This window comes from Chinchilla lanigera, unplaced genomic scaffold (assembly GCF_000276665.1).
Source record: "Chinchilla lanigera isolate Chin_1 unplaced genomic scaffold, ChiLan1.0 scaffold00110, whole genome shotgun sequence".
Lineage (NCBI taxonomy): Eukaryota > Metazoa > Chordata > Mammalia > Rodentia > Chinchillidae > Chinchilla > Chinchilla lanigera.
Window position 1 is genome coordinate 1,110,201 of NW_004955511.1, and position 58,650 is coordinate 1,168,850.

The following is a 58,650-nucleotide window of genomic DNA, read 5'->3' on the forward strand; positions in this document are numbered from 1 at the left end:
TGAAGAACCCTTCTGTGAATTTGTTCAGGAACTTTTGTCTTTGGAATCAAGCCAAGAAAACTTCCCTGGAAATTATACATTGAGGATGAGCAAATGTTGCATTATTCTGAATGCTCATTATATGAGGCACCCTCAAATTATTAGCCAGGGAGGGAAAGCACACACTGTCCTGTTTATATAGACAGTTCCACTCTTAGAGTCTTTTCAAATGAAACTTCCTTGTAAAGTTTCCGTTTGATCAACAGCTGATACATAATTTACCTCAGAATAAAAAATGAATGCACAAAAGCATAAAAATTCAATACACAAAGTAACACAAATATAACACAGAAATTTTCATCTGTGTATTTGTGTTTAGTATTTTATGTCTGAGAATAATTTGAGCTTGACAAAATTCTAGAGAGATAACACTAGAAAAAGTTGAGTTATTTTCAACAACTTTGTCTCACAGTAAGTATCATTCTTCAGACTGGAGGGGAATTAGATCGTATAAAATAAAATAGAAATTTTGTCAGAAAAGTTGGCATATGTGTGTCATTCAGTCCTGACTGTGAGTAATCTTAAGATTTTGAAACTAGAATATAGGTTTGGTATAATCAGTAATCAGCAAATGTATATAATTTGAAAATATAGCTTTAAAATAAATTTGATTGTGAATGGTCAAAGTGGGAGAAGATACTGTAAACAGAATGGAAGGTCCATGCTGCCTCTTGTCTCAAAAAAAAGTGGAAAAAAAGTACATTTTTGGGGAAGAATATGGTTTATTAACAGCTACTTCGAAGGAGATGAGGGTGGGCCTCTTACTGTCTCAGATCAGCATCTTTCTGTGCTCAGCTATCCAGATCCCCCCACGCTCCCTTCCTCCTTTGTCCAAATTAAACCAGACCATGACCTGGTGGGGCAGCTCTACGGATCCCTTTCAGAGGGACCTGGCATTTTCCTGGGATAGCATCACTTCTCTGTGCAGTCCTCTGAGTAGAGGAGAGGAAAGGATGGATGGTGCCGCTTCCAGAAAGAGGATGCGGGGGAAACAGCCTGTTTTTAAAACAATGCTATTGTGTAAAGTTCATTTCAAATTAGATTTCAGGTTCAGTATTTTGAAGATGAATAATACGGGTAAAATCTTAATATGCTACATTTAAGCCCCAGTATTAAATTTAATTGGTAATTGCTGTCCAACAGCTTTGAAAAGTAAGGGACAGTTAATAATTCATGAAAACTGATTTTAAACTACTTTATTACATATCCTTTATTAGTTTTGCTAAAAAGTTATAATCTGGAACAAAGATTTTTAAGGCATGTTAAGAAGGCATATTAAGAAGAGCATTTTTTTTTTCCAGTACCGGGAATCAAACTCACGACCTCGGGCTTGCCAAGCAGGTGCTGTGCCACTGAGCTAAATCTGCAGCCCCAAGAAGAGCATTTTTAAGGCACGTTCTGTCAAAATATTTCAATAGAGCCACATGTTAACACAGAATGCTCTCATTTCAGATGTTACCTTCTGTGCCCTTGCTCTGATGAATTATTCAGATATGTATTGTCTAAGTAAGTTATCTTCATATAGCTTGAACATGTTGAGTAGTGAAAGCATTCACAGTTTTACCAGGTTCATGTTTCTTACCTAGGTTGTAATCTTTTAAAATGTTAGCAGTAAAGGAGAAGTTATATCCACATGTATACATCACAATTATATTTTTTCAGTTGTGCTCAGTAAAGACCTTTTAATCTCTAGAAACACAAAATTACATTATTAAAATTTTTGTCGTTCACACACTAAAATATTTTTGAAGTCACTCAGGCTCAATATCAGATATAATGACTCAATAGATAAGTGCAGCAGACACCATGGGAAGAAGGAACTCCACCGGTATGCCTGACTTCATCCTCCTGGGGCTGGCGGACTCTGCAGAGGCGCAGCTGCTCCTCTTCCTGCTCTTCCTCCTCATCTACCTGGTCACGGTGCTGGGGAACGCAGGCATGATGCTGCTCATTCGCCTGGATCCCCAGCTGCACACCCCCATGTACTTTTTCCTCACCCACCTGTCCTTTCTCGACCTCAGCTACTCCAGCGTCATCACCCCTAGAACTTTACAGAACTTACTGACTTCCTCCAAGAGCATCTCGTTCCTGGGCTGCTTCAGCCAGATGTACTTGTTTATACTCTTTGCTGCTACTGAATGCTTCCTTCTCTCCTCCATGGCCTATGACCGCTATGTAGCCATCTGCAGCCCTCTGCACTATCCAGTCATTATGTCCCCAAGACTGTGCTGTGCCCTGCTGTCTGGCTCCTATGTGATTGGCTCTGTGGATTCTACTGTTAATATGGTTTTCATGAGCAGACTGCATTTCTGCAATTCTAACATCATCCACCACTTTTTCTGTGACATATCCCCAATTTTAGCCCTGTCCTGCAGTGACACGTATGACATAGAAATTATTATATTTGTTTTTGCTGGTTTCACCCTGATAGTGTCGCTCATCACCATATGTGGATCCTATGTTTCCATTCTGTCCACTATCCTGAAAATTAATTCCACTGCAGGAAAGCGAAGAGCCTTCTCTACCTGTGCCTCTCACCTCCTGGGAGTCACCATCTTTTATACTTCTCTGATCTTTACTTATTTAAAGCCACAGCAGTCCTACTCCTTGGGAAAGGATCAGGTGGCCTCTGTGTTTTACACGATCGTGATCCCTATGCTGAACCCTCTCATCTACAGCCTCAGAAACAAAGAGGTGAAAAATGCTGTAGTCAGAGTTATGCAGAAGAGAGGGGTTCCGTACGATTAATATAGCGACGTTACTAGGCGTTTACACTTGTCCACTTGCCTTTTGTTTTTCTTTCTTTGGTCCCAGTCTGAAAGAATTGAATCTTGTTGTTTATTTCCCTCTCTAGCTGCCTTTTGCTAGTGCAACATGATCTCAGACAGTTTGAGGCACAAGTTCTAATGAGTTCATACTGGAATTTTAAGTCATCAATTATGCATTAAATCTAAGATGTAAAAAACTCAGGGAAAAATTTGGGGGGAAAAGTGAGAAAGTTTTTATAATTTTAAAACTATATCAAAATAATATTTCTACATACTCAAATTTTATAGAATTTAATAATGAAAAAGTACTTCATTTGTCATATGTCATCTTGTGTATAGTGATTATCAGCAGCAAGGTTTGGCTCAATGTCTTTCAAATCAAGATTATAGAAATTAAACTCTAGATCTGGATCTCCTCTCATATTCCACCCACACTAGTTTCCTGAAATAATACGTTTCAGTATACCCATGTGCACATCATAAACAACACTTCCAGATCCTCTGGTCAGAGAATGGATACAAAACTTTTAGGACAATACAATAAATGCTGCCCATGATCACCGGAAGACTAGGATTCCTATAATATTTTGATTTAATATATACTGCATATTTCTGAATACTACTCCTTTATGTTTTACAAATCTGTCTTATTCAATTTAGTTTACAAAGAAACAAATGGCTAAAAAATGCTAACCATGGTTCCTGATTTTGGATTCTGTGTAAGGGTATACACTGTAGTAGACTTAAATTATAGGAAAGTGATATATCTTAATGTTAAAGAGAGTTTGGCAAGTAATTCTGAAAGCAAGGAGAGACATTTTGTCTTTTTGACAGTTTTATGCATGCTTTACTAGATCTGTGATTATGAATATATATTTATGCATATAGAAGTTAATTCTTATAATTCTTATATAAACTCTGCAGCTTTCGTTATTATTTTAAAGTTAAATATCTAACAATCTCTATGTAATTAAAACCTATAAGATTAACACATATTCCATACATGAGCATAATTAAAACTCTTTATTGTATAGAGCTTTGAAGCGGAAATGTGAATTTTCTAACTTAAAATCTATGCGCAATGCTAGCTCTTAGGTGTGTTCCTGTGAGCCATGTTAAAGCTTCTTTTCTCTGAAACATGACAAGGATCTTCATGTCACAGACCGTTTTTCCCTCCTTAACATTCTATCAGATATAGGCATCTGCTAATTTATTCATTGGGTTGCTTCTCCCCATATAAGTTTTAAATTTCCCATTTGTATTCCCTTCCTTCCTCTTTTTTTATTCCTTCCTTTCTCATAGTCCCTCAATATCCACTCCCTATGTTTTTCTTATACATAAATATTCTCTTTAAGGCTTATTTCCCCCCAGCCTGTCCCACCTTCTTATGCTCTCTTGACACTTGGAGAATTTTTCAAAGAAATTTTACATTACATATAGATATATACTTTATTTTTCAGATATTCACATTTTTGTGGCTATTTTATCCCCCAAAAGACTGCCAAGAGTTCAATCTAGTGACAAATTTGGGTACCAGTGGGGTGACTGCATGCTGCCCTGCTAACATCCAGAGCCTAAGGCACATCGTAAAGACAAAGCCACTTTCTCAAAAGATCTCCACACAAAAGGTCTTCCACTCTTCATTCCCAGGGATCTTCACTCTTCAGCACACACAAGCAGTTGTGTGAGAACAAGTTCAGTTAACGTGTATGTATCAAAATTCATAACTTGATCCTGCTGATAATGAGGTGGAAGAAATTTTAAAGAACTTGAAGAAGTGATCGTGAAAATGATTGATGATATCAAAGATGATCCAAACATGGAGCTGAATTAATCAAATACTTAAATATTTAAAGGGATCTAAGAAGAAATTATAGAGAAATAAATGAATCCAGGAAAAAATCATGGAACAATAATATATGATAGACTGCTTCAGTAAAAATAGATGTTCTGGAAAAGAATTAAAGATCCTAGAAGTCAGTCCTCAAATAATCAAATTGAAAATTCAATTAAAAATCTCAACAACTGTTACAGTAAATCACAAGAAAGAATATCAGAATTAAATGACAAAGTGGACATGCTGGAATAATTACACAGAGAATAAAAAAAGAAAAAATGAGAAGATTATTTGAGAGTGCGTTGGAAATCTAAAAGGACAAAATGGAGACTTAAGCAGGATGGTGAAGTACAGGCTGGAGGTATAAAAACCTATTCACTGGGGGCTGGGGATTTAGCTCAGCGGCAAAGTGCTTGCCTGGCAAGTGCAAGGTCGTGAGTTCGGTTCCCGGTACTGGAGAAAAACAAAAACAAAAACAAAAACAAAAACAACAACAACAACAACAACAAAAAAAACCTATTCACTGGAGCAATACGAGGAAATTCTCCTGATCTAGGAAACACTGGCAAACATACATGACTAGAAAAGAAACTCCTCGTAGAATATCATACTCTAACTGACAAAAAATTAGACATAGAATATAGAATGCAGATACAAAGAAATGCTAAATTACTTAGAATTACTAACACCAAGGCAAAATAAAAAAGATATCTCAAATGAAAATCTGAAAGTAAAATGGCTTTGAATTCATGTATCTCAAGCCCTAGAGGAAAATGTTTGCAAACTTACATTATATACTTAATAAAATTCAAGGAGAATAAAGACACCTTCATATATGAGTCCAAGGAAATATTTATCAAATAAGCAAGTATTGCAAAAATTCATAAGGCAACCCTTAAAAGAGATAGAGAAGTCACAATCACGAGACCAAAGGAAAAGATAGATATCAACATGGGCATGGTTAAAAAAAAGAAAAATATGATATGAAACTGAAGCAGAATTTAAAAGAAAAAAAGAAATAAATTTCTCCAATATGACTAATTCTCCATTAGGCATCCCTCTCTCTCCAGCTGTTATTCTTTGTTTAAATACAGATGAAATCAATTCATCCCTGTAAAAAAGTTGTGTACCCTCCTGTGCTCCTAACATCCTGTTTGACTTGAGCAAATCCACCAAGATATGCTAAGTTATAAAGCTTGGCATACTGCCTTTGTTCTAATTCTGTACACCTGTGCACTCTCCGTTATGGTTTGTATCTGGATGTCCCCCCAGAGCCTCATGTAGTCACGGGGCAGGCTCCTAGAGTTACAACTGATTCATGAGTGTGAGTGCTACACTTGCCGTGGGGTGGGTAGTTTGCATACAGTATGAGGGAGGGAGAGAGGCTTGCTCTTCCTTCTGCCACTCCTCCATTTGGCTTTTGTTACTTTTGCTGTCTTTCGCTGCCGTGAACCGTTGCCCTCTGCCATGTGCCACTCTGCCTTGGAGCCAGCCCAGTGTGGACTGAAACCTGCACAAACTGTGAGCTAAATAAACCTTTCCTTTCTTCATTTTGGGCATTAGTTATTTTGTCCTAGCAATGAGAGAAAAGTAACTAAGACACTCTCCCACAGTTTAGTACTATTAGGGAGACCAACCCCGCAACAACATGTAAAAAACTAGAGCCCTTCCTTTACTCAGGGCTCTGCCCCTCAGACATGAATCCTCTGAGACTCTGAATGAATCAACAAATCTTCCTGTTTCACCCATTGCTCTTGCAGGTCTCTTACACTGTACAACAATAAAAAACACTGGAAAAAGAACAAAGTGAAATAAAGTAATATATAACGTTTTAAAATATTTAATAAAATTGTCTTAACTCTTCATTAAATGAATGATGGACCAGATCAAAATTTAACACCCTAATACATGTTGCATAATAGAATCATTTGTGACTCACAAAGACACTGATTGAAAGGAAAATGATACAAAAAATATTTCAGTCAACTTCACTACTAAAACAAGTAAGAGTAACTATACTTAGATTCTCCAGAGGAGACTTATATTGGAAATTCTTCAGTAGAGACAAAGAATGCCACTACATATTGGCAGAGGGAGCAATTTAGCAAGAGATAACAACTGTAAATACATATGTACACATATGTATACATATGTACACAACATTGATGTACCTAGTTTCTTCTTGATATAAAAGTCACCCAGAATCCAGTGCAATGATTGTGAGTGTCCTCAGTATCCTACTGTCACAAATACATGGTCAACTAGAAGCAAAAAAAATGGCAAAGAAACAGAGTTAAAATATCCTATAATTCAAATGGAACTAACTGAAACCTACAGAAATTTTCATTTTAAAAATGTAACAATATATACTCTTTTTTAGCATCTCATGGAAATTTCTCCAAAAGAGACAATACTTTAAGTCCATAAAGCAAGTGTTAATGAATTTAAAAATTAAAACAATCTCAGGTCTCCTGTAATATCACAATATGGTGACTCTATAGAGCAACAACAAACAAACCACAGAAACAAAGCTAGCACAAAGATTGAAAAGTACATCATTGAGTAATCAGTGTGTCATTGAAGGTATATACGGATAAATTAAAATTTCCTACAATTAAGTGGTAATGAAAGTGCAGGATATCAGAATCTGAAGGACAGAATAAAAATAGCTCTGAAGTAAGTTTAGGTAAGTAAGCTCTGAGTGCCTGCTTAAGAAAAAGCGTGATCATTGATAACCTAATGACGAATGTAAAGTTTCTAGAGTGCCAAGCAGAAGTCAAGCCTAAGTCCAATACTTAGGAAAGAAATGTATACACGGGGGAGAAGAGGTTGAGGAGTTGCAGGGATGAGGAGAAAGTGGGGATTAACTCACAAAAAGGATTTAAGAAATGTCGTGTCTGTGTAGAAATTCCCTGAGATTACAGTAATCATTGTGTACTTCAAATATACCAATAAAAAGTATAAAAAGTTAAAATTATGGAAGACTGAAAAAAAATTAACAAACTATTATACCTGAAGAGAACTCAATTGTTCATATGTCAGCTGAGTACAAATTGTAGAAAAGTTCCTAGTACCAAAAATGATCTGGAGATTGACATGATCTCTACTAAAATAACAACATTAACAGTCTAGAAAAATTAATGCAGAAATTCAGATAAACCCTGAGAAGACACAGAAATTCTAATCCAGAATAATAGTTCTAAAGATATCAAACTACTCAATTTCAAATTAAACTATAATTCCAGGATGGAAATAAACACACACACACACACAAACACACACAAACACACTTACTACTGACACAATAGATATGCACACAGTGGAATAGGACAGAAAATACAGAAACAAACATATGCACCTACAGCCATCTGATTTTTGACAATAAGACTGAAAATCACATTCTGGAAAAATGACAGGCTGTTTACGAAAAGCCAGTGGAAACCTGGATATCCACATGCAGAAGACAGAGATGAGATTCCTATCTCCCACACCGTACTACAATCAAAGTGGATCAGAGATTAGACGTAAGTCTGGAAACTTGAAAACTGTTGGAAGAAAACATACAGGAAACCCTAGAATTTGTAGACACAGACAAAGACTTTCTGGCTCACAACCAATAGCACAGGAAGTAGCATGAACCAACAAACAGGACATCCAATTAAAAAGCTTCTGCACAGCAAAGTAAACAACCAAATGAAGAAGCAACCTACAGAATGGAATGGAAGGAAATCAGAGCTAGCTACTTTTCTGATAGAGAATAATTATGTTTTATCAAGAAAATTCATACCAGTAAGAAAATGTCCCAATCAATAAAAGGGTAAATTAATTGAGCAGGTAATTCTTTTTTTTATTTTAAAGAGAGTAGTAAATGAGAAACAAACAACCAAAAAATAGAACAGTAGTAGCATACCAGTATCACGAACATAAACAAATCAAACCAGGAACATTTAAAGTGACACAATGCTTCAATTAAAATAATACGAATTAACAGTGGTTGTTACATTACATATTGCTATCCTCAACTACGTCGCTCAGATTACCACATGTTAGAATGAAAGATTGCTCAAACCATTGAAAAGAATAAGAAAATAATTCTTTGATAAAGAGTTTAGTTTCATAGACATTTTTGCCTATTGATTCAGCTGCTGAACTGCTTCTTCCAATTCAGGTGTGTGAATACATTTTGGACCACCAGTCCGAAGAAATGAGACATTGAAAAAGTAAGAAAAAAAAGTATTTTGAAATTCAAATGAATATTTACAAATTATACTCTGGTTTCTCTTCAAATCTTTTACAAATCTTTCACCTTTTACAAATTAAGTCTTAAAGGATTTTTGTTTAGATTCTTATATGCTGATGCTAGTTTTCTGGCAGAGTCACAAGACAATCTTCCATTTCTAAGCAACAGAGTTATATCAAAGGTAAAGCAAATATCTACACTTTTGACTGACTCCTTCTTTCTCTTCCTCTTTCTCATTTTTCATAGCACATACTATCACAAGTCGTACCAGGTCGTTTTTGTCTTCATTGTCCCCTTTGACCACCTCCAGATAATGAAGCTTTTGCTGTATATTCCTCCTTGCTATTTCTCAAAGTCTACACGCATTCGTCTGTGCAGTCTTTCCGACAGAGGTCTTTGCCCCGGGAACAACTTCCTCTTAGCTACCGGAAAGTCACCTCTTTCAAGAGTTTCCCTAATGGACACATTTTCATCGAATTCTACCTGATCACACTGTTTCTCATTGCTTCCTCCTGCTCCAACTGCCGAACCCCATGTACTGTTGCTTCTTCAACTGTAATACATTTATGATCTAATAGGTTGCATCACTTATTTTTGTATTTGCTTTTGCCTTGATGGGAACCTATCATTTATGAGTACTGCAGTTGACACAGCCAAATACCCATATCACCATTTAAATCACCTCCAGATCTAGGAGTTTTCTATAAGTTTATAAAGTTAATTAAAATGAGCCATATTTTCTATCCACAATAGAATAAAATATAAAATTAATAAACAGAGATAAAAATCTGCTACTCAATATGTAGTTTTAAATTAAATACAGAAATTCATATTATACTTAGTCATAAAAATGGAAGACCTGCTTTACTGATGTAATGTACAAGAATAGTAGAAAGCCAATCCAAAACACATAAGTAAAAAATAAAATGACATTCTGAAAATAAATGGAAAAGTATTTTAGTACCATGAAGCATGTAAAAAATGAAGAAAGACAGCTAGCAGTACTAGATACTAGGGAGAAAAATAAATTTGACCTAGTAAGTTTGGAGTAATAAAGTGTTATAACATAGCAATTAAAGTACTATAATTTTTTTCAAATATTACATAGTATTTATCAAAAATGAAAAATGTAGCAAATTACTCACTGCCAAGGATTGATAAAGGTGTATTCTGATGTACATGCTATTACAGATTTGTTCATCAGTACCCATATGTATGTATTAAACTATCACAATGTACCTGATAAATTTGAAAAATAGTCTTTGAGAAATGAAAATAAAATAAAGAAGAAAATATTTGATTCTTTAACCAGCCAAAGATGAAGGAACAGAAAAAATAGTGATAACATGATGGCGAGAGAGGAAAGGGAAAGAATAAAGAGATAAATATATATGGGAATTTAAATGTGATGACCGAGCAAGTAAACTATACCAATGTTTACACTGAAAGTGGTCAGAAATCATTGTTTGAAACCATAATTATAAGAATTGCTGTGCCGTAAGAGGCAGATCTACACATGGCCTAAATGTGTTTCAATGGTAGAAAATCTCGAGTAAAAATATCTCCCTGGTGGCATCTTGCCATTTCATACCTATGGAGGTGACACTGGCTTAGAAATTCACCCTCAGCCTCTCATTTGGCTTAAACCTCAACATTAGAGTTAGATTAAGGGTTTTGCTCTAGGGTTAAGGGTAGCTTTATGGTTAGGGATTTAGCATTAGTTTTAGGGTTAAGGTTAGGACTTACCCTTAACTACGTGAAGGTTAGGTTTAGGGTTAACTCATCTCAGTATAAAGTACAGTGGAGATGAAAAACATTGCCTTCCACAAGTCCATGAACAATATGATTCTTAACATAGGTAGCTCCTGTTGACCATAACAGCATTTCTCCTGAAATTTCCAGACACGAGCATTTTTGCCTGAGGATCACTTTTCTCTATACTTCACAGCAGGTTTTTCCAATTAATGCAAGATTCACATTATCTGTGTTTCTTGATTCTCACTGTGTACTTCTTTCCACTCCTAACTTTGTTTGCTCACCCTGGACGATAATACTCAATAAAATATGTTGTATTATTATAATTTTATTTCTTTTTATTCTTTTCAAGACAGCATTTGACATGATTATATATAACCAAATCAAGTTTCTGTTCACTGAATTCATTACAAAACTTGTGTCAGATTTAGGGCTTATTTTCTCTTTCTGATCATTTTAGGTTTGTAAAATAAAACACAACCAAGTACCAAAAATCAGTAAAACACATTCCACTTGTATAGCTTGCAGATGAGGCAGGTGACACTGGCCAAATTGAATGGAGGTTCTCTGCCACTTCTATGGCTTAAAATTTGCATTTTCATATCTGAACACTCAGTTCACTTAGTAAAGGCTAAGGTCCCATAGTATAAGTAACACATGGAGGTGTTGGCTAGGAAAAGGCTACCCTAACATATGTCGATTATAATGCTTTAGCTGTAGTATTAGGGTTAGACTGAATACACATTATTACAATATGTAAATATAGCCATACATGCACATCCAAATAATCTTTTAGGCACAAAGGAAAATAGCTGGCAAAATTATTAGTATATGAACAAAATTTTGACGAGATTTGAATTCCTTCGTTTTCTTCATTAAATTTTGTTTTCATTTTTTTCTAATAAATATTTCTTGCTTCTAGGGTCATGTTATACTTTTCAGTATAAAAAGTTTTCTGGTGAACATTCTATTGTTCCAATCTTTATAGTCCATCACTAGATCCATCTGTCTCTGGAAATGTCTTCTCCATCACCCTAATCCAAAACATTCCTGATTGATCACGTGAATATAAAGATTAGTCTGTGCTATTAATGCAGTTGGGTATCAGGAAGTTAATAAATGAAGTTCAGCAACAGTTTAGAGAATCTCAAGAGAAGATACAGTGATTTTGGCTTTCAGGTAGTGGCTTCTAATGAAATAGGCAATATCATTTGTTTACTGAGTCCTGGAACTTTTGTCCTTGGAATGAGGCCAAGGAATCTTCCCAAGAAATTGTGCCCTGAGGATGGTCAAATGCTGCAGTACTCTGAAGGCCCATTACATGAGGTACCCTGCGATCACCCGGCTGGGGGGGAAGGTACACCCTGTCTGGCATCTATTCTCCACTCCTTCCTCCGTTCTTTTTAGGTGGAACTTCCTGGGGAAGTTTCATTTGGCCAGGCCCTGGAAAAAGTTTCTAGAATGATACAGTTTAAGTCACTAAAATATGAATGCATTAAAACATAAAAATAAGTAATACAAAGAAAAACAAATATATCTCAGATTCAGCTTACATGGTTTTCGTACTTTATTTCTCAGAGTAATTTAAGGTTGACTAGTTTCTCCACAGATAATCTTGGAAGAAGTTTTATTTTTCAGCAACTTCATCTGACTGTAAGTATCATTCTTCACATTGGAGTGGATTAGATCATAGAGAGAAAATCGGTATTTCATCAGAAAAACTTGTATTCATGGGTTATGTAGGCCTTACCATCAGTAATGTTAAGATTTGTGAAACAAGAATATAAAGTTGGTGTCAGAATCTCCAAGCAATGTACATATTTTGAAAATATTATATTTTGAACAAATTTCATTTTAATGGTCAAGTTAGGAAAAGATATTTTGAGTTGAAAGCCTATACTGCACCTCCCCGTATGCCCTAACTCCCACAAAAGTGGAAGGAAGTTTACTTTGGTTGAAAGAAAAGTTTATGAACAGTTGCAAAGTAGATAAAGTGGTCTATTAGGCCTCATGTTTTCATGTCCCTGTACCAGGGCTGTGGGGATTCTATGTCCGGGTCACCCCGAGATCCCTTCCTCTCTTGTCCAAATTAGACCAGACCTTGGTATCCTAATGCTGGGATCTGTATGTGCTTCTCAGAGGGATATGATATTTCCGGACACAACATTACTTCTCTGTCCGATCTTTTCAGCTGAGGTCAGGAGTGGTGTACATTTGGCTTTCAGTAGGAGAAATTTGCAGAAGCAGCCTGTCATTAAAACATCTCAATGCTTAAAACTTCATTTTACCTCTGCAACAGTATCTTGTGGAATAATACAATGCGGTCTATAATTGGAATGTACCTTGCCTAAGTCTCCTACAAAGTGAAATTTATTGTTTTTAAAATCCAATGGCAATATGATCCTTTGCACCTTTTCTTTAGCACGCATTATTACATATCCCCTCTCAGATCTGATTAAAGCAGTTAAATACAGAAATGTAGTATTATAAACATGTTCTATCATGTCAAAATGGCTTAATAGAATGACATTCTTAATGTGTCTTTGCTCTGATTTCATGTAAGTGAAGATCTGTGCCCAAGTTCTGTGATCAATATATGTGTACATAATCATAACTATGGAATGATATTCTCACAAGGATTAAATGTGTTAATAAAGGAAAGCATTTAGAGTAGTATCAAATCCACTCAAAATACATAGTTTAACTTTTATTATATCAAAATTAAATGTCAATTTATACCATAGTTACAAGTTACAATTGAAATAATTTAATTCTGTTATATAAAATTTTATCAATTGCTCAAACACTAACATAAATACCATAATACTGTGCCATTCAGACAAATAAAACAATTTTGTCATCAGTCAAGCTAAGTATCAAATTTAATTGTTGAATAGTTAATGCCAAGGACACCATGGGTGGAAGTAATGTCACAAGTGTGTCTGACTTCGTCCTCAGGAAAAGGACCAATCTATTCATCCTAAAGAGAATAGAAAGGTGTAAGGTGTTGCATATATTAATTAATTAGAGCTGGTTACTACTCATATGCATGAATCAAAATATGAAACTTTAATTCATAAAATTGTATGTCATGTCACTTAAAATTAAAGTAAAATAAAGAAAAATTTCTATTATTTAATGATACATAAATGAAAGAGAAAAAATATAGTAAAAATAATCCAAGACAGCATTTGTGTAGGGAAAAAGAGACAGAGAAGAGGGAGGTAGAAAAAAAATGATAATTTAAAATGTGACAACTCTTTCCCATTTGTATAAGATCTGTCTCTACACTTCCTACTAAAAACTGAAAAGGAAAAGTGATGACCAAGGAATTAAAGTTCATCATGTTTTCAACTGAAAGGGCTTATACGCCCCTGGTTTCTCTTTGGTTGCAATTGAGAAACAGTTGCTATGAGAATTTCTTTGCCATCATAAATAGCTCAACAGACAACGCAAATGCATTTCAGTGATAGAAAAACTTGCCTAAGAAATCCTACTTCAAGGCATCTTGTAATCACATGCCTACTGAGGTGATGTTGGCCTTGAAATCCATGCTTAGGCTTTCATTTGAATTAAACCCCACCACTATGTAGTAGGCACATAATGTGACACTGGCTTCTAAAGCTCTAAACCTGCTACCTGTCTCAGTATAATCTGAAATACATATGAATAGCGTTTTATTGGAACAAGTCCCTTGGCAATATGATACCTAGTAAAAATACTCCTTTATCCAACACAACATATTATCTCCCAAAACTTTCAGCCTTGAGCACATTTTCCTAGGAGATCCTAATACATATATTTCTTCAGGAATTAATGCAAAATTCACAATAATTTTACTCAGATTCAAACTGTGCATATTTTTATTCACCCTTTGCTTCATCTCAGATAAATAATGCTGACTAAAATATTTCAGTTTGACTATTATGTTCTAAATTTTACCTATTCTTTTTTTTTGGTTTTGTTTCTGTTTTTGTTTTTCTCCGGTACCGGGAACCGAACTCAGGACCTTGCGCTTGCCAGGCAGGTGCTTTTGCCGCTGAGCTAAATCCCCAGCCCAACCTATTCTTTTTAAGACATTTGAATTGATTATGTAAAAATGTAATTGTTTGTCTGCTCAATTCATTTAAAAATTTATGTTAGACTCGGGGCTTATTGTGTCTTTCTGTTCACTTTTTCAAATTAAAAACAAAATTAAACTCATTCAAATAGTACAGCAAATTACACAGCATGGACTATACAGATGTAGCAGGGGACACAGAAAATCCAGAATAGAGGACTTGCCCCATTTCAGAGATGCCCTAAGATGTCCATCTATCACCTGTGAACTCAGTTTGCTTAGTGAAGAATGGAACACCATAGAATACATAATACATTAAGGTGCTGGTCAATAAAAGATTAACCTACCATAGTCATGGGAGATTATGATATTTTAGTTCTTTGAAATAGGATGACATTGAATACATATTATTACAATAATTAGATAAATCTAGAACTATGCCTTCAAATAAACTTTATAAGCACAAAGGTAAATGTTTTGGGAGAAATTATTGTGTAAATAAAATATTAAAGAGTATTAAATAGCTTCATGATTTTCTCTGAATTTTACTATGTGCAATTTTTTTCTGATGACTATGACTAACTTCTATATCTACGTCATAATTTTAAGTATAAAATTATTCCAGGTGAAACTTTACACTGCAATTAAATAATACTGGTATATCTGTAGAAATATCTTCTCCAACAACATAGTCAAAAATTCCTGACTGATCACTTTAATGCAAATGTTATTCTCTGCAAATCTATCTTATGTTTCACTGTAAAAAGGAAATAAATGAATTTCAGCAACAGTTTTGAGGATAACAAAAAAGATTAATTATTTATGGGACTTCCAAGGGTGAAAAACTCTTCTGTGAATTTGCCCTTGAAATTTCGTCCTTGGAATCAGGCCAAGGAACTTTCCTTGGAAATTCCACACTGAGGATGACCAAATGTTGTTATTGTCAATACCCATTTCATGAAACACCCTGGAATTATTAGCCGGGGAGGAAAGCCACATACTGCCCTGTTTATATAGACAGTTCCACCCTCAAATTTTTTCAGATGAAACTTCCTTGCAAGTTTTCATTTGATGAAAATTTGAACTCAATATAATTTGCCTCACAAGAAAAAATAAATGCACAAAAACATAAAAATAAAATTCATTAAGAGACACAAATATATCACAGAAATTTGCAGCTACTTATTTTTTTCAGTGTCTTCTTTTTGAGAATAATTTGAGCTTGACAAGATTCTAGAGAGGTAACTCTGGAATAAGTTTTTTTTAAAAAAAAAAAAAAAACTTTGTCTAACAGTATAGTTCTTCAGATTGGAAAGGGAATAGGTCATATAAAATATAATGAAAATTTTGTCAGAGAAATTGGCATATGTGTATCATTCAGGCTTCCCCTTAATGTTAAGATTTGTGAAACTAGAATAAAGAATTGGTAGAATCAAACGCCTCAGCAAACATACATAATATGAAGATATATTTTCAAAGTACATTTGATAGTGGATGATTTAATTGGAAGATGATATTGCCCCTTTACCCACACAAAGTAGCTGAAGCTTTCTTTTAGTGGAAAGAAACAGGTTTATTCACAGCTATTGCAAAGGAGATGGGAGTGGGTCTCTTACGGGCTCAGACCTGCATCTCCCTGTGCTCAGCTATCCAGATCCCTCCACACTCCCTTCCTCCTTTGTCCAAATTGAACCAGACCATGACCTTCTGGAGCAGCTATGTGGCTTCCTTTCAAATGGACATGATGTTTTCCTGGCACGGCACCACTTCTCTGTGCAGTCCTCTGAGCGGAGGAGAGGAAGGTGTGGATGGTGCTGCGCTCAGCCAGAGGATGTGGGAGAAACAGCCTGTCTGTTAAACAATCCTCATGTGTAAAATTCACTTCAAATTAAGTTTCAGTTTCAACATTTTTAAGAAGAATAACACGTGGATATAATCTTAATATACTGCACGTACGCCTCCAGTAGTGAATTTAAGTGGGAGTTAAAGTCAAAGTGTTTTGAAAAGTAAGGGACAGTTAATAAAACATGAAAACTGATTTTAAAATATTTTATTGCATATCCTTTATCAGGTCTTCAAAAATAAGGTATAATCAGGCATAAATGTTTCTAAGGTATGTTCTCTGCGATCAAAATACCTCCGTCAAATCACACTGTTAACAGGAAATTTCAGCCGTTGCTCTCTGAGCCCCTGCTCTGATAGAATTTCTACAGATATGTGGTAGTGTCTACAGTACATCATCTTCGTGTAATTCGAATGTGTTCACTAACAGAAGCATTCACAATGTTACCAGCTTCCTCTTTCTTGAGTAGGCTGTAATCTTTTAAAACATTAGCAGCCAATGTGAATTTATATTCATACCTATACATGGCAATTATATTGTTTCACTTATCCTCAGGAAAGTCTTTACAATCTCTAGAAACACAAAGCTATACTATGAAGTTTTTGTCATTCACACACTAAAATATTCTTGAATTTACTGGTGCTCAATATCAGATATGATTACTCAATAGATAAGTGCAGCAGACAGCATGGGAAGAAGGAACTCCACCAGTGTGCCTGACTTCATCCTCCTGGGGCTGGCGGACTCTGCAGAGGCGCAGCTGCTCCTCTTCCTGCTCTTCCTCCTCATCTACCTGGTCACGGTGCTGAGGAACACAGGCATGATGCTGCTCATTCGCCTGGATGCCCAGCTGCACACCCCCATGTACTTTTTCCTCACCCACCTGTCCTTTCTCGACCTCAGCTACTCCAGTGTCATCACCCCTAGAACCTTACAGAACTTACTGGCTTCCTCCAAGAGCATCTCGTTCCTGGGCTGCTTCACTCAGCTGTACTTTTTTATACTCTTTGGTGCTACCGAATGCTTCCTTCTCTCCTCCATGGCTATTGACCGCTATGTAGCCATCTGCAGCCCTCTGCACTATCCAGTCATTATGTCCACAAGACAGTGCCGTGCCCTGCTCGCTGGCTCCTATATGATTGGCTTTGTGGACTCCACTCTGAACGTGGTTTGGATGAGCAGACTGCATTTCTGTAAATCTCATATCATCCATCATTTTTTCTGTGATACATCCCCAATTTTATCTCTGTCTTGCAGTGACACATATAATGTTGAAATCATTTTATTCATTTGTGCTGGGTCCACCCTAATAGCATCCCTCATCACCATAGCTGGATCCTATGTGTCCATTCTCTCCACTATCCTGAAAATCAATTCCACGGCAGGAAAGAAAAAAGCCTTCTCGACCTGCGCCTCTCACCTCCTGGGAGTCACCATCTTTTACAGCACCATGATCTTTACTTACTTAAAACCAAAGCAGTCCTACTCCTTAGGAAAGGATCAGGTGGCCTCTGTGTTTTACACGATCGTGATCCCCATGCTGAACCCTCTCATCTACAGCCTCAGAAACAAAGAGGTGAAACATGCTGTCCTTAGAATCCTGCAGAAGTTTGGGGCTCCAGGCAATTAAAATCACAGTGGTTTTACATATTTACATTTGCCCTTTCCTTTTTCCTTTTAGGGAAATTCTTTGCTTGGTTTCTGAAAATAAGTCTATGTACCTGACTTTGTGAGTGTCTGTGTTATTTTGTTTCTGCGCATGTATGTATATTTTCTACATTTTCCTGGACAGATTTTACAGTTTCCATCTACATTCTGAAAATTGCACCATAATCTTGCATGCTGTTTACTGTCTCCACTATAACTGTTGTCCTAGCTTTTGTAAAGACCTCTACATAGATCTGTTAGGAATGCTTGCATGTGATCAATGTGTTTTATTAGTCATACTTATATGTAATTGGTAGTGACATGGCAAGAAGACTAGAGGTTAAATGTAAGCTCTTTGGGTTCAGGATTCTTTGCTTTCTTCATCTACACAGTTTTAGTGCTAACCATATATTAATATGCAGCTAAGAGTCCTGCACCCTCACTATGGTTATTTTTTTGAAATTCTTGCACAAAGTGAGATATTCCATGTGATCCATATCATCCTATTGGAAGTGTGTTGTCTTTGGAATTAAGTTTTTGGATGAATGTGAACGTGTAAGGGCACACTTACAGAACAGCAGACTTACAGATATTTTATAGCAAAAGTTAAGTGTCAGTTCATAGCCTATGTCTATGCTCACACTGCCTGTCATGTAGCCTGCTAAATTCAGTCAACCTTGACTATCTTGTCCTCTTTGATAAGGCACTGGGCCAGCTTGACTGTGTCCAGCTTATGTTTTTCCTTAGTTAGAAAAGTATATACTGCTTCCAACTTGCTTCACGGACTTCATGTCTGGGACAGACTGGCCCAGTCAAGGACCCATTTAACTCTCTCCCTCTTCTGAGACCCACTCCCTCCCAGGATATTCCTGTACAATTCTGCCTCACAGTATATGACATAATTCTTGTATTCCATGTAGCCAATCATGTGATAACCTGCTATCAGCTTTGTACTTCACTCTTGCAAACCGTATTTAAACTGAACTGAAACCTGACTCTGGGCTGGTGATTTGGAACGGGTATCGTCAGCCAGCTAGCGCTACATTAAAGTTGCCTCAGCATCTGTTACCTGTTCCAGTTCCAGTTCCTGCTCCTGCTCTAGTCAGAGCAGTCAGCTGCAGCTGCTGTTCCAGGCAGATTTTTCCCGTGGGACTCGGGGGCTAGAATGTGTTAACTTCTGTGTGCCTGCATGTGACTATACGTATATATGTGTATGAAATAAAATACATGAACTCAAGGTCACCTGGACTCAGCTGGGGACTGAAAATAAATGGTTTAATCAGTTTGAAAACAAATGTAATTGATAGCTCAGCGACACAGCACCTACCTGGCAAGCGCAAGGTTGTGAGTTCGATTCCCAGGACCAGAAAAAAATCAAAAAAGAAAAAAAGAAAACAAATGTAATTGAAAAATGATTTTCACTGTAACAGGTAAAGACATGAGCAAGCTCTATAGCTTTAATACACCAGAATGTACAAGTAGGTGATGCAGATAGGCTAAGTAAAAATATAGAAAGAAACAGAATACCCGCAAAGCCAGCTGGCCCAATGGCTAAGCTATAATGGAGACACAAAGCCAAAAAACTTAGGCCCAGATATGCATGCTGAGATTAAAGGAACAAGACAGAGGTTGTCTATTCATTTCAAAGCAAGCAAGGGAACAAAATGGAGCCCAAGCTCTCCTCCCTGCTTTGGGAACCCAAGGCCAGCTCTTGCTTGATGTCACCAGCCTGGTGCTGCCTGCAGACCGCTGAAAGGTGAAGCAACGCCAGCGTGGGGTGAATAGCCAAAGTCCTGTTGAATCTAAGGACGTTTTACAGGAGAAATCACCAATTTTAAGGAATTGGCAGTGATGCTTCTGGTTTTCAGTTTGAGTGGATGTGCATAAAGCATTTCTTGTACATCACAAAGTTTTAAATTTACAAGGTCAACTTGCTTTTCTCTCTACTCTGTTGTTTTAAAATAAAAGCACCAATTCAAGATTACTCAGAGGTGTACTGGCAGTTGGTCAAGTTTACTATCTGAGGGAAAAAAGACACTTTAAAATTCAAGCAGCTACAGTCAAGTTTTTTGTAGAATGTTATAGTAAGTAGGAGAGAAAAATATTAAGGTTAGAAATGTAAAAGTCATACTTTTGCTATGAAAGGACTCTGTACGATAAAAGTCATGTCCTGCTGAAAGAATCAAAGGAAAGATAATGACAAGACTAGAAAGCTTGTGTACATTAAGGAAAGCTTATGGAAGTAGTTACACAGAAAAAATATATGTTTGGTCACTTGTTAATTTTGAGCTTAGACTGTTATTTCTACAAATTCCCATGAAGAAAGTTGTCAGATCAACATGAGATTACCAGTCAGATAATAACCTTTAAAAACTTACACGATGGATATGCTGTGTATTACTTTACTCAATACTAAGATGGACATTTAAATATATTACAAAAATAATGTCGTCGTGGTTGGCATACTAAATATTAGATGTGGCTTTTGATCTCAGGTTTTCTTTGTAAAACTGTAAAACTGCTGTCTGCTGACATTCTGCAGGGATTCAACTGCTAGGACAGCCGTGGTTGATGAAAAATAACAGTCCTTTGCTATACTTCATATTTCAAAGTGCTTGATATTTAGATAAAATTATGCTAATTAAATCCAATACAATACTACCGCTAAAATATCTTCTCTTCTTGGTATTAAACCACTAAAAAGGTGATGAGGCAAAGAAGAACAAAAAATGCTCCTGGTCAAGATACTTCAGTTTATTATTTGCTCAGGTAATAATTCCTGTTCCAGATACAATTGCTCTCGTGTCTTACAAATAGCTGGTCACCGTAGTATATAGCTGGTCACTACGATGATAGATTAAAATATGCCTCTCCTGCCTAACAAATTAGAGTTGCCAATATCACTGTGATTGCCCTCTCCCTTTTCGGACTGTTCTGGCTTCTATGTGCTTACTCAGACTATTAGCCCCTGGGAGAGGCCAGCTGGGACTGGTTCCCACCAGCCCACTAGTGTTACATTAAAGTAGAGCTATGGTTGATACATTGTGTCAACTTGAGGAGTCCAGAGGCTTGGCTAACTGACTCAGCAGTTCTGCATCCTGGGATGATATGCCCTTACCCCTCTGGGATGTTGTTCATTGTGCCAATATGAGAAGTTTAGAAGGTTAACTAAGTGACTCAGCAGGGGGCCAGGGTCCTTACTTTGTATTCACCCTGAGCCTGTGCAAGAGGAGGGCTTGGAGACAGTGTGAGTGCTGCATGCGCCGTGGCTGGGGGTAGCCTGGTTACAAAATAAGGGAGGGAAAAAGGCTTGTCCCCCACCTTTTTTGCTCTTTCTGCTCTTGCTGTCTTGTGACACCTTGAAGTGTTGCCCCTATGTCCTGCCACCCTGCCTTGGAGCCAGCTGATTGTACACTGAAATCTCCACAAACTGTAAGCTAAGTAAACTTTTCCTTCCTTAATTTTGGACTTTAGGTATTTTGTCTCAGCAGTGAGAAGAAAGTAACCAAGACAAGCAGCCCTCCAAAACCTCCTCAATGTGTAGCGTTTTCCTTTTGAGCCCGGATTTTTTCCCCACAAGAAACTCAGACCTGAGAGTGGCTCACAAAAGTAGTATGACTTTGTAGATAAACAGGTTTTTTAAAAACAAGGTAGAGGAAAGTTCATCATGACATTTTACAATCTATGTGGAAATGGAAATTCTACAATCCTTTAAACCCTATCCATTGTTATGACTCCAAAGCTATCTCTGATGGATAACTTCACACTGAACACTGCAGTAGCATCTCCTGCACTTTTAAAATGTGAGGTCACCTCCATGTCACCGCAATGCATTCTGATCCCACCCCCTCTGCTCTTGTGCTACTGCATCGTTGTTTTGCTCCTACCGAGCTTTATTCTTCTTTCATTTTTCCTTTCTTTTATTACCTCATCTTATTCATATCTCAAACCCAAAATTGTTACAATATGTGCAAAAGAATGGAATCAATTGCCAAATCCAGCAGAAATTATTGATTCACAGCCTTTTGGTATGTTTTGTCTTTCCTCTGTTATTTGTACAATTGACTTGATGAAGATTGTTGATGCTTTCTAAAGAGGTCTTGTGGAAGCTGGATAATAAAATTAGAAGTGAAAAACATCGAGCAACTCCATTTTTGCACACATAACAAGCTTAAAAGTAGGACCTCTATAGACCCCCAAATTAGAATCAAATTCAGACTTCATTGAGAAGAGCTATGTACCATGGATCAAAATACCTGTACTGAAAATTTTTGACTATTTTCTCATTTGTGAAAAAAGAAAATAATACAAAATTTCCTTGGAGATATTCTCACAGAATTTACATACAGTAATAAATGGAAAATACTGACATAATTTTCCACTACCTAATACGCTACCTTTAAGTGTGTATTATTACTCTTCCAAGGAGGGAACACTTTCCCAAGCAATCTAAGGTGTCTAGCACTGGAAAAGAACTCTCAGTGTTTAGTATGAGAATGAAAATTTGTTGTGTAAAATTTTATATGATAAGGGCTTAGAAAAGGCCAGACCAGAGGCGAGCAGTACACACAAGCAATTCTAGAATATTTAAAACAGGTTTTATTCTTACATGCATGTCGTACTACAATTGCATTCTTTGGGGGGAATTGACACATGGGCACATTCCACTTGATCATTTTTAACTGCCCTTCTCCTTAGGCCTCTCCACACTTCTGTACCTCAGATAACCTCCCTCTTCAACCTACCCTTTACCATCTTTGTTTTATTTTTCTCATTAAATTATTTACATGTTGTGTTACATAAAAAAACAGTATATTCCAGGATATTTGTGCAAACCAACAAATGCACAGCTCTTTGAAGAGATAGAGGAACCATAAGAAGTCACTGGATTGCAAGTTGGGTGAGCTAGCAACCAGGTGAAACAGAGGCCCTATGGTATCTAGACAGATAAGTAAAGTAACAGAGGAAATCTGTGGTGGCACTGGAGAACAGTTGATCAGTGTGGGGAGGGGGTTTTCATCATCCATCTCCATGAAAGACATTCCAGCATCACCTGTGAGTGCTGACTTTGCTACAAGACAGAGAAATATCAGGGAGAGAATGGAAACAAGTTCGCTCTGGAGCAGTGGTGATAATTCCCAGTATTTCTCTCTGGATTAGGATAGTGTGGGATCAGCAGCCACCTGAGAAGTCTCCTGTCTGTCTCAGTAGAACAAGGAGGAATAGTTCTTGGGCAGTGGCCCTGCTGAGAGCCATCTGCAGTACCTCTGACATGGTAGGAGGACTCAGAACGATGTGTTTAAAATCTTGGAATAAAATAGTTACCAAACTATCTGACTATATCCTAAAACATTGTCCTTCACATTTGAAGGGGAAATAAAGGCTTTCTAAAATAAGTATAAGCTTATTTGGAGGGTGGGTAGCCCAATAGTTACACAGATGTAGAAAAGGACAAAAGCAACATTTTGAGGAACTTCCTAGTTCCCTTGCAGGGCTATCCACCTTCCAATAAGTTGCGATATTTTTCCCAACTGGAAGTTCAAGAGGAGATTCAGAAATATTAAGAGTTGAGCAGTAGGTGTGGACAGGAGTGGTGGGTCAACAAGCAAGTGATAAACTATCACAGAAGGACAGAGCACAGATTAAAGTGAGAAGTGATAGGCAGAAAAGAATGAACCAAGGCATATCAAATAATCTAACCCCACAGAAACAAATATAACTCCTTCATCCCTCATCTTATTTATTTTTAAATCCCATTTTCCAGTTAAATTTTAGTGCCTTAGAAATATAGTTTGAAGCAAACATACTCAGTATCTATCGTTAAGATTATATCAGCCTAATAGTGGGCCTAAACTTAATCAAACCTCACAACCAAACTTAAGAAAATAGAACTTTTAATGGGTTAGGTAAAAAAAAAAAAAACTATAGAATGTCCAGTTATCAGCCCTTTGTATTTTCTCCATAAGTGCCTGCTATAACCCGCCTCCCCCCATAACCCCAAAGCACTGCTGGTGATTTGGAGCTCAGTTTCCCCCAGCTCGCTGGCATAAATAAAGTTATTATTTTCCAAGCACCTCAGTGCCGTGTGTCTTCTAACTGTTATGGTCCTCCCTATTTGCAAGCTTTTGCTGCAACAGCTGTCCTGATCAAGCAGGCAAACAGACTGACACCAAGACAAAACGTGACCATTCAGGTGTCACACTGGTTTTTTACCTCCTCGCTAATCGGGAGCACCATTGGTTCTTGAACAGCCCCATCACTCAGTATAAAGGACTACTTGTCAAAAATCCCCAATGCATGTTCCAGCCAGTCCAAACTGTAAATCCAGCCACCTACTTTCCTACAGCGTTTGGACAGCATGACTGCCCCATGCTGTCTGATAGACTGTTTGCCAGCTGTCCTGACCTGCAGATGAAAGCCTTGACTGAGGACACCTTGTACGTGGATGGAATTAGCTCAGTCAGAAATAGGAAATGTCAAGCTAGCTGTGCAATTGTTACTACTGAAGAAGTGCTCCTAGCTGGACCTCTTCCTCAAAGCTGGTTGGATCAACCGGCTGAACTGTAGGCTCTAACACAAGCTTTTAAGTGGACAAAAGACAAAAAAGTGAACGTTTACACAGATTCCAGGTATGCTCTTGCCACAGTTTATGTCTGTGGGATGTTATACAAGGAATGTGGCCTTTCAACAGCTGAAGAAAAACAAAAAATAAAAATGAAATCTTACAACTTTTGGTTGCTGTGTAGAAGGGTGGCTGTCCTCCACTGTAAAGGACATCAAAAACAAAAATAGCAGAGATCCCTCCCCAGATTCATCACTCCAGAATCAAGTGGGCTCATCATGAAGACTGCTGGAAAGCCTACACTGATGAGGCAGCTCCCCTGAAGACCACCAGAAGAGACGAGGCACTCACAGCCCTGCTCTCGTCACTCGGGAACCTGGAGCATGAATGCATGGCTGGAGATTGATTGAACACCATACACCAGAGCATCTGCCTTAAAGACTCATGCACTGTTTTCTGTCTGGTTTCTGGCCTTTTACCTTCTGTTAGTCTGTCATTTGCACTGGGATTCTGGGCTGTGATCCAAGAGAGCTAGGAAGTTCCCCAAAAGGTTGCTTTTGTCCTTTTCTACATCTGTGTAACTATTGGGCTACCCACCCTCCAATGTCTAAGATGGTTTTCCTTTGGGTGCTAAGTCTAAGCCTCTTAGAAGTTCAGGAAAGGGGAAGATCCTGGGAGTTCCAAGCCCATCTGGGTGGCACTCCAAACCCCCTCAGCCATAATAGACGGCACCCCCACAAACCTAACGTGTCTTTGTACTTGGATGCCTGCCCCAACAATGAAAACAACAGCTACTACACAGGATGTGGTGACCTGAGTTGGGAACGGACCTACCAAACCAACAAGTATGTTTGTCAAGGTTGGCAGGAGCCCCCTTTCACAACAGGCGATAATATGTGTAATAACTTTCAAAACCGGTACTATGGTGGCTGAAAATGTGTCACTATATATTTGCCCAGAGAAGAAAAACACTGAAATTGGCAAATAAGATAGGTCTGGGTAAGCCCTCCGTGCAATGGGAGACCACCCCACACCCAGTCCCTAGCCCCTTAAGATGATAAAAAGGGCACCTGTAACCCTGTTCAGTATAATGTCTATGACTCCAGGGACACTGCCTGGACAACAGCACGTTGTGAGTCATCGTATGCACAGATCCTGCCATGTTGGTCACATTCAGAAAGTTTTATTCCCACTATTTGAGTCCCCACCTGCAAGGTCTTTACAAGCTTCTCACTGGCTCCAGGTCTGTTACAGCTGGCTAATGGGACTCATGCTGTTCTCCAGCGGGTCGATCCCACTCTGAAAATACTTCTGGCTCTGATTGCTACTCACTGCCCTCACCCAGAGGGCTTTAGGCTTAACTCCAAATGCTTCCTGGTTCCATGTTACTAAGTTATCAACAATGCTGCTTCAGGCTTCCCCAACTCATATAACAGAAATCTACACCTGCTTTCTGGGCAACAAGGGTTTTCCAAGCGTGTCAGCTGACTGTGCCTCCATAACCTGCCACAGCACCTCACTGCAAACAACAGAACCTTCTTTGTGTGCTGTAATGGGGTCTACTGTGTGTTTCCCCACAGCACCCGAGCCTGTTCAGCATTGCCTTCTTGGTCCCAGACCTAAATGTTTATCCGTGTGACTGGAGCCCTCTGGCTCACAGGGAATATCACCAAAAATGGGACCCCATGTTCCTACCCATCCTGGATGGCATAGCAAAAGCAGGTGGCCTAACTATGGGCAGAAGAGCCCTTGGGTTAGGACAGAGCCAATGTGCACAGCTAAATAACCAAATAATAGTAGACTTTGGGAGCATAAAGGACCCTATGGACACCCTCGAGGTGCAAATTGATTCTTTAGCCACGGTTATCCCACAAAATCAGAAGGCTTTAAACCTCCTGACATCTCAGCATGAGGGAACCTAGAGAAGAAAAGTTGCTCTTATGCCAAAAGTCAGGAATAATCCAAGAAAACTCCTGCCAGCTGCAGAGGTGCCTTGAAAAAAAGAGAGATTGTGTGTTTCTTCCTGGTGGAGTGTCCTAGCTTTTTTTCCTTGCATGGGCGAGGAGCCTTACTAGGGCCTTTAATGGCCCTTCTGATGGTCCTTCTCCTGGGTCCTTGTGGTATTCACATCCTCACCTGGTTTCTGTCTGAACATTTTGAGGCCATGCATGGCCAGCTCCTTCTAAAAACTTCTCCTTCCTACTATGGCAGATGTCTCAACTCCTATGCTGAATGTACATGTAGTATCTTGGGTTATATTTCTAAGATACCTCTGTGTCAAAAATTCATAACCACTTCTTCAAATTATGAATATTTAGAAGTTTCTAAAATTACTCTCAATAAATATTCCCCTTGTAAAATTTATACAGAAGCTATTGGTACAAAAACAATAAATGCCACAAATGTGACAGATGGAAGAATGACAAAAATACAGGTATTGGAATTTTTAAACAAAAGATTGATAATCTGGAAGTCCAAAGAAAATTTAGTCCCTCATTTCTCAAAATCAGAAAATACTAATTATTGCCCATATTACAACTACTGAGATAACAGGAGAGAATTTTACATAGCAGCTACCACATTAATATGATTCTACCAAGAATAAAAGTTGTGTGCACAATACCTTGTGGAATGTGTACAACAACTTTAACATAACCAGGTCAGTATTCTTATACTGTTGACAAAACTGTAGCCCAGGTAGACATAGAAATTGACTCAGTGTCATGGTTTGTGTCTAGATGTCCTCTCAAAGCCTCATGCAGTCATGGGACAGGCTTCTAGAGTTTTTGATTGAACCATGGTCCAATGAGGGGATTATGGATGTGAGTGCTATGCCTGTCCTGGGGCGGGAAGCCTGCATGCAGTATAAGGGAGGGAAAGAGGCTTGCTCTTTCTGCTCCTCCCTTTTTGCTCCTGTTGCTTTTGCTGTCTCGGCTGCCATGAACTGTTGCCCCCTGCCATGTGCCACCCTGCCTTGGACCCAGCCAAGTATGGACTGAAATCTGCACAAACTGTGAGCTAAGTAAACCTTTGCTTCCTTAATTGGGGGAATTGGGTATTTTGTCTCAGCAAGGAGAGAAAAGTAACCAAGACACTCAGTCACATATACAGGAACAGAGCTGAGGTTCAAGCCCAGGTCTGCGTCCACGCTTATACTGCTTTCTCCTCACTCTCCTGCAGGCTCACTGGGATGCACTGGAATTCAGAAACCATCCCCTAGGAACAGGACATAGTCCCACATGCATGCATTTCAGTTCATGTGAAAGCAATCAAGTTTAAAAGGCCTATGAAGTTTACAACGATAAAAACGAAAGAGCCTACTTCATCAGTTTTGTAACTGGTAAATAAATTTAAATCTCCCTGTATGAAAAAAAAAATTTCAAAAATATGAGCTAACAATAGTTGGTTAAAAAAGTAATTTTGTCTCCATTTTGTCATTTGCAGAACTTATAATTCTTTAATTTGACTCCTTTTTTATTATTTTTTTTTCCTCAAGTAAATTAAAGCAAATTCTTCATGCAATGCTTTTTTGGCTAATATTAACAGGAAATTCTCCCTATTTTCTCTGCTATATTCCCTAAAAAATGAGATTTAATTTGTAGTGTAATCTTAAATTAAGCTTTTCCTCTTAGACCTAAATATCAACATACTATTTAAATTCAAATTAAGACTATGTCTTGTAAATATTTCATGAGTAACAGAAAGTATCTCCTATATTGCCAGAGATGAACTGCTCACTGAATTAAAGCTGGACAAGGTGGTGGATATTTGCTTTTTTATATCAGGTCCTTCAGCGCCCCTTGAAGTCCACAGGGATGCTTCAAAGAGATACACGTAAACTTTCTCCTGGGATAAAACTTTACCAAGTTGCTTCTGTTTTATCTGCCATAAATGAATGAAGCATTTGGAGCAGTGAGTTACATGATAAAAATGATTGCACGCATGTATATTGATCACGGTATAAAATGTAAAATGTACATACATAGACTTTGAAAGAAAATGGTGCCAGATTTGGGAGTAAAGAGCTACCACTGGAATGATGACAAAAATCTTTCCACTTACTTTTCCTTAGAAATATGGCCTGCTCAATTCCCTTGTTGTTTTGGAAACTTACACATAATCTGGTAATACAAAAAACATAAGTTAGGGTGAGGAATCACTCTGAAATGATCACTGTATTTGTCTGAATTATTCCTTTCTAAACAAAGCAGTTCATATTATTTTGTATATCTGATTTTTAGTGAATGTAACTTTTCATACTGTTCATGCTCTTGATCTAAAAAAGAATCCTTTCTAAAAGTTTATTTCTAGTATAAATATGTACAGAAACAATCTTCTTGGCTGATTTAATTTGTTTCTGTCCTCTTTATTGTTTTATTGACTGATTTTGGAAGATGTATAGGTGTTACCATGTGAGAATATTTTGTGTTTCTCCTTTACTTCTGCTTTAGAAATTCCCTTCCTTAGTATATGATTGCTACATTACTCTTTGAGTACTTACCATTCATTATCTAGGCCTTTTTATTAAATTAAATTATATGATTGCAAAATACTATTTTCATTTATTTTGGTATACTTTCATGCATTCTGCATTTTTGCATAAAAATTTCAGTCCCGGTTTTTTTTCTGGGAATGAAAATGAACTGTATTACCTAAATGCTCTTTTTTCTCATTTTACAACTTTGTAAAGTACTTGGTAATGTATTTACTTGACTTTTAAAATACTATGCAGAGGAAAGCATGGAGGATGGTTTGGAGTAGGAATATTGGTTAAGCACCCTGCATCTACAGGAATCTCAACTGTCCATGCAGATAAATGCACCCAGTACTGGGTGTAGCAAAATAAAACAGAAAGCAGCTAGATTCAAGTATTTGCACAGATAAGCCATTGGACATTCCCAGGGGCTACAGTCTGAAAAAACATTGTTTTTGTGAATTCAATGATCCAGATTCTATAGAAGCCAACAGCTCTATGAAATTTGTGGAGCTCCTTTTCTGTAACCACTTACTACCAGATATCACAGCAGAACCCTTGTGTCTTTCCAGCATGCAGCTTGAGTGTCACTAATTAGAAGTGTTTTTCAAAGAGGAAACAAGTTTTTGCACCTCTGGGAGGTTGAGCCCAGGTCAGCTGGCTTTTGAGTCCAGAACTGGGGTCTTTCCATTTAAAGGAGAGGAGGAGCTGGCTGACCAGTCAACCAAAGGCAGAAGAAGGTATTCTTTAGGTCCAGGTAGGTGTACCAGTAGGCTGTGGGTGGCAGAAGACTGAGGCACTGTATATGGAGGGCAACCATAGAGACATTGGCAGCTTGGAGATCTTGAACTGCCTTTACAGGCAGGAGAGGTGTGTTTCAGCAGTTCGGCAGTCTTTGCAGCTTTGAAACCTCTGGATGCTGATTGAATTTTTGCTGAGTCTCTCATGGCATGGGATATTGTTTGATGCAGGTGGCCGTTGCCCTGGGATGGAGTTTCATATTCAGAAGCAAGTGGTGTTGGCCATATCTCAGGGCCCAGGGGACAGTGAGAGAATTGTGGAGCTGAAAGGGACAGAGGAAGAGGCAGTGTCAGAAGAGCCAAATCTGTTGCCAAAGCCTCCCTGAAAATAGTGGGATTTCCACACCCTTATGGCAATTGAGTAGCAGTCCAAAAGCAGGCTATGGTTTGGGAACTGCAGAATGTGTTTCCCAGTCTTGGTGCACAGACAGAGCAGCCTATTGCTTATGCTGTCGGCTCTATTCACTTACACTTTCATTCCACAGGCACTCAGAGGTTAAAACGTCCCAACCCCTTTCCCTCAAGGGTGATCCTAACGAGAGGTGGTCAATCTCTCTGCTTGAGCTGAGCAGTGCTGACAGACAGACTAACAGGTGCCCCAGTTGGTCTAATCAGAAGCAGGAACACAGGAAAAGAGACAGACAGAAAGATTGCATCCTCCTCCCTTTGGTGTCTGATGTGAGCAACTCAGGCAGGGAGCCGGCAATCCTCCTTCAGATCTCCAAGGGGACTTGAGAAATCTCTAGGGCCTGCCTTCCCACTGGGACCTGCAGAGGTCCTTCCCCATCCATAAGGGCCATAACCAGTGACCAAAGAGGTTAGCACAGTCGTTCTTTCCTGCTGATGCACCAGGTGCAACAGTAAGTAGAAACACCTAGGACCTGGAAGCAGATTTATTTATGTTGATGGGCACTGATCAGGATTACTCTCAAAATATCAGGCCCTGATCTCTGGTGGTCTAGGGCTTATATGAGATAAGCAAGTAGAAGGTACGGGGGCAGAATGGCTTGTCAGTTGGGGATTAGTTTATATAACATTTACTTTAAATTCAGTTAACAAAGAAGTCCACAATACAAAGAGTATCATATAAAAGTGACTGCAAATTTTACTCACATTGAGAATAAAGCCCACACCTATCCTCATACGGTTTCCTATGGGCCTGACCTACACTCTGCTTTGCACTGTTTTATTTTGACTTTTTCAATTTATGGTGCTTTGGTAGATCCACCCAATCTCATTGTCAAGTGCAGGAACAAAGGTAGAGAGAAAGGTGCCTGTTATGCTGAGTTAAACCTGCCTTCCCAAAACCTCACTTTTACCAAAGTAAATTTTCAGAGCAGGTTAACTGATACTCCTTTATTTTTAGGTTTTCTCCTAAAAATAGGAGATTTAGGTATCTTTAGGTATCTCCTTTATTTTTAGGTTTTCTGAACCTTTACTATGTGAACTCATTTTGGGCCTCATGATTTCCTTGTAGTCATGAAATACAGCATAATGACTTCCGAGTGCACAGTATAACCAAAATGGTATTTTATTAAATAGGATTCATGAATATAAATTCCAGCAAAACAATATGCATGCAGAACATCTCCTACCACAAGATATGACCGACTATATAGTGGAATGTTCACTGAACAGTACAGGGCTCTCTGTTGTGATGTCATGTGTTTTTTGCTACAAATACTAGAACTAATTCATGGTCTTTGATATCTCTTATGGTTATAACTCCAAATAAATCCATTAGGATTAACCTAGTGATGTGTTTGTCTATATTTGCATATATCATTTAAGACTGGAGAGACCACTCAAGGCAACTCTAAAATACAATGTATGATGAATTTTATGCACTAATATGTACAAGTTTGCATCATGAATAATAATAACAAATATTTGAAAAGAATAAGCCACAGACTGAGAAAATAGATACAATCATATATTTGCTTAGTTAAACCACATGCTATTAATCCACAGGGCTCTTGACAATGTATACATTAAAATATTTGCAAAGATAGATCCAGTTTTAAATTACATATTTTAGTAATGATGTATAAATTACAAATGTACTGTCATATCAAACACACTTGTATATCCAGAAATTATACAAACTTAGAAGATGTTGACCTCAATGATGGTGAGAAGGTATAGAAATCAATTTTACTGTGCTATGGGGATAATGATGGGCCTTTTCAGAAGCAATTTGCAAATTTCACGTAAATTTATATATTCAGTGAATTCAAGTAATATGCAATTAAGGAGCACAAACCATTATTGAAAAAGTGTAAAAAGAATATATTGAATACTGAATTGTTAGTATGTAGTATTTCTACAAATCATAGTGTATTTAGTGGAAGAGTACAGAACTGTACAGTTAGACAGCCTTCTATGCAGAAAGTCATTGCTTCTGCTTATGATCTCCAGACATTTACTGTTTCATCTTCCAGCATATTCTGTGGTTTTGTCTTTATATCTAGTTTTATTCCATATTTTAATCTATGTGGGATGTAAACTAATGCAACTGTCATGAAAATCAGCATGGAGATTCCTCAAAAAAGTAAAATGAAATTTCTGTTTGATCCATAGATACCTCCCTGGGATACATTCCAGAAAAAATTAAAGACATCATATTATGGTGATACATGCATTCCCACATTTACAGCAGCACAATTCGTAATAGCTAAATCATGGAAGCAGCCTACACATCCATTAGGAGATAAATGGGTAAAGAAAATGGAGCACACAATGGAGTACTACTTAGCCATAAGGAAGGAAATATTTGTAGCAAAATGGATGCACCATAAGACAATAACTCTAAATTAAATGTATCAGACACAAAAGGTTAAACTTTACATGATTTCTTTCATATAGGAAACTCAAAGCACAAATAATTGAAAGAGCAAAATACAAGATAGAGAACAGGAACCAGGAAGGTAAACTTTGGATTTGGGAAAGATGTGGGGAAGAGGTAACGAGGGAAGAAGAAGTAAAAAGGATTCAGATGATTCCACGAATCTTGAAACTTCTATATATTGAGGGTATAAAAAGCTAACTTAAGTAAATTTAAAAATTTTATGCATGTAATAGACAAACTGTATTACCAGGAACTCTGGTACCATACCTATCCAGACATGGTAGTATACTACTGTAATTATAGCGCTGTGGACAGCAGGAATATGAAGATCAGAAGTTCTAGCCTAGCCTGGATAATGTTGAAAATTAGAGAGACCCTAACTCAAAATGAAAAATACAAAGAAGGCTCAAGGTATGCCCTCCTGTTAAGACCCTGCCAAAATTAAGTACTTTTATTTAAAACACAATAGAGGTGATAACCATTTCTAAGCACAGTTAATGTAATTTATTAAGTTAAAATCCACTTAAAGTTTACTATTTTACCTCTTTTGATGCAACTAGCACATTCACGATTTTGTGCAAGAAACAAATTTCTCTACTTCTAAAACATTTCCATCAGTACAAAACCTCACCAAGTAATTTTCCTCTCATTTCACTTTCAGTTCCTGTACTCCATTTCTATGATTTTGTTTCTAAATTCTGGGTATTCCACATAAAATATTCATATTAATAGAGACATCATTTTCCTGGATGATTTGAATTAAAAATATTTTTAAAATTCGTACCTGACATAACATGTTTTTTAAAAATTTATTTTGTTCTGGTTAACAATAAATCTACATCTTTAATTGAAAATGTGTGATATAGTACAGTAAGTCCCTGACTTACAGACAAGCTCCCATTCAGGGCGGAAGTCATTAGTAGGGTTTGTTTGTAAGTCCTGCAAAGTGAGTCTTGTGTACCTTTGACACAAGTATACAATGTAAAGTATAAAACATCAAAAAACACACACACAAACACTGCAAATAACTATCTTTGCTTTTACAGTTACCTTAAAATGGTAAGAAAGTCATGGATTTCTCACATTCATGAATCTTTGTAATGAGATATCCCTCTGTATCTGTGTTGTAAGGCTTGCAGTTCAACTGTTGGTAAGTCAGGGAATTACTGTAGTTATAGACACAATGCTTTAAGGCACATTCCTTGAACTTATTCATATTTCATAACTGTGTCCTCATGGCTGGTTATGAACAATTCCTCATTTTTCCCAGCTCCCAGCCCTTGGCAACTAGCACCCTTCCATGTGACTCTCTACCTTCGGGTATACCAAATATTTCATGTAATTGGAGTTATCTGTAGTATCTGCTCTGTGTGACTGGATAGCTTTATTTAGCATGTTCTACAGATTTATTTATGTTATCACATATTGAAGGATTCATAATTAAGGCTAATTGATATTGCATTGCATATATAATCCACATTTTATTCCTCCAGTATTCTATCATTGGTATTTAGGGTTTTTTTGTTTTGAATTTTGGTACAATAAACACGAAGATTCTAGTATATTTTTAAGACTATAATAATAATTCTCTTAGGTAAACCACAGAAATTGGTTTGTGGGCAGTCAGTCAATTAATGTGTGAACTCAAAATGTATCCACACAGTCCCTGAAAATTAGCAGACAACCTCTAGGCATTTCATTAAACTCTCAGATGTTTTACAGTTAATTAACGAACCAATTGCTTGGCTTCTTCTCAGGGATAGTCTCAAAAGGTTACAACAAAGTCCATAAATTGTCTTCCAAAAGCACTGTTAAAAAACACATGGAAAGACCAGGAGTTTCCACTGATAGGTGATGGAGACAGAAGGTTGCAGTCATTGCCATATATTACCAATATCTGTTCAAACGGTCACAGTTTGGTAGGGCTTCATCATCTAAGGTAGGGGAGCATTTGTGACTAAGTTTGTGTGTGTGTGCTTTCTGTTATGCTGTTAGTATTGAGAAGGAGTAGGAACTCTCCTTCTGTCTCACATTACTTCTGACATAGTTTCAAAGACTTTGAGAATATACATACCTCCGACACGTATTGTGTATGCTTATAAAATATTTAACTTTGTCCTTGAGGAATACTTACATAGAGTTGTAGATACTTGTACACTGTCCTATCAAAAGAAGGCCAAAAGTGACCTGAGCTGAAGCATAAATAAAAGGCCACAGAGTTTTCCTCATGAGCAGAATTTGAAACCTCCGGGATTCAGCATCTCATTCTTATATCCTTCCATCACTTATTTACTCTAAGAGGTTTTCTTGGGGAAATCTTATAGAAATAAATGTAAATCAGTGATTAGGTAAATAAATAGATAAATATGATTGATTTTGAATTTTAAAAGGAGTTTCCTCTTCACATCAAGAAAGCATTTGTGTGTGTTTAGGAGATTTAATGACCCAAAACTATTGCATTGGTAAAATATTTTCCATGTTGCAAAGGGATCTGAATAAATTTAATGTTAAAAAATAAAATTCAGAGATTCAGTAAAGGAAGTTCTTTGTGAAAATGCCATTTACCTGTTCAACTGAACTTTAAGAGAGCTGAAAGAAAAAGTTTTTTAAGGCTGGAGATTTAGCTCAGCGGCAAAAGCGCCTGCCTGGCAAGTGCAAGGTCATGAGTTTGGTTCCCGGTACCGGAAAAAAACCAAAAAAAAAAAAAAAAAAAAAAAAAGAAGAGTTTTTCATCTTTCCTTACAGAAAAATAGGAAATTAACTTCTGATCTTTTATAGTTTTTAACTTTTCATAATTACAAATTAAACCAAACAAAAACAACAAGATTTTTCTCTTAGTAGTTTTATTAAAGGCATTATTCTAATGTTGTGATTGGTCAATTTTATTTCACTGGTAATGAAGTCTAAATTCCCAGTGGTGACAGCACAAGGTAAGGGAGGGTACCAGGTAGCTCCAACAGTATAAGCAACATTCTGCATTAGATAACAGTGAGGCATGCCTAATCAGATTGGTATTTAATTTTGTGTAATTTTTTTTCTTTACACCTGACTCACAGAACATTGTTACTACAATTTTAAATTTTAAAATTTTAAAATTTTTAAATTTTTAAATTTTAAACTGTGTCATTTCTTTTTCTTTTCTTAGTTTCGGGAACATAGGTATGACTTTTTTACAACAGTAAGATTGAACTTCCCTTGAATGCCACACATTTGTTTGTATATTATGATTTGCAACCTCTGGCCCTTTAGAGATCTCGGGATACAACTCATTTTACTGCACCTGTATTTCTGTCTCATGAGCAATCATATTTATTTCTTAAGAATTTGGTGTATGGGAAGATTTCAGGTCGCTTCTAGGATCCACATAGATCTCAGAATTACTGTATTTAGTTTGTCTGTGTAATATTGTGTGACATAGTAAAAGTTCTATGCAATGTATATATTTATGAAATTTATAGTGAATATATGTACTTATATATTATATATGTGATTTATATATATTCTATAATAATAACGAGCTTCAGGGAAATTTAAACTTTAGGTAAATTTATACACAAGTACCTTATATTACAGTTTTATTAAAATAACTATGAAAAAGAAGACAGACCTTCCAAAACAACAGTATGGTCTTCATCCAGTTTTACTCGTGGCGTAGGGGCAGGTGTGAGGAGATCAGGGTTGGGATGCACGGCGTGTATTTATTCTGCTTCGTCAGCCCTTCCTCTGCTTAATATTTTACACCAAAGAAGTTAAGGCTTTTTGCAGAACAATGTGCGTGTTCATATATAAAGCAAACCTCTTTAAGGTAAGGCCCTTACTACTTAAAGAAGAAAAATTTTAAAGGGGGAAAAACATGTGCATGATCACAGAGAACTACTTTCAGATCACCAGATACTCTGAATCATGCACTCAACCATCACCATTCTCAACAACCCTTTAAGAACATTTTGATTTTGAGAATGAGGCTAAATAATTTTATTTAAATTACTTGACCATAGAAACCTCTTTGTACACTAATTTGAGGTATAACTTTGATTATATATAGAAATATACATATTTCTGCAGGTATGCTTTTTCATAGAAAGGTAACTTCCATTGTGATGTTTATAATCTTTTATTCGTACATATGTGGGTGACCGTACTATGTTCCCTAAACTAAGAAAAGAAACAGAAATGACAGTTTACATTTAAAGTTGTAGTAACAATGTTCTGTGAGTCAGGTGTAAAGAAAAAAAAATTACACAAAATTAAATATCAATCTGTTTGGATTTTTTTTTTTTTTTTTTTTTTTTTTTTTTTTTTTCCGGTACCAGGGATCAAACTCACGACCTTGCGCTTGCCGGGCAGGAGCTGTGCCGCTGAGCTAAATCCCCAGCCCCATAAATATCAATCTGATTAGGCATCACTTACTGTTACCTTATGCAGAATGTTGCTTATACTGTTGGAGCTACCTGGTATCCTCCCTTACCCTGTGCTGATATATGTTAACAATTTCATTTGTAACACCTATAAATATGTATTTTAAAAGACTAGGTTTTGAAATACTAGCTGTGCCAATCTAACAAACATTGTATCCAGTTTTGGAATTTGTTGTGAGAAACTTTTGATAAGTCATTGACATATGTATTATGCCATTTCATTAAATGTAATGAATAAAGACCACAACATGGTTGTAGGTATATAAATGAAATCCAAGAGTTAAGTAACTGTACGATCATTACACCTATAACTAATAAGCAAAGTTTTCATAATACTTAAGCTTTATACTTTTGTCCCCAGGGCCTTCATCTGTATCTCTAACTGACTCCTGTTTACCTTTTACTTCAGATTTTATTATTTTAGACCAAAGTTATTCCTTTGGTGAAATTTAGGGCTCCATATTCAATATAGCATGGTGCATGGCATCTGAACCTCGTACTAACTGTTAGATGCCCAGAGAAATCCACCTCCCATCGGTGACATCCAACCTGCCTCTAGATATGGAAAGTGTTCTTTGCTGAGCCAGGCCACCTTTCTTGAGAATAACTAGTCTGCTTATGTGTCTACTTCTGTATCATCACCTGGGAATGATGTATTAATATCATAAAACCTACCCTTCAAAGTTAAGATATATCTCCTTTACACTAGTTTGCATAATTAGTCTCCCATGTGAAAATATGGGAAATACATTACTTTTTCTGCTGTGTCCATGTAGAGCATGTTTTGGGGCAAATGTGGATGGAGGAGCACAACCTCACCATGGTGACTGAATTCATTCTGCTGGGCATCACAGACCGTCCTGAGCTGCAGGCTCCACTGTTCGTGCTGTTCCTCGTCATCTACCTGACCTCGCTGGTGGGCAACGTGGGCATGATCGTGCTCACCCAGGTGGACTCCGGGCTGCAAACACCCATGTACTTTTTCCTCAGACACCTGGCTCTCACTGATCTTGGTTACTCTACAGCTGTGGGGCCCAAAATGTTGGAAAATTTTGTAGTGGATCAAAATACAATCTCCTATTATGGTTGTGCCACACAGCTGGCTTTCTTAATTCTGCTTATAGCTTGTGAACTTTTTATTCTGTCTGCCATGTGCTATGACCGCTATGTGGCCATCTGTAAGCCTCTGCTGTACACTGTCATCATGTCTCCAAGAGTGTGTTGGGTTCTAGTGGCAATTCCCTATCTCTACTGCACATCTGTGTCTCTTCTGGTCACCGTGAAGATTTTCACTCTGTGCTGTGGACACAATGTCATCAGTCATTTCTTCTGTGACAGTCTCCCCTTGTTATCTCTTATCTGCTCAGATACACACAAAATTGAATTGATAATTCTGCTTTTATCAGCTTTTGATTTGATTTCCTCTTTTTCAATGCTCCTAGTGTCCTACCTGCTCATCTTTGTGGCCATTCTCAGGATGAACTCCACAGAGGGCAGGTGCAAGGCCTTCTCCACCTGTGGGTCCCACCTGACCGTGGTCACAGTCTTCTATGGGACTTTGATATTTATGTACGTGCAGCCCAGGGCCAGTCACTCCACTGACACTGACAAAGTGGCTTCCATATTTTATACGTTGGTCATCCCCATGTTGAATCCATTGATCTACAGCTTGAGGAATGAAGATGTAAAATATGCTCTTTGTAGGACATGGAAAAAAATATGCAAGTATTTTTCTTTAAAGTTACATACAATGTAAGTCATGCAATACTGTTGCTCTCTTCCATAGATGAGCTCCATTTATCTTCAATTTGGGACTTTTTCATACCACTTAAACTTCAAAATATTCCAAACAAAACATTTAAAGTTGCCTTCCTTAAGGTAGTGAGAGCAATTGTAGTGTAAATGTCAATGTACTTTTCTAGTACATTACAATGGTCTGCTCTCTCCATAACATTGGTACACCATATGGAAATATAAAAGCACACTAGGCACAGAAGATGAGTAAAAAGTCTTTTTTTGAGGAACTGGGGAATAATCCCAAGGACTTCACACTAAACTACATCCCCAGCATTCATTCATGACTATATATATATATATATATGTATGTATATATGTATGTATGTATGTGTGTATGTATGTATTTACTTTGAGTCAGGTTCTTTGGAAATGTCTTATTTGTTCAGTTGGGACTTCAACGCATGTGCCTCCTGCCTCAGCCTCTCATAATGATGAAGACCACTGTGAAGCAGCCCTGAGCAGGATTTAAATTAACCAACTGACTTCCCTTGTTTACTTGTGAGTCTATTCAAGATCTAGGTTCCTTGTCTGGAGATGGCCAATGGTCTCATAGCAATTGAAACTTAGTGAGTCACTAATCTCTACTAAGGCTTGTAATGGGAGATGAAGCCAGAAAGACTCAAAGGATCAGACAAGATCACAGCCAAGGATACCTGGATCCAATCTCAACTAGATAAAGACTATAGCCTCAGGCATCTCCCTCTTGTGTGGATTAACTTAATACCTTATTTGGAGAAGTTCTTGAGTGGTTCCACCCTTCCTGAGTACTCCCCTCCCTTCTTATGATAACCAAATAAATACAGGTGACCCAGAAAAGGTAATGGTTTTAGCCCAAGAGAATTTTGAACTCTGTGAGAGGGCTTTGATCCTTCCAGAGCTCTGAAATCATTCCATACGCCTCTTTTTATTTGACCTTCACCATACACTCGTTCAGGAGATTGCGGACCTGATCAGCCCATAATAACTAAGGAATATTATTAACCTGATATCATTATGCAAAGTTTGTTTGGTATTGTCTGCATTATAGCACTCATTCTCTGTGTCTATGTATGATTTTGTATGTGTGCTTCTTTTTTTGTGTGAGGAGAATCTCACTGTTTTAGGTTTCATATACTCCTAGGCAGTTGTGTTAAAATCAGAACTGACTGAGTTTTCGAAAGGTTTGCTACTGCAGGATGATTGCAAAGAATATGTCCTCAGGTGGGCTAAGTGCATATCCCAATAGTGAAACCTTAGCATACTGTTTTTTTCTCATCAATGAGAAAAAAAATCAGCATTCATGTATTAACCCAATAGAGCCTATTCCCTCAAAAAGATGTGATATGTGAAAGGTTATAGGTCCAGTGCACCATGTAATTTTGAGTAATTCAGTGGACACATGCATGTGTGTGAATACTTGAGTGAATACACATTAAAATTTTAAGAAAGTTATTATTTAAATTGGAAAAGCCCATGTATATTGTTATCTGATAATAAGTAATATTATTATCAAGTTTAGGCATTAGATATTTTATTCATTTTGATGAAAATATACAGCACAGTTTATTTGTTTGAATATATAAGACAATATTGAAATTCCCTACAAAATGCATCCTGCAATGACAGAATTGAAATGTTAACATTATTTTTAGAGGGTATGGAAATATTTAAATTAATGTATTTTAAATTATTTTTCTTTTTCCCAAATTATCCTCAGCAGTTATTGCTTTTATGATATAATGTCAAATACTTTCATTTTAAAAATGAAAATGTGAGTTAATGTACCCCAATATACTATTTCTACAGTAAGTTTTATTTAGATTTCAATGGATCTCAAATAATAGGCATAAAGCAAATGAAATATGCATAGGTGAAATTATATATCACAGTTATTTGGTTTTAGAAGTAAGTACACATTTTATATCTAGTATTAAAATTTTCAACCTTTTTCCCTTGCATATACAGTTTGAAAAATCCAGACTTGTAAATAAGTGAATTAATTGCTAAGATAGCTGGAATCTGTCAAATGTAATATGTCAGACAATGCTTCATCAATTTCAATAAAATTTAGAATAAGAGAAATTACAGAAAGTATAGGACGCTATAAACTTATGTAACAAGCCAATCTATAGGATCAAAGTGAAAATATATTTAATCACTTCAGTTGACCCTAAGAAACTCACTCAGATGCATTTTATGAATACAGAGGATCTAAACATTGAAATTTATATTAAAATAACATCCTACCTGACCACAGATTTGATCCCAGGCAAACAGTGAATTGTAATTAATGCTTAAAAAAAAAGAAATAACCAATGCCTAAAAAGTCTTGGAGAAGTCCAAACAGGAAATTGATTACCATGTTTTTGAAACATACAAAGACAGATAAGGCATCTTGTACATGGAAATTCTACACAAAATATAAACTGATGAATCTATCAATACATAAAAACAGCCTAACATCATGTTAAATTTAAGCCAGGAATTTATGTCTGAGCTGACATTGGCAAATCTAAATATCATTCATTATATAGTAAACTAAAATTTAAAAAATAAACCATACCAGTAGATGGAAAAAATGTTAAGTTCCATGGCACATTAACTTAAACAATTGTGACAAAACTAATATTAAAATAGAACTTCTCTCAGCCCACAAGGCGGGAAGTGAGATTCCACCCACAGGGGAGCAGGATGTGAACATGAAAGCCGGAACAAGGCCTGTGTTAAAGCTCAGCACTGCAGTGAAATTGCAGGAAGAAAGTAAGAGGCCTTGGACACACAACAGGGCCCAGAGACAAAGTCTCCAGCAACCCTAACACCAGGTAGAGACCTACATGGGGTAGGACAGATGCACATTTACAGGAATATTTACAGTAAAAAGCAACTCCTAAATTCATGACAAAATATGTAACTTATAAATAGATGAATGACTTTATGATTTTCTTTAAAAATGACAATACCCAACAAGTCTATAAAAATGTTAGGCATCACTAATCATCAGATAAAAGAAAATCTAAAATATTTTAAACAGATTGCAAAGAATGTTTTTCATCCATTAAGTAGCATCAGTAGGGCTTTATTCCAGAGCTACCTACATTTCTATCAGGAAGTCCAGCACTATACTGCTACTTTGAACCAGCAGGTATCTGGAGTTTATCCTCCTTGGGGCCTCTCTTGTGAACTTTGCCACACGTTCCGCCTGGGGCAGAAACAGTTACCCAAACCTGAATTTGCAGTTCCTTGGGAAAGAGAAAATTTCAGGTAATTTGAAGACTGTTTTAGAAGGCATAACCTAAACCACAAAGAGAATTACAATTTTCACTTCTGTACTAAGCGTTTTAGTGACTAAACACCAGAGGCTAAAATCTAGCTACTTTTGCCTACTCCGTGTGTTCATCACATGCGTTTCTCAAACTCTGGTTTCCTCCCACTTCTGCATAACAATTAAATACTGTTTTCTGTAAAACAAACAAAACAAAATGGAAAAAACATTGAACTTATGTTTATGTAGGTAAATAAGAGTTTCCTAGTTGTGCGTATGTGTTCCTTCTCCTGATCGTGAAGATGATTCAAAGAACAAATGTGAATCTACAGGCCACGGTACGAAAGCATTTGACAGGTTCGACTGTCTGGTTCATTATATTTCATGAAAGGGAAAGTAATTTTGTAAAATTTATGTCGTAGCTACATAAACCAGTAATTTCACATACTATGTTTTTCAGAGTATATCTCTAGTTTTAATGACTTACAAATGTCCAAATAAAACAGACCCAGGTTTTGCTTTATTTCCCAGCTGAGAGGGAAGCGTCCTCTTAGAATACTCTGTAAAACCAACCAGTCAGCACATTCTACAATGAAAGTTATTTGAAGCATTTAAATTAAAATAATTTATCCTTTAATATTTATACAATCATGTAAAGTAAGTGCAAATGTTCTCACTTTATAGGCGAGTAGGTTATTAGCAAATCATTCTACATACTTGCTGAAAGACCTAGAATTCTGATTGTGTTGCAATACACTTTATCTGATATTCTATATGACTTTGGATTTCAGAGAATTTATTTAGTCACCAACTTGGTATTTTCAGTGAAACAACACAGAAAGGGGTAACATAATTCAGTGGTACATTAACATGTTGACCTGAAGTTTTAGGAAATGACATGAGATCACAACCCATGAAAACACCCGTCTTAAAACCAGCTCTGCAGTCAGCTCTATGAGCTCTCTGTTCACTCTCGTTTGACTATCTTCAGACCCACTGCTGGAAAAATAAGCATTCGTAAATCTACACACACACACAACACACACTCTTCTACATACACTCCCCCCCACACTCCCACACACAGGGTTAAATATACGGGCCTAATTCTTGTCGTTGAGGTTCATAGTGCTCATCATGATTTCATAGTAGTATGAACTGTAATTTTTGACTACTCCCACTTTGTTCTGTGAGATTTCAACAAGAAGAGTATCACGGAAGTTACTCTATTTATATTGAAGGGACTCAAAGAGAATCTTGAACTCCACATCGTTGTCTCTTTCCTTTCACTACCACATTATCCTTTTGCTGCCATGGGAATTTAGGACTCATTGCATTTGTCATCGTGAATTGTAACCTGCCCAATCCAATACACTTTCAAGTGTGTGTATTAGTTTCTTGCAGTAGCTGCCTGATATTCTGCTGTTACTATCAAATATGTTACTAAAGTTTATATCAAAAAGGAAAGTCATTTCACTCCTTAAATATATGAAAGGGCTGGTTCTAACAGAATGCTGCTTCTTGGTTGCGTTGGAACATGGTCTCCACGTAGCCATGGTAAACCCAATTCTCTATTCAGTAGGTGAGGCACCCAGAGTCTGTGGGCCATCCTCATCATGGCCTAGGTTGGTGGAAATCTGCATGCCATCATACACAGAATAAATGCACACACATCTTTATGTTTACAGTTGTCTTAAAATGGTAAGGTCGACACTTGGGCTACTTTCTTGATTTTTCACATCTAAGAATGCCCGTAACGTGATACCCCTTAAATTGGGGAATTGCTGTAGTTGACACAATGCTTCAAAGCACATTCTTGGAATTTATTCATTTTTAGAACTGTGTCCTCACAGCTGTTTCTGCACAAATGCTCCTTTCTCCCAATTCCCAGCACTTTGCAACCAGCACCCTTCTATGTGACTCTCTACCTTTGGGTATATTAGATCTTTCATGTCATTGAAGTTGTCCGTCATACCTGTTCCGTGACTGGGGAGATTCTTTTAGTGTAATGCTCTAGAGATTCATCTATGTTATCACATATTGAAGGATTTGTATTTAAGCTTAATTGATATTGCATTGCATGTATAATCCACATTTTATTTGCCCATTATTCTGTCAATGGCTATTTAGGTTTCTTTTACATGTAGTTCATTTTAAATTTTGGTCAAATAAGCATGAAGATTTTAATATGTTTTTAAGACTGTAGTAAGAATTCTTTTAGATAAAACTTAGAAGTTAGGTTCTGGGACATTCATTCACTTAGCACGTGGACTCAGAAATATTACACACTGTCCCTGACCATTAGCAACTTCCAGGCATTTCTCTAAGTTGTCCCTAAGGGATAAATTCTTGGCATTTCATCAGGGGTAATCTTAAAAGGTTAAAAAAAAATCTATAGATTGTCTTTAAAAAGCTGTTAAAAGCACATGGGAAAACCAGGAGAGAGTTTTAATTATAGGTGATACAGTCAGAAGGCTGAAGGCATTGCCATATATTACCAATATGTACACAAATGGACACAGTTTGATAAGGCTTTACCATCTAAGGTAGGTGAGCATTTGTGACTCAGTTTGTGTGCGTGCCTTCCCCTACCCTACAAGTTTCTGAGAAGCAGTAAGAACTCTTATTTGGCTGATATTAATTCTGATATATTTTCAAATACTTTGAGAGTATAAGTACCTGCAACACACACTGCATGTGACTTTATAACATTTAATTTTCTACATTATGAGTGTGTGTGTTAAGTCATATATATTTGTGTGCTGTCCTGTCTAAGACAGGTCACGAGTGGTCTGAGATAAAGTGTATATAAAGGGCCACAGATTTTTTCCTCAAAGGCAGAATTTGCAAACCCAGGGGTTCAGTGTCTCAGTCTGACACTCTTCCAACGCTTATTTACATTCAGTGATTTGTGGGGACTCTCATTGGAATAAATTTAAATCAGTGATTAGCTAAATAAATAGGTAAACATGATTGATTTTGAATCTTGAACAAAGGAGTTTCCTCTTTCACATCAAGAAGTGAAAAACATTAGTGGAGGGTTATGTGGTTTTAAGGACCCATAATTATTATAATGGTAAAATATTTTCAATTTTATTAAGGGATCAGAATAAATTTAATACTTAAAAAATAAAATTCTAATATTTAAGCAAGGTAATTATCTGTCAGAAAGCAATTTGCCTGTTTCACTGAGCTCCTAGGAAAGTGACAGGAAAAGTTTTTCATCTTTACTTATAGAAAAATAGGCAGTTAACTTTTAAAATTTACCTTTTTCAACTTTTAGTGATTACAAACTAAACCAAAAGAAAAATCAACATGATTATTCTCTTTGTGGTTTTATTGACTGTTTTCTTTGCATGTTGTCACTGGTAAATTTTTTCAGAAATCTAAATTATGAGTGATGAGGGCACAGGGCTAGGTAGGACACCAGGGAGCTCTTATAATATAAATGGCATTTTATGTAAGGTAACAGTAAGTGATGCCTAATCAGATTTATATTTAATTTTGTGTACTTTCTTCTCCTTACACAAGACTCACAGAATAGAGTTACTGCAGTTTTAAGTGTGAAGTGTGGTCTTTCTATTTTTTTCTTGTCTTAGTTTAGGAAAAATCACTACATTTTTTTGCAACAGGAAGAATGAGCTTACCTTAAATGCCAAACATTTGTTTTCATGTCATGCTTTGCAATTTCTGGGCCTTGGTGGTATCGGCATACATTTTATTCTACTACTCATGTATTTCTGTGTCTTATGTGCTGTCATATTTATTTCTTATGAGTTTGAGGTACAGAAATATTTCAGATCATATCCTGGGATTTCCATAAATCTCAGAATTACTGACTTTAGTCTGCCTGTATAATATGTGACATAGCAAAATTTTTATGCAATGTTCACATTTATTAAATCTATAGTAACAGCATATATATATATATATATATATACACAGCAAAATATATGTTATAATGATAATGATCTTCAGGGAAATTTAGAATTTAAGTAAATTTATATGCAAGCACCTTGCATTACAGTTTTACTAAAATACCTATGAAAAAGAAGATAAGTAATCCAAAACAAGTGTATGTCCTTCATCCGATTTTACTCGTAGCATAGGGGCCAGGGTGATGGGCTCAGGACTGGAATGTACAGCATGTATTTATTCTGCTTCATCTGTCCTTCACCTGCTTAATGTTTTATACTGAAGAAGTGAAGTCTCTTTCCAGAACAATGTGCGTGTGTGCATGTAAAGAAAACCTCTTTAAGGTAAGGCCCTCTTACCACTTAAAGATCACAAATAAAACAAAGGAAAACGTGCATGATCGGAGAGAACTACGTTAGGTCACTGGATATTGTCAATCATGTACTCAACCATCATCTTTCTCACCAACCTTTTAAGAACATTTTGATTTTGAATATAAGACTAAGAAATTTTATTCCAATTACTTGATCAAAGTAACCTTTTTGTACACTTGTTTTTTGGTATAACATGGACAGTGTAGACAAACATACATATTTCTGCCAGTATACTGCTTCATAAAAAGACAATTTCCACTGTGATCATTACAGTCTTTTATTCTTCCATCTCTGGTGTGTGTTAACAATTCATTTGTAACACCTGTAAGTACAGGTATTTTAAAGGACCGGGTTTGGAAATAGTAGCTGCAGCATTGTATTCATTTATAGAATTTGTTGTTAGAAACTTTCCAAATATTATTGGCATAGGTATTATGTTATTTCATTAAATGTTATGAATAAGGACCACAATGCGAGTGTAAGTAAGTAAATGAAAATCAAACATTAAAGAACAGTATGACCATTAAACCTTTAGCTAAAAGTTTTCACAATGCTAAGCTTTATATTTTTTCCCCTTGCTCTGAATCTGTATCTCTTTCTTGCTCTCTATTTATCTATTACTTCAGGTTTTTTAGTTTAGAACAAAGTTAGTGCTTTTTTTTTTTTTTTTTTTTTTTTGGTTTTTCTCCGGTACCAGGAACCGAACTCACGACCTTGCGCTTGCCAGGCACAAAGTTAGTCCTTTGGAGTTTACAGCTCCATACTCAATATCGTATGATGGATGGCATCCTAACCTCCTTCTCACCCTTACATGACTAGAGAAATCCACTTCCCATTGGTGACAGCCACGATGTTTCTAGATATGGAAAGTGTCATGAGAATAACTAGTCTGGCTATGGGTCTACTTCTGCATGATCACCTGGGAATGATGTATTAATATCATAAAACCTACCCTTCAAAGTTAAGATATATCTCCTTTACACTAGTTTGCATAATTAATCTCCCATGTGAAAATATGGGAAATATCTTACTTTTTCTCCTGTGTCCATGTAGAGCATGTTTTGGGGCAAATGTGGATGGAGGAGCACAACCTCACCGCGGTGACCGAGTTCATTCTGCTGGGCATCACAGACCGGCCCGAGCTGCAGGCTCCACTGTTCGTGCTGTTCCTTGTCGTCTACCTGACCTCGCTGGTGGGCAACGTGGGCATGATCGTGCTCACCCAGGTGGACTCCGGGCTGCAAACACCCATGTACTTTTTCCTCAGACACTTGGCCATTACTGATCTTGGTTACTCTACAGCCGTGGGACCCAAAATGTTGGCAAATTTTGTTGAAGATGAAAATACAATCTCTTATTATGTTTGTGCAACACAGCTGGTTTTCTTTGTTGTGTTCATTGTTAGTGAGCTTTTTATTCTGTCTGCCATGTCCTATGACCGCTATGTGGCCATCTGTAACCCTCTACTCTACACTGTCATCATGTCCCCAAGACTATGTTGGGTTCTTGTGGTGATTCCCTATCTCTACAGCACATTTGTGGCTCTCCTAATTACCATAAGGATTTTCACTTTATCCTTCTGTGGACACAATGTCATCAGTCATTTCTATTGTGACAGTCAACCCTTATTAGCGTTGCTCTGCTCAGATACTCACGAAATTGGACTGATAATTCTGATCTTAGCCATTTTTAATTTGATTTCCTCCCTTCTGGTTATCCTCGTGTCCTACCTGCTCATCTTTGTGGCCATTCTCAGGATGAACTCCACAGAGGGCAGGCGCAAGGCCTTCTCCACCTGTGGGTCCCACCTGACCGTGATCTCAGTTTTCTATGGGACTTTGACATTTATGTACGTGCAGCCCAGGGCCAGTCACTCCAGTGACACTGACAAAGTGGCTTCCATATTTTATACGTTGGTCATCCCCATGTTGAATCCATTGATCTACAGCTTGAGGAATAAAGATGTAAAATGTGCTCTTCATAGGACTTGGAAAAAGATATGCAAATTTTTCCTTTAAAGCCATGTTCAATAAAGTCATGCACTACCCTTGCTTTCCTCTGTAGATGGGCTCCATATACCTTTGAAGTGTGGACTGTGTTGTATTCCTTAAACTTCAAAATGTTACAAATGTACCAGTGAACAAAATAATTAAAACTGTGCTTCCTTGAGATAGAGAGATCAGCTGGAGTATAATATTCAGTGAATTTGTCCAATATATTAAAATGATACAGATTAATAAACCTGGTATGCTGTATCTGAGTATAAAAGAATAGTACGCATAGAAGATGAATAAAAAGGCTTTTTTGTTCTTTGAGGTACAGGGGATTCATCCTATGGCCTTCACACTAAGCTGTATCTAGAGAATTTATCTATTATTTATTTATTTGTTTGTTTCTTTAGAAGCAGGTTCTTGAGATGTCTTTACTTTGTTCAGGTGTAAATTGCCCTTATGGTTCCTCCTGCCTCAGTCTCTCATAGTGCAAAAAAAAATTTTTTTTGCTATTTTCAGCATTACAATAAACTTTCCTGTGTCCATCTATGAGTTTGTGTCTGTGCTTCTTTTCTGTATGTGAGAACATTACTGTTTTAGGCTCCATATATGATGAGGTGGTTGTGTTAAAATTAAACTTGATTGTATTTTCAAGAGATTCATTGTAGCAGAGTGATTGCATAGATTATGTCATATGATCATACTCAAGTGTCCTAAGTAGGTGTGCTAATATTATAATCTTAGCATGCTTTGCATTTCTCATCAGTGACCCTATGATCATGTATTGACCCTTTAGAGACTATTTACTCAACAAATCTGCTATTCAACAAGCCACAGGTTCAGCTCGCCATCTGGTTTTGTGTAATTCTGTGTATGCATGTATGTGAGTGAATACATATTAAAATTTGAATAAAATAATTATTTTAATAATAAAACTCCATGCGTATTGTCATCTGGTAATATATATATTACTAATGAGGGTAGGCTGTAGATATGTTACTCATTTTGATGAAACTACACAGCGGAGTTTATTTGTTCATATATGCAAGACAATATACTTCCTTTCAAAATGCATCCTGGCACAACAGAATTCAAATGTTAATATTATTTGCTGGTAGTTACAGAAGTATTTAATGTATTTTAAATTAGTTTTTGTTTTTTCCCAAATTACTTTTAGCAATTATTACTTTTCTACTGAAGTTTCTAATACTTTAATTTGAAAACTGAAAATGTGAGTTAATGTACCCTAATAAACTGTTTTTAAAATAAATGTTCAGAATTTCAATAGATCTCAAATAGCAAACATAAACAGAATGTAATACGTTTATATATCATATGTTATACATTATATTTATTTGCCTTTAGAATTCTGTATGCATTTTCTAATTTATAAGTTGTATTGAGAAGTTTTGAACTTATTTCCTTGTATATGTAATTTGAAAAATCTGTACTGTCAAATAAATAAAATTGATGAGGTAATTGGAGTCAGTGAAATATAGTATTTTAAACAATGCTTCATTGGGGCTGGGGATTTAGTTCAGCGGCAAAGCACCTGCCTGGCAAGCCCTAGGTCGTGAGTTCGGTTCCCGGTACCGGAGAAAAACCAAAAATAAAAAAATTTAAAAAAAAATGCTTCATTAATTTCAATAAAATTTAGAAGAAGAGAAATTACATAAAAAATGGAAATATACTATGAACATCTATAACCAGCCAATCTATATTTGAGCTTAGGATCATAAGTGGTGACACATTTAATTAGTTCAGTTGACCCTGAGAAACTCACTCAGAGGCATTTTATGAATATAAAGGATCTCAACATTGAAAATTATATTAAAATAATATTCTATCTGACCACAGATTTGACCTCAGGCAAACTGATGAATGAATTTTAATCATTGCTTAAGTAAAAAGAAATAACCAATATCTAGCAATTCTTGGAGCAATCCAAACAGGAGATGTGATTTCTACATTTCTCAAAAATTCTCTTCACCAAAACAGATAAGTCACCTTGTTCATGAAAATTCTAAACAAAATATAAACTAATGAATCTAGCAATACAGAAAAACAGCAAAGTCCCATGTTAAATTCAAACCAGGAATGTATGTTTGACTAATATTTGAAGAGCAAAATATTATTTACCAAATAGGAAACTAAAATTTAAAAATATAACATGAGCAATAGATGTAAAAAATATTTCAAAGTGCAGTAATTACAAAAATGGCGGCCAAGCTAATATTGAAATAGAGCTTCTCTAGGGTGTACAGCACTGATGTTTCTCCCCGTTACCTTGGAGCACAGAACTGCTTTATTGGCCGCAAGAGATTTTGATTGAAATGGAAATATACTACGAACATCTATAACCAGCCAATCTGTAGTTGAGCTTAGGATCATAAGTGGTGACACATTTAATCACTTCAGTTGACCCTGAGAAACTCACTGAGAAGCATTTTATGACTATAAAGGATCAAAACATTGAAATTTATATTGAAACAACATTCTATCGGGCCAGATTTGACCCCAGGCAAACTGATTAATGAATTTTAATCACTAAACCATCTGCAACCGTCTGCAGCACACCTCCGTGTCCGGAAACACAAGCACAGCACCTAGGTGCCACGCACCTTCGCTTCCAATCCCGCTAGAATTCTGCGCATGAGCACACAGTGCCGGTACCCACGTTTACTTTATCCTTCTGTGCATGCTGTGAAATCTGTCACATCTTCTGCCGCATCCTTTCTCCCGGCTCAGTTTCTTGTTCTGATATGCACAGGCCAGACTCTGCTCTTGCACTTCTCTCTCCATGCACAGTCCTGAGTGTCCTCCCAAGCCGGGCTTCACTTTGTCAGCCCGTCCCAGGATGTTCCCTGCCGGAAGGAAACTGCAAGTCTTTTCCACACAGGTCTCTCACCCAGCTGGGGAGTTTATCTTCTCACAGTACTGTTCATTCCACGTATGTGAGATCGTGTTCCAGGTACGGCTTGCGTCACGACCGGATAGTGTTTAAATTTTACACCTACTGAGTCTCACGCTGAATTATGCCTTCTACAGCTTGGGCAACAAAGATGTAAAACAGAAAATGAAATAAAATTGATTTTTCAATCAAGGATATTTTTCACATTAAAAATTAAGAGTGGTACTCTGTATGTCAGTATCAAGAACATACGATGAAAATCTTTATTTAAATAATTACTGCAAATGTCTCTTTGTGGATGTTTTATTGTACAGTATTTATTTTTAGTTTTCTGAGACAGGGTCTCACTATGAAGACCAGGTTGGTCTTGAACTCATTATGCAGTAAAACGTAACTCCACCTGACCCCAGCCAGCTATTGTCTCTTGTCTTTATTTTCTAAATCCTCTCTCTGATTTCTCCCAGGGACCACCGAGTCCTACGTTACTGACTTGATCAAACACAAAGTAATTAATCCAAACAGGAAGTAAAACTTCTTCCACTAGGCTAGAACATTTTCTGTAAAAGAAAGGAAGTCAAGTGATGCCCATAGACCTGGTCACAGTACAGAAATGTTGAAAAGGGCGGGGAGGAAAATGTGCTGTGCACTGCTCTTCCCACAGCTCTAAGCCGGCAGCACAAGAGGAAGAAAGAACGGAGTTCAGGCCTTGAAACTGAGCTCCAGTTCCACATCCCACACAGTGAATCCTATTGGTAGGAAGAGCCCAGCCCTACAGGAAGGTCTAGCTCCTTATTTGCATCCTCTTTGATATCATGGGTCATTTTGACTATCCCATTTTTAAATTCTTTGAAATTTCTTCCACAGAAATATCAGTCAGATCTGTTTTAGAGAGTTCCGAACCCGGGGAAACATGGTTCTTTGTTTTATGATGATTATTGTGTGTGTGCGTGGTGTGTGTGTGTGCACAGGGACCCCCCCAACCTCAGGCAGCAAGGCCGGAAGTGAGACTCCACCCACAGGGGAGCAGGGTATGACTGTGGAAACCAGTACAAGGCCTCTTTAAAGTTCAATATCACTGCAGTGATACTGACTTAAATCCAACATGAGAAGGAAAGTAAGAAGCCCTGAACCCGCAATGGGGCACTGAGACAAAGCCTTCAGCTGCCCTAACATCAAGTAGGGACCTGCATGGGGAGGGACAGACTCACATTTTGCCTGCATCATTGTCAGGCGGGGAGTAGGGTGGGGATGCCCTCACCGAAGACAGCATTAAGCTGAGCTTCAGTTGTCACTCAGCTTGTGGGCCATGGGACTGTTTCCACCGCTCATTCCCCGCCCATGGGGAGCACAGCCCTCCCCACACCTGTTTACAGACAGTGATTATAGAGCTGCCCGGACACCATGCAGAGAAGTGGGCCCTGGGGACAGAGTCTCAGGCTTTGGCCTCTAACATCAGCACCTGGAAGGACCACTGACAGCACTGCTGTCCTGACACGGTGACAGGATGACCTTCACCACCGCTGCGCAAACCCTGGGGCACCCAGCCTGGTGTGGAACTTCATTCACTAGGCCAGGAGAGGTTACTTTGCATGGGACTCTGTCCTGAAACCCACAGCAGGGTAGGTGGGGATCTTAACAGACCCCAGGCTTCCCAGGTGTGGAATCAGGAGCACCCCGTCCCAGCAGAGGCACAGCTGCAATGGATCTACCAAGGTCATAAATGGCTGGTTGCAGGATCTGTGGCCAGGAGGAGACCTCAGCAGTAGGCAGCCTACAGCAGTGTGGGCCATGGACTTCCCCAGCGCTGTGCTTTAATAGGCTGGAGGCTAAGGTGGGACACAGGTTTGGGGCCTATCTGTGCTCCCATCATCCTCTAGTGATGAAACAGTGACCAAACATCCGTAGTCATTAGAAGCACGGACTCATGTTTCCATCTAGTGGTTTGCAGTAAAAAATGGTGACAGGAGCAAAAAAAAAGGAAGACATTGCTTAGATTTTCTGGAAAGACAAGCACAAAGCTAGATCACAAAGAGCAGAATAAAAACCCAGTCATATAATGACCTTGTCATGCCACATACCAACAGAAATGAAAAGTTCAAAGCAATGCTGACCTTGTGCAATGGTCAAAAGTTCCCCACATTAACCAAATGTTACCAGTACGGGAGAAATCCCAAAGAAGAATTTTTTAAAAAGCTGTTTCAAGTTACTCCATAGTTTCACAAAACGCAATCACATAATTCAGTACACTAACAGAAACTTCACAGAAACAAACAAGAGCAAATGAAAGACAGCATTAGTGATCCTGAAGATAGGTTATTTTAGAGCATAAAGCTGGAGGAGAAAAAGGATAAAGGTCAAAAAAGTATAAAGAAAGCTCTCAGAAATGTGAGCTTTGAATTATGTTATGTCAAAATAAACTTTAATGCAACAATAATAAAATTAGCATCCTTTGGCATAAACTCAAGTACATAGTCCAATGGGAAAGACTAGAGAATCTAGATGTCAATCTGTGCAACTGGTTTTCAGTGTAGAAAATAGAAGAAATATTTAGGATCAGTACAGCTGAATAGAGATCTTTGCTCAGAGTATAGAAGGAAATCCTTAAACTCAATAGCCCCAAAACAATAACCTGATTTAAAACTCAGCAATAAATCTCAAGAACATGTAACTGCAGTACTGTTCTCTATAGTACAATCAGCAAAAAAATGACAGTGGTATGTAAATAAGATACACTGTACAAAAAGACACTGAGGCTCTGTAAACAAAATGTACAGAACTTTACCAAAACAAAAAAAACCAATCCTAAATTCTTGCTGCATTTTATAAGTCAGAAGAGCACACCTTGGTGTGTAAATCCCATCATCAAAAGATAATTTTAAATGAGGAATATCTGTATATGAAACAAATTCAACATCACTGATTGTCAGATAAGTGCAGATCTAAAATATTTTAAACCTTGTGATATTATACAGTGAATATGTACAGTACAAGTAACAAATTAAAAATTAAACGAAACATTTCAAAGTGAGCAGTGTGCTAACCAATACACAGCAGCAGAATAGGTCTTATTCCAGGACATTTAGCTTGTTCATAATGTAGCACCCACCTGTCATCCCAGCATTTGGCAGGCTGAACCAGAAGCAGCACCATGAGTTCCAGACCAGCCTGTAATACATAGCAAGACCCTGGATCAAAAAACAAAACCAAAACATAAAGAGCTATGTGGCTTTGAGCAACGCATTTAAAGTTTTTGTACACAGTTTTCTCATTTGTGATAAAAGTAGATAGTACAATAATTTCTCAGAGACGTTACCACAGGAAGTACATATTTTAATCTATGCAAAGTATTAGCATAATTGTCACGTATTTATTAAATTGCATTTAAATGTATGTTGTTACTCTTGTACTGGAGCATTTCCTTCATCATTCTAGGGTTTCTGCCAGGGAAAAAATAAGAGGAAAAATGAGTTAAACTAGAACAAGCATGAAAATTTCACGCAAGACAGGGCCAGAAAACTGCAGACAAGAGGCAGCACTCACAAAGCGCCCCAGTACATTAAAAAAAATCAGTCTGTGCTCATCATGCTAGATAACTACAGCTGTCTGGGGAGTCGGTGTCCACACACATTGCATTGTGATCATTTTTAAGCCCTCTTACTCTCCCCACCCTCTCCTCTCCCTTCCTCATCACCAGTGCTCTACCTCTGTGTCCCTTCCCTCTACCATTTTTATTCTTAAACTATTTACATTTGGGTTTCTCATATAAGACAAATCATGCTATTCAATATATTTGTCTGAATCAACAGATGCCTAGCTCTAACGGCAGGTAGGGGAACCACATGCAACTTAAGTGAACCTGGAACCAGGCTAAATCCAGGCATATTTGCATGTAAAAGCTAAGCTGTTGGGGACCACTACAAAGTGGCTCCGAGCAGGAGTTAATATTAACCAACTGGCTTTCCGTGTTTACTTGAGTTGTCTGAAGGCTACAGCTGAGGATGTCTGGCTCCAACCCTAACTAAATTAAAGGAGACTGTACCTGCAGGCATCTCACTCCTGCTGTGAAGGCCTTCTATAGTACATAGTTCTTCTAAATTAACATAATGTATTACTTGATAGCATAGTTCTCCCCATAACTACAAATATGCCTTAGTGTCCTTATTCTCACATGGGTTGCACTGGAAGTGGTAGATTGGAATGAACTCCCTAGAATTCCAATAGCCTTTCCTGGGATTACAAAATATAAACTTCCAGGGCCGCAATGAGGACTGGGGTGGGGGGCGCTCTCTATAGAACAAAGTGTCTTTACCCTCTGCAGTAAGTCACTGCCTTATGCCCTTGTAGGATGTTGAAACTTTACCAGAGGAATTTACTCAGAGGGAAAAAAGACAAAGTTAGAGAAGAGGAGAGAAACCAGGCCTAGAAAGGCACCAGAGAGCACAATTAGAATAAGAACTTACAGTGAGGGTGTAATGCTCCCTCTTTTTTTGTTTTTTTTTTTTCAGGTACCGGGAATCAAACTCACGACATTGCACTGTGCCACTGAGCTAAACCCCGAGCCCCACAATGCTCTCTCCTGAAGAAATTAATCCGAGAAGGAGCTGGCAGGCAAAGCCTGAGGAAGAAAGCAGCCTGAAAACCAGGATAAACAAACAGCCCTGAACCACCAATGAAATGCAGAGCAGACATGGTGGCTACCTAAATTCAAAGAAACAATCATTTAGGATAGATAGATAGATAGATAGATAGATAGATAGATAGATAGATATGATAGATAAATAGATGATAGATAATAGATAGAGAGATAGATGCATAGATGATACATAAATAGATGATAGATAGATGATAGATGATAGATAGATAGATGATAGATAGATAGATAGATGATAGATAGGCTTACTATCTACATATTTACTATACAGGGTAACTGTATTACCACGCTAGGTCCACACATACCCCTGACACAAGCACACCATTTTATACATCATAAAAGTGTAGGAAGACTGAGCTCCTGGCCACCCACTTGGGGCCCCTCTGCCTCCCTCACACATAAGCTGTTTCTCTCAATAGGTATTTCCAGCTCTTAACCTCCATTTTCCTAGAATTCATTCCATGATTTTACAGAACATGAAGTTGGCATACTGGACATCTAACAGCTTGTGAGATATATTTCCCTTATGTAATTTGGATGATGTGGTTGTTCAGTGTCACCCCTATATCATATGCCCTATATGAATAGAATCATGCTTTTAGTTATAACACATTTCCTGATGAAAATTTTTATCATTCCATCCATGATATTGTCAGTCACAAAATAAATGTATGTCTGGAAATTTCATCTACACTCAGTCAAAAACAACAACAAAAAACAACAATCACAATAAAAAAAACTTCAGATTTAAATAATTCTGTGTCAAGTTAATAGTAAATAAAGTTTAGCTACAATTTAGAGTATCATGGGAGAGTGTGTTTATACTCTTCTCTCTGGAACTTCCTAGGGAATCGGGGAAAGTTTTTGCTCATTTACCCTTAGAATGTTTGTCCTTGGAATCATGCCAAGTATTCACTCTCCGGTACTGGGCCCAGAGGAGGACCAAATGCTGCGCTACCCTGAGTGCTTGTTATGTAGGGCACCCTGAAATTACCAAGCTGGGAAGCAACGGACTCACTGCTCTGCTTAAACTCACAATTGCTCACTGGGATAATTTTCAGACAAGACTGGCAGGTAAAATATGCATTTGATCAAGGCCTGAACAAATCTAGGCTGATTGAATTAACCTCAGAATTAAAAAAGAAAAATGCACAGAAATATAAAAGTCACATATCAAAAACTATAAAATAACTTATATTAAGGGAAACAAATATCACAGAAAGTCTCAGCTCCTTACACTGCTGTCATGTTTATTTCCAGGAAAAAAATTTGAAATTTTCAAATTTCTTAGCAGATATTATTGGAAAAAGTTTTTTCACCAACTTTGGTGCATGGTAAGTTTCATTGTTAAAATTGGAATGTTTTAGAAAAGATAAAATAGGGATTTTATCAGAAGACTATACATATGTATACATTTCAATCTTTTCAAAATTGCATTAATATATTCAAAGCAGAAACAGAGAGATGATAGAATTGTAATCAGCGCTGTAAAATGGCACTTCAAGGTCTTTTTCTTTTCCTTTCCTGTAGAGAACAGGGGCTTCCTGAGGCCAAGGCACAAACAACCACTTTCAGGAATGTGGAGCAACCGCCTATGTTTAAAAATACCTCGATGTTTAGCAAGTTATTTCACCCTCTCAGTTATGACTAGTATTGTTGTACTAGTAGTAGTTATGACTGAGTAGTATTCAGTAGTTCTACACTGTTTGCGGTGTATAATCTTAGTGTGCCCCACCTGAGTTTCCAAAAGAGTGAAATTGTTTTGTAATTAATGGCAAATGGCATTGGAAACTGAAGTTATTTGCATTATAATCTGTTACATATCCTTCCTCACTTTGGCTAAAACAAGTTATAAATAAGAATACAGCATTGTTAACATGCTCTCAGGAGGAAAATGTCTTGGTAGAAATCCAGTAACATGAAGTAATTGCTCTGACTTCACAAAAGGTCTTTCCTGTGTGTGCCCTTCTTGTGATCCAAACATCTGTGTATAATAGGGATTAGGCTATAAATTTTACATGTGAAATAAATGTGTTAATATAAGAAGTACTTAGGGTAGTGTTATATTCCAGCTAATTCCAGAGGATGTAACTTTTTCTTAAGTCAGATGAAAATGGAAATTTCCATGCATATGTTTCTTTGAAATTTTTGCTAATATTCAGCAAAGTTTTACAGATTCCAAGGAACAGTAAAATAATTATAACACATACTGGCTGTTCACACAAACAAATCTGGTTTTCAGTCACTCAGGATAAGCATAAACTTTGACATATTAATACTTCAAAACAGTACACCATGGGAAGAAGGAACTCCACCGATGTGCCTGACTTCATCCTCCTGGGGCTGGCGGACTCTGCAGAGGCGCAGCTGCTCCTCTTCCTGCTCTTCCTCCTCATCTACCTGGTCACGGTGCTGGGGAACGCAGGGATGATGCTGCTCATTCGCCTGGATGCCCAGCTGCACACCCCCATGTACTTTTTCC

The 58,650-nt window shown here is 37.3% G+C and overlaps 4 protein-coding genes across 4 annotated transcripts; all 4 read left to right on the top strand.

Moving 5' to 3' along the window:
- Positions 1–1,845: 1,845 nt before the first annotated feature.
- LOC102014812 (olfactory receptor 8H1-like) lies at positions 1,846–2,787 on the top strand. Its single transcript, XM_013506365.1, has one exon. The coding sequence runs from the start codon at positions 1,846–1,848 to the stop codon at positions 2,785–2,787; it is 942 nt and encodes a 313-aa protein (XP_013361819.1).
- Positions 2,788–17,230: 14,443 nt separating this feature from the next.
- On the top strand, positions 17,231–26,673 carry LOC106146302 (olfactory receptor 8H1-like). Its single transcript, XM_013506366.1, has 3 exons — positions 17,231–18,150; positions 24,788–24,818; positions 26,332–26,673. Exons 1-3 carry the CDS (start codon positions 17,231–17,233, stop codon positions 26,671–26,673), a joined length of 1,293 nt encoding a protein of 430 aa, XP_013361820.1.
- An 11,411-nt stretch (positions 26,674–38,084) lies between these two features.
- LOC102029541 (olfactory receptor 8K3-like) lies at positions 38,085–39,047 on the top strand. Its single transcript, XM_005407953.1, has one exon. The coding sequence runs from the start codon at positions 38,085–38,087 to the stop codon at positions 39,045–39,047; it is 963 nt and encodes a 320-aa protein (XP_005408010.1).
- Positions 39,048–47,685: 8,638 nt separating this feature from the next.
- Positions 47,686–48,633, top strand: LOC102015135 (olfactory receptor 8K3-like). The gene has a single exon (XM_005408224.1). The coding sequence runs from the start codon at positions 47,686–47,688 to the stop codon at positions 48,631–48,633; it is 948 nt and encodes a 315-aa protein (XP_005408281.1).
- Positions 48,634–58,650: the final 10,017 nt, after the last annotated feature.

Excerpts from the sequence above, each read along its gene's own strand:
- LOC102015135 (XM_005408224.1), top strand. The coding sequence starts at position 47,686 with ATGTGGATGGAGGAGCACAACCTCACCGCGGTGACCGAGTTCATTCTG.
- LOC102029541 (XM_005407953.1), top strand. The coding sequence starts at position 38,085 with ATGTGGATGGAGGAGCACAACCTCACCATGGTGACTGAATTCATTCTG.
- LOC106146302 (XM_013506366.1), top strand. The coding sequence starts at position 17,231 with ATGGGAAGAAGGAACTCCACCAGTGTGCCTGACTTCATCCTCCTGGGG. Across the intron at positions 18,151-24,787 it reads GTCCTTAGAATCCTGCAGAA|ACAAAAAAGTGAACGTTTAC; the intron begins GTTTGGGGCTCC and ends AGTGGACAAAAG. Across the intron at positions 24,819-26,331 it reads AACGTTTACACAGATTCCAG|CACCCGAGCCTGTTCAGCAT; the intron begins GTATGCTCTTGC and ends GTTTCCCCACAG.
- LOC102014812 (XM_013506365.1), top strand. The coding sequence starts at position 1,846 with ATGGGAAGAAGGAACTCCACCGGTATGCCTGACTTCATCCTCCTGGGG.